The sequence below is a fragment of the Lactuca saligna genome, chromosome 6, assembly GCF_052625555.1.
Source record: "Lactuca saligna cultivar CGN05327 chromosome 6, ASM5262555v1, whole genome shotgun sequence".
In the NCBI taxonomy this organism is placed as follows: Eukaryota; Viridiplantae; Streptophyta; class Magnoliopsida; order Asterales; family Asteraceae; genus Lactuca; species Lactuca saligna.
Window position 1 is genome coordinate 23,397,990 of NC_136422.1, and position 72,089 is coordinate 23,470,078.

At 35.5% G+C, this 72,089-nt stretch overlaps 3 protein-coding genes and 1 pseudogene across 4 annotated transcripts; 2 read left to right on the forward strand and 2 right to left on the reverse strand.

Annotated features, from left to right (window-relative positions):
* Window positions 1–1,815, reverse strand: part of LOC145000123 (3-ketoacyl-CoA synthase 11 pseudogene) — a 1,869-nt pseudogene extending 54 nt beyond the window's left edge.
* A 6,723-nt stretch (window positions 1,816–8,538) lies between these two features.
* LOC145000124 (DNA-directed RNA polymerase subunit beta) lies at window positions 8,539–10,061 on the forward strand. Of its 2 annotated transcripts, none has more exons than XM_078959282.1 (7): window positions 8,539–8,723; window positions 9,021–9,063; window positions 9,166–9,258; window positions 9,329–9,391; window positions 9,488–9,583; window positions 9,661–9,738; window positions 9,792–10,061. In XM_078959282.1, the coding sequence occupies exons 1-7, from the start codon at window positions 8,602–8,604 to the stop codon at window positions 9,837–9,839; spliced, it is 543 nt and encodes a 180-aa protein (XP_078815408.1). In that variant the 5' UTR covers window positions 8,539–8,601; the 3' UTR covers window positions 9,840–10,061. The 2 variants fall into 2 exon arrangements, with proteins under 2 accessions (XP_078815408.1, XP_078815407.1); XM_078959281.1 differs by having other exon boundaries at window positions 8,543–8,723; window positions 9,806–10,061.
* Window positions 10,062–10,136: 75 nt separating this feature from the next.
* On the reverse strand, window positions 10,137–12,075 carry LOC145000125 (Acyl-CoA N-acyltransferases (NAT) superfamily protein). Its single transcript, XM_078959284.1, has 3 exons — window positions 11,779–12,075; window positions 10,676–10,798; window positions 10,137–10,547 (listed from the first exon to the last, which is right to left on the reverse strand). Exons 1-3 carry the CDS (start codon window positions 11,930–11,932, stop codon window positions 10,330–10,332), a joined length of 495 nt encoding a protein of 164 aa, XP_078815410.1. The 5' UTR covers window positions 11,933–12,075; the 3' UTR covers window positions 10,137–10,329.
* A 17,926-nt stretch (window positions 12,076–30,001) lies between these two features.
* Window positions 30,002–31,222, forward strand: LOC145001818 (V-type proton ATPase subunit c''1). The gene is made up of 4 exons (XM_078961165.1): window positions 30,002–30,258; window positions 30,346–30,423; window positions 30,543–30,713; window positions 30,943–31,222. Exons 1-4 carry the CDS (start codon window positions 30,131–30,133, stop codon window positions 31,109–31,111), a joined length of 546 nt encoding a protein of 181 aa, XP_078817291.1. The 5' UTR covers window positions 30,002–30,130; the 3' UTR covers window positions 31,112–31,222.
* The last annotated feature ends 40,867 nt before the right edge of the window (window positions 31,223–72,089 follow it).

Here is a 72,089-nt window from a genome sequence, read left to right on the forward strand (position 1 = left end):
AGTAAGTCCAAATACATCCATTGTTTGAATGAACTTATTTTCTAGTATTTGATCATTACATTAAGTATACCAATTACAATTAATTTCTAGGTCCAAGGATTCCGATTCATTTCTTCTGCAGGATTAATAGTCTTCAAAGCCTTCCAAACCGAACTATTACACTTAAATCCCGATCCAAACGCAATCTGCCATGCCCTATCGCCTTTCTTAATCCTTCCTTTAGCTTCTGAATAAGCTAATTCATACCAAGGTGAACTACTTGAAGTATTCCCGAATCTATTAAGTGTCATTCTTGATGGCTCCATATGCCAATCAGAAAGCTGCAAATTCTTCTCTATTTCATCAAGAACAGCTCTTCCACCCGCATGAATACAAAAATGCTCAAACGCAAGTTTAAAATCAGGAATATACGGTTTAATCTTCATCCTCAAAACCTTTTTTCCTACCAAAGTTGCAAAAAAGAGTAATTGTTCTGACATTGGTAACACTAAAGGACCTAATGTTGTAATATTGGTTTCTAAAGCATCACCCGCAACTCCCATTAAATCTTTTGATAATGAAACTCCAACATTCCCAACTGGGTCCTCTAATTGTGTCACACATGAAAAACATTTGTCATCTATGCCTTTGTGTGTTCTTACTATGTGTACAAGTTGATATTTTGATCTTTTTTTGTCGGATGATTTGTTAGATAAGAGAATTGCAACACCTCCCACACGGAATAAACAGTTTGATACAAGCATTGATCTTTCATTTCCACCATACCAATTTAATGTGATGTTTTCCATGCTCATGACTAATGCGTATGAATTAGGGTTTACGTGGAGAAGATCTTTTGCCAAATCAATGGCGATTAAGCCAGCTGAACAACCCATTCCACCGAGGTTATAACTCAATATGTTGCCTCGAAAGTTGTAATGGTTGACAATCATTGAAGTTAAAGATGGGGTAGGATTGAATAGACTACAATTAACTACCAAAATCCCAATGTCTTTTGGGTTGACACCTGTTTTTGCTAAGAGTTCATCAATGGCGCCAAACATTACAAGTTCTGCTTCGTTTCTTGCTTCCTCCATGCATGGATTTGGTGGGATACGAAGAATAGCTTTAGGGAGGTGAGTTGATTCACCAAGACCGGATCTTTCTATAATATATTTTTGAAACTCGAGACTTTTTTCTGTGAACTTTCCTGTTGATGTTAAAAATTGCAAGAACTTTTGTGTTGTGCATTTTAGATCTTCTTTAGGTTTGTAACATGAGAAGTTTACGAGGTAAACTGGGCGAGGACGAGTTAAGAAGTAGAGAGTTGATAGAAAGACTAAAAGGGTTGAACATATGACGATTGATATGAGATTGAATCGGAAATGATCCCAAAGAACGTAAACATTTTTTCGAGAAAATGTCGATAATTGAGGAGCGAGAACAATCACAAGAGGAGATAAGAATATATACATCCCATGGGTTATTAGATAATGATACCCTAATTTTACATACTTGAGCTTCACGGATCTTTTGAAATCTGGAAGGTTTGAAGATGATGATTGTGAAATCAAGGACTTGACTTCAGTAACTTCACTCATTTTTTTGTAGAAATTCGATTCCAATTACAACCATTAGGGAAAAAAAAAATCAAGCTTTAACATGTTAAATCAACACTTAATCATCAAGGGCATGTTCGGTAAAAATCGATGGAAGCGGAAAGTTAGAAGTTGGAGGTACAAAGTGTTCGGGAGAAGTAATGGAAGCTTTTAAAATATATATAAATACATAAAAGGGCATATGGATATAAACTAAAATTTAAATACAACTATAATAAATTAATTTATCACTGTAATTATAAAAAGTTAAAAACCATCAAATTTTAATTTCAAGTGCATTTGTTAAGTCTCTCAATTGGTTAAAACTTTTTTATACATATTAGTAAATGATGATTTTTTTGTACAAATAAAATAAATAAAACTTTACAAATTTTTAAGAATTTGGACTATTTTTTATATATATATATATATATATATATATATATATATATATATATATATATATATATATATATATATATATATATATTACAAGTGTTTCAATGTCTTAAAAAAAACAATATTATCGGATGTTACTATTTGTTTATAAAACCATATAATAAATATTTGTTTATTTGTTAGATGAAAGTTAATAAATTTAAAATCCATTAATATGGTTTTAATAAAGAAATGACAAATGTTAATTTATATTTATATTTAATTGTATAAAATACATTTTATTTCAAATTAATATATTATAATTGTTAAAATATATTTATATTTATCGTATAAAATAATTACCATAATTACAAATATGGTTTATTCATTTAAAAGACATTTAAGTCAATTCATTAAAATTTAAAATATTTTTTTTTGTTAAACATTACTTGAAGTAATTTTTGGATCTGTAGTTTTTTATTTAATCAAAAAGCTAAATTATCTTACTCTCTAGCAAAGTTTTTTTTTTTTTTTTTTTTTTTAATTTTTTTCTTAAAAGCTATAAGCTTCTACCGAACTATCCCCAAATATTTCGACAATTTTAGTGACACCCATAACTATTTATTGCAAATTAACGATAAAATACATAAGATGCGATGATGAAATTGGTAATTAGAAAGAAATATAACCTGGAGCAATATGAATGTTGGCGGAGTGATCGATGAAAGAATGAGTTGGGAATGTGTGGAAAACGGAAATGCCTCCTAGGTATTTAAATTGTGAATTAGAGAGTCGTGATATTAATTATGGCTGTCGAAATTAAATTGATTGAAGTGAAATTTTGACTTAATTTATTTATGGAATGAAATCCAATTCACTAATCGATTGACAACGAACAATCATAGGCAATTTATAGATGAAGCTTCTTCTTTTTTTTTTTTTCTTTTCTTTGAACGGCAAAAATAAACTTCATTAATCAGAGCCAGCAGGTAGTTGGACAAACACAGTACAAACAGATAGAAATTGAGGCCGATAACCCGATCTTGGCGCAAATTATAGGTGAAATCGGAGCGTCACACGGTATACAATGAATTGTTTAAGCTTAAACATAAGGGGATAGGTGAAGATGCGAAAACTAGCTGGGTAAGGAGGCTTAAAGAAACACTGAAATTTAATTTTGTCGGAATCCAAGAAACTTGGATGTCTGGCTCTAAATGTATCAACATCTGTGGGTGTTGGGACTCCAACGACTTTGACTACGTAGGTGTAGATGCACATGGAAGATCTGGTGGTCTGCTCTGTATTTGGGATACAAACTTTTTCAAAAAAGTGGAGGTCTTAAAATCGAGGTATTACTTGATAATTGTTGGTGAATGGGTTGGCATACAAGGATATACCATATTAGCTAACATTTATGGTCCTCAATCGGCAACGGATAAAGCTATCCTATGGACGCAACTAAATAGCTTGATACAAACCAAAGCGGGTTCATGGCTCCTTTTTAGGGACTTCAATGTGGTTCGTAGAAGAGATGAGAGAATCAATTCCCATTTCTGCTTAAAAACTGCAACAGACTTCAACAAATTGATAATAGAAACCGAACTTCATGACTTCAATATGGGTGGCTCGAAATTCACATACTTTGGCGTAATGGGGCAAAGCTCAGCAAATTAGACAGGTTTTTAGCCTGTGCTAAGTTCCTAGAAAATAACCCTAATGCTTCTATGATTGCCCATCCAAGAGAGCTCTCTGACCACTCTTCGGTCTCTCTATCTTCCAATGCGGTGGTGAAGTTTGGCCCGCCTCCTTTAAAATTTTTTAACTCTTGGTTACTCATGGATGGTATTGAAGATGTAGTACACACGCCTTGGAGCACTTTCAGGGGTTATGGAATGGCGGATAGACAACTACTGGCAAAATTCAAATTCCTAAAACAAGCCTTAAGAAGATGGAGAAATGAAAAATACAAGATAGAAAACCAGGAAATTGAGACACTCAAATCACGAACTGCTAGTATAGAGGCTGAGGCAGAAGTAAGATCATTGAGTGAATTTGAACTCAGTGAAAGGAATGAAGGTGTACAAAAAATATTGGAGTACGAGAGAAAGAGGGTTCTAGACTTAAAACAGAAATCTCGAATCAAGTGGTGCATTGACGATGATGAGAAGTCTAAATTCTTCCACGAATATGTTAACTGCAAATCCAGGAAGAACCGCATAAGTGGCTTAGACATAAATGGCAGGTGGTCCACGAATGCGGAGGAGATAAAAGCTGAAGCTTTTAGATTCTTTAAAATAAAGTTTTGTGAAAATTGGCCTAACAGACCCAAACTGATCAGCCCATCATTTCGGACTCTGCCTCCTGGGAGTGTTGTGCACATTGAGTCTACTATTTCACTGGATGAAGTAAAAGTTGCGGTATGGGCATGTGGTGGTGATCGAGCCCCCAGACCTGACGGATTCACATTTAAATTTATAAAGAAATCTTGGTCTCTCATTAGTGAAGATGTGATGAAGGTTATACGTCACTTTGAAGCTTACGGAACTCTTGCCCGAGGGTGCAATTCTTCTTTTATCACATTAGTGGCAAAGACGAATAACCCAACTCTGCTATGCAACTACAGTCCCATCAATCTAGTAGGAGCTCTCTATAAGATAATAGCGAAAGTCCTTGCCACCAGAATGAAATCTATAATTGGAGGAGTGATCAGTGAATCACAATCAACATACGTTGAAGGTAGGAATATCTTGGATGGTCCATTAATCATCAATGAAGTCTGCTCATGGGCTAAGAAGACAAAGAAGGAATTATTGTTATTTAAAGTAGACTTCGACAAAGCATTTGACTCTATAAACTGGGGGTTTCTGGACTCGGTTCTCATGCAAATGGGCTTCGGGATTAAGTGGAGGTCATGGATTTGGGGGTGCTTGTCTTCCTTTAAGGCTTCGGTTGTCTAAATGGATTTGGAGGACATCGGATAGAGAAGTTTTGGATTTTTAACAAACTTTAGCAGTCCCGACCTACTAAAAATATACCATTAAAAATAAATTCAAAACTAGCCGACGGAGTCTAAATGAAAGTTGTAGAGTACAGTCTCACCTACGCGTGGATATAAAGAACGCGAAAATCGGAGCTCGTACGCAAAAGTTACGGAATTTAGAAGTTGGAAATCCAATTTACACCCAACATAAATTGGGTTACGCCCAGCGTACTCAGGCGTAGAGTCCCTTCCCATCGGCTAGCAGGCTAGCTAGGCTTGATTTGTAAGCGCTGACGACTTCGGAGTACGCCCAACATACCCAAGGAGTACGCCCAACGTACGGGGGTGCTCCAGCACTATAAATAGAGTGCCTGAGCTTCGGGTTTTTAGCACACATTCTCAACTCCTCTCTCACTTTCACACTCTCTTGAGCTCCAGGAGCTATCCCGAAACCCTCGATTCCATACCTGAGCCCCGCCGGAAGTTTCACGCTACCGAGAAACCCAAAGACGCAGCTTTCCGCAGTCGAAGTTCTGCTAAATTCTAGTCTCACTATCTTCAAACCAAACAAGTGAGTTCATACCCCCACTTTCTTTTCACGCCTTTTCATATTTTAGGGGGGGGGGGGGGGGGGAATACAAGTGTAATACGAGAAAAACTCATCGTTTTATACAGATTTAAATACACCACCTACATTTCATAAAAATTAAACAAGTTCGATATCTACATATAAACTATATACAAAGTTAGTATTACATCGAGTTTTTATCACAAAATGGTACACATTTTCGGAAAAACTATAATGGGTTTAGTTTACAAGTTATTCATTTCATCTTTACATAAACATTGTGAAAATGAAATACTTTCATCTACATGAAATATGGATTTTTCTTTCATAAATATATTGATACCAAGTGTTGTAAGATATTCAACTTTAACGTACTCTCAAGTACGCATTTCAAGCTCTGTATTATAAACCATAATCTCTTGGAGGGAGAGCGTGATATTTGTGTATAGATCTATACAAGATTGACAATCCTGCACCTAAACTGTTAGCCACGGTTAGACCGCAGGTCTGGGTGACAAACATCATAACATTGCAACGCCTGAAGAACGTTGTTACAGGCAGTCTGAGTCAATTGCATGGTTATAAAACTCGCACGGAAGTATTAAATAAGTTTGATATATTAGACTCTTGAATGCATTCAGTAAATACATATTTTGAGTATAAATTCACTTTCATCATTTAAGCACGAAAGATACTATTGCACTCCAGCCTTTGGAACTTTTTCAAGCTATGGAAAGGAAATATTGGATTTTCTGGAAAACATATTCATTTATTTTTACTAAAAGACATACAAATCTCAGTACAAAAACACTTATGAACTCACCAACTTAATTGTTGACACTTTTTCAAAACTACTTGTATTTTTCAGGGAATCGGTAATACATGTAACCATCAGCTTTTGGAGAATGAAACGCTAAAGCGTCTATTATCAAAACATTTTAAATCATCATATTTCTAATATTCTTTTGAAACATGTATTATACACAAACAATGTAATTTTTGTTATATATATGATGGTTGTGTTTACTTTCTTTACAATATTCAACTGTTATGATACTACGTGAAGTCATCCACCCCCGAATGTTTCCGCCATTCTGGTTTGGGGGTGTGACAGATTGGTATCAGATCATTGTTTACAGTGAACTAAATATATCAAACCACATAAGATATACAAACTATAAATGAAAAGGGACCAAAAACTCTCTGACAAAACGTTTTTTTTTATAAACGATACTTTTAATAAATTAAAAATGATATATATATATATATATATATATATATATATATATATATATATATATATATATATATATATATATATATATATATAAGTACACGCATGCAAAGGTCTCGTATCATAGCAAAGTTTTATAAAAAGTATTAAGGCAAGTTGAGACACTACGACTAGGCCTCGGGGTATGTAATCAAATCGAGAATAAATATAGCCTGATCAACTATATTTATCCTGGATGTGACCAACGTATGTCGAGGAATGGTCGTAGTGGGCAACAAGTCAAAAACTTACCAAATAAAAATACTAGAACCAAACTTACAAATTTGAAATACTATAGGAGTGTTTTAAAAACATAAGGACAATAATAATCGTGCAAACCTCAAAATTTGGTTAAATTTATGAAGTCGTCGAATAATTTTTTTTTTTCTTCTCCCAAGTTTTTATAAAAAATTTCATACCTCTATTTTAGTACAGACAAAATGGCCGGATTCTATATACCGGAAGATCCCTACTACCCGAACCAAGGTAACGGTGGATGGTTAGAAGAAGATCCGGAAGAAGACCCAGAGGAATTCGAAGAGGAAGCCGAAGAGGAATTCGAAGTCGAAGAGGAAGTTGAAGAGGAAGAAGAGCCTATGGAGGAAGAAGAGGAAAGTGCTGATGGAACAGACTCAGAGCCGGAAATAATCAACCCACTAGCTCCCCGATCTCACGCAATTAGAATAGGCTACCAAGGTCCCACTCCCGTTTGGGGAAGCCATATCCACCATTGGAGCCAACAACAAGGTGTACGCCCTCCCTTTGGCATGTGTTGGGAGTTTTACGACGCCAGTGGTGGAAGTACAACCGATCGAGCGCTTCCTGTCATTGTGGGCAAAATAGCCAACCAGACCTACCAATCGGGAGTTCAAGCAGTCTGAATTCGTGAGATCAATGCTGCTGTACAGGGTAACGCCGCAGACATTCGTCGTCTGGACGGACTACACGAAGATACCCTACTCCACACAGGGACGCTTCAAAGCCAAATGGAGGCAGCACTTGCAGAAATAAGAGATATGAAAGAACAACAAGAGGTCTTAGAAAGACGTTTAATGGGAGCCAAACAATCGGACACGGAGTTCAAACTTCAATCATTGTTTGAAACCTCGATTAAGAGAAAAATGACCCAACTAGTCTGCAATCAGGAGAAAAACAAAACAAAAAACAGTCGTTTTTTTTGTGATATCGATCGATTTCCTCGTCGTTTTTTTCCCATGTTTGTTGGGTAATGAGTAATGACAGAAAGAGCGGACCGAATAAGCTATCGATCGATAGGAATAAAAATTGTGACTTTTCAAATTTGGTTTCAGTCTTTTTGGCCCGGTTAAGCCCTTATTCGGGTAACCCGAACCGAACAATCCGAAAACCGAATAAGCCTCGTATAGATACTCGAAAACCGAATCGAATTGTTAATTCGGGTTAATCCGGTTCGGTTTGGTTGGGTTTCGATTTTCGGGCCAAATTCTAATCCTTAATTGTGGGTTAAAAAGATAGAAAAGAGATGAAAAAGAAAAGTTGATGTACACGTTGAATTGAGTGGCTTGGGGGAAGAATACCCTCGACCCTAATAGCTAAAAAAAACTTTAAACACCAAATCAAATAAATAACAAATAACAAAAGTTTATTATGCTATAATCACATTTTCCATATAATAAAACAAGAAAATTCAAATTCGATATTGACACACGAAGTTACTTGGACAAATATTTTCCCCCAAATTAAACGAGGATTTTTTTTTTTTTTTTTTTTTTTGGACTTCATCTAACAGAACAACGACCATTCAAAATTCTCTTCATTTGTTATTTCTAGGCTGTTCTAAGTAAAGATGTCGTTGTGGTTGTCATCTTCGTCATCACTCTTCTCCAAATCCTTCAATAGCAACACCAAATCTGTTATTCCCCGCTTCACAGCTTCTGCCGATGTTCCAGACTTCCTTTCTGTCGATTGGTAATACCTCTCAAATCCCTAGCTCAATCCTCACTTTTGGTTTTTTGATTCATAGCTGGTCATCGATTGGGGGAGAAAGTTGTGCTAATCCTTGATTTGATTATATCATTTCCCCAATTTCATAAATACATTCGACTTTTTTCATTACCACAACACAACAATCTGCTTAAAAAGAAGAAAATTGCCCTTTTGAATCGTTATGTATCGAGTATATCAATTTTCTATCAGTTTTCTGATGAAATAACCTGAATCAACCTTAACATTCAATGTTTAATCTATGATTGAAATTGGTTACAGGTTGGAATCTCGCAGGAAGAGACCTTTTGGCCCAAGATTAAGTGTAAGTGTGTAACCTTCTAATCAACCAAATCGTCTCTGAATCTTAACTATGTTCAATGTTTAGTGCAATTTTTACATCTACACTTAAAATCTATGGATGTAGTTTAGTGCAGAAGAATCTGTTCAGTACCAACTTGATGCATTGATGTTCAATAATCAACCACGTCCAGATTATGGGGTCGAAGTCATGTACAGGGTAATTACTATTTCTCGAATCCAATTCTTCTTCTTTTTCTAATGATTTTAGAACTTCACATGAATTGCAGTTTGCTGGATTTGATCCTTTTGAAAGATCTCTGTATTTCGGTCCTTCTTTTGATTTGGGACAGGTTAGTAATCAACATAAAACTTTTTTTTTCTTCAAAATCTCTGTATCATACTATCATTAATCGAATTATTTTCTGTTCATGTTCATGTTCAAGCAGTTTGAGCGATTCAGACGAATTTTCCACCATTCAACATATCGCGTTTTACTAAATCACAAGGAGAGAAAGATCTTAAGCACTTTAAATGTTGAGGAGGTTAGTTTCGTCATTTTACACTAACCATATGTTATCAATAAGTTATTTTGTAAATTGTTTTTTTTTTGGTGATTTAGAATTGTTACAAGCAGAGAGTTTGGATACGTGGGGCTCGACCCGAAGAAGAAGAAACATTTCAGTTTACAATGGTTCAAGTATGTTATTTGTTTTTATTTTTTATTTTTTATTTTGTGTTTTATTTTTTTAGTGTTATTGTTTCAGAGAGTTGGTGGGTTTTGGGATGGTTATTGGCTGACGGAATCTCTTCTTCATGATGGAGATAGCTTTTCCGGTGGGGTGGCATACTGAAAAACCACCGTGAATAGGGTGGTGGAACTTTGTGAATAAATGTTTCAACATTTTCTATTTTTATATGTTTATAAATAAATTATAGGTAACTAGAGTACATATATTTGTTTTCATTAACTCATTATCATGTATACTTGATAATATAAGAAGCTCATCTTGTTACACTAAATCTTGTTAATTTTTTTTAATTAAAGTATTATTTAAAATGCAATAACCAAATCCACAACGAAATGACTCCCATAAGTAAACAAAACCAAATTTTAAATATTCAACTTTGAATATTATATCATTCTTAAAGATGATCATTCTCAAGAAACAAAGATCAAGAACAAATATAGCCCTCAAAAACAAAATAAATATTTAGCAATTACTCTCCATTCAATCTTATAACAAGAATCAGCTTCCAATTGATATAATCTCTCACTTCAAAACCACATTTACTTCTTGGATTGAGATTGGGGAATGTACTTTGTAACCACATAGCAATCGGGTGGGGTGATATTTGTGTAATAATTTTTAATTGTTTCCGTGATTTCAAACCCAAATTTCTTGTAAAAACTTATGGCATCTTCATTGTTTGTTTGCACATGCAAGTAAATCTCACCAATGTTTTGCTTCTGGCTTAATTCAAGAACATGATTCAACAGCTTTGTACCTATAATAAAACATTAAATAAAAGGTATAATATAAAAGAAATAAAAGTAGGATGCTATAAATAATATAATACATAAAAATAAATGAAAGTAAAATGCATTGCTATTTCTTGAATTAGATGATACTCACCGATGCCTAGGCCACGGTATGGTGCTAAAACACCAAGTGTCATTATGTAAACACGAACAACGCCAGTTTCTTTCTTTTCAAGGCGGCATGCAATTGAGCCAACACATATGTCATTGTAATATGCTGAAAAGGTAACATATGGAAGCTTAGAGAATATTTATGGATTGTGATTGGGGAAAATACATTGTTATGAAAAAAAATCGACGACAGAATTTCATTGATTGTTATTACACGAAGAGTTAGAAGTGAGGAAGAGAAGAGGGACAAAGCTTTGGTGGAGCCTAGAAGACAAATAGATATCTCAAGTGGAGAGAAATATCAAGGTAGATGAGTAGCCTACCCCCACGCTTCGTTTCCTCATTTGCAAAGTTCGTCTATGTGATGCAATTGCTAACCTGAGCATGACTGTCGACATCTACATACCCCTAGTATGATTGTTGACATCTACCTACTACCCTCAGGATGACTTTCATGTTAACATCTACCTACCCCTAAGCATGACTATCGATATCTACATGATTGTCAACATCTACTTAACATGGCTATAGAAATCTACCTACCTCTACCTATCCTCGGCATGACTGTCAACATCTACCTCTCATCAGCATGACTGTCAACATCTACCGACCACTAAGCATTACTGTCAACATCTACCTATCGTCGGTATGACTATCAACATCTACCTCTATCGTCGGTATGACTGTCAACATCTACCTACCACTAAGCATGACTATCTATATCTGCCTACCCTAAGGGCTAATTACCCTAGCTTACATTTAACATTAAATCAAGAAATGCAATTGTTTTCAAACTTAGAAAACAAAACCATGATTTTTTTTTTTTTGGCAATTTGGGAAGAACTAGGGTTGACATCAAACATCAAATTAAATCTTTTTTCTTTGGAAACTCAAATGCCATTAACGCAACAAGCAATTTTATTCAACATATCAGCAAAACAAACATAACAATCATGGTTAGAAACCTAAAAACCCCATCATTATAACCTATAAAAACACAGAACAGACGACATTTGCAAACGTAAAATATTGAAAAAGGAGAAAGATGTGGGATTTATAAGAAAATCTTAGATAGAAAAAGAATACCTAGCTTGGTGAATTCGCCGGAGGCAAGAGCATCTGCGTAATACTTGTCATTGTATCGAACAGGAAATAGAACGGAGTTGAGTTTTTTCAATTGCATTAAGTTTTTGTCACGAACGCCGTCTAATGAGATTGAAACAGCACGGCCGGCTCCCATATTTCTTCTTGGTTGATCGTATGGATTGGAGATGAAGGCGATGATGATTCGATTGTGTTGTGGTGGGTAAAAGCCAAAAGGGATTTCTTGCCAAACAAAGCCTTGTTTTAAGCTTCGACTACTCTATGGGCCTTTGGGAATGGGGGCGTGAATGTGGCTTGTCTACGTCTTTTTTATTTACTTTTACCCCCTTCGACTTCTTATTGTCACATTCTAGTCCTTATGGTTTTGTTCTTGGTAATGCTTAACAAAATTATTATAGTAAAAATTACATAAATGGTTCATGTTCTTGGAAAAACGTACTAGGTTTGATTTTTATGAGGAATTGCTTTCAAATATGGCCCGTAAGTTTAAAAACCCTTACAAAATAGTTCTTACGATCGACTCCATTTGTTAAGCTTCGTTAAGTCTAAACTTATGTTCATAACAAGATTAATGTAGCCATCTCTCTCAAACTATCTCGTGACTTACCATCATCACCCACCCTTAATTTTTCCACAATCCCTTGCCGCCCCATTCAAAATTTATCTACCCTTTTATCCATCGAAAACACTAACCTCCATTGTTTATCGACCTTGGAGTTGAAAACCCTCATCCTCATTGAAAACCCCTCAACCAAAACAATAAAGTTTCTAAAAGAGAATAGGGTGGAGATTTAGGGCAAAGAGTAGAGGTGGAAAAAACTAACATGACATGAAACCCGACACAAACCCAACACAAAATGAATGGTTTTGGGTAAGATTTTTCAACTCGTTAAATAAAATTGCTTGTTGCGTTAACGGGTAAGGTTAGGGTTGAGAATTTCAAGTCGAAAATGACTCGTTGAATAAAATTGCTTTGTTAAACTCGTTGAATAAAATTAAACGGGTAAGGTTAGGGTTGAAAATTTCAAATCGAAAATGACTTGTTTTTTATATGTAAGTTTTTTTTTTCAATAAAGTAGAAAGACCTAAAACCAAAACCATATGTAAAAAAAACTTTTGTGTTGAGTCGTTTTGTAATTTGGAAACGACTTAGTCGTCTGGGCGAAGATTTTTTTTTCCAGTGTTATGGTTATCTTCTAAATTCCATAGTCTCCTCGACCACTCCATCCTCATAATGATCCCTCCCTTCGCCTCCCAACTCATACTCATTCTATTTATTCTTCTAAACTTACTACAAATTTAGTCATTCTACTTCCTAACTATTATTTTTTCCTTTCTGTCTACCTAAATCATACTCTTTCAACATGTTTAGTGTTTCAACCTCACATTTCATGACACATTTCAAGATATACCCTTAACTCGAAACATAATACACAATCGACCGGAAAATAAACAGGTTGATAGGAAACGACATGTTAATTAAACGAGACAGATTAGGGTTAAGCTCTATCAATCTGTTTAATGTTTTGACACAATATACACGTTTGGCAAGTCTAGAAAAGAGGTTGGTTTTAAAGAATCTTTCTACATGGAAAACATAAAGGCAACTATATCGGATACATAATATAGTATCTACTACCGAACCCTTATCTATGAAGGCAATTTTATGCCTCCGAAGAGGTTGTATCTATCGATCAAACCCAACCGGTTCCTCTTCATATTTATGTTAGTGATTTGCAAAGTCTGGCATTTGTTATTCCTACAATATAGATACATAGTGGGTTCAAAATGCTATTAAGAGAAAGTTTTGAATTATTTGTTCTTTTTTCATCATCAAAAGGAAAAATTGTTGTTCCCATTGGATAATTAATGGTTCATTAAGATTAGATTGATGATATATATATATATATATATATATATATATATATATATATATATATATATAAAAGAAAATATGGTAGCTTAAGTTCTTGGACATGTGCTTGGGTTGATGATGTCTAAACATATTGAATTTTGTTCTTGAAATGTTACCATCAATATAAATTTGATTTTATTGATGCATTATATGTTCATGGACCTATTACATTTTTTCCATTATATCACTTGGTTGCTTTCAATTGTTTTGATGATTTTGTTCGCATATATGTTACGTTTTTCTCTTATTGGATTGATTTGTTTATTTCAATTATTCTGTTGATTTTATTTGTTGACATCTTACATTTTAATTTCTTTGATGATTTACTAGTTTCAATTCCTTTGGTGATTTTCATTCTAAGAAATTTAGGGATTCATTATTCTTAGATTCAAGTTAGTCATTATTATGGTTGATTTGTTCTAATGTAAATGTTATAGGTCATCAAGTGTTTATTAGTCATTGATGTGGTTGATGTGTTCTAATATAAATATTACTAGACGATTACATGTGCGCTATGCATAATACAACAATACATTTGAGATCTTTACAAATATATGTTTTTTAAATATATAAATGATGTTGTTTGTAACAACCGATTTTCCAGATCAGGTCGATTTAGGGCTTCAAGGAATCAAATGCATGGTTTTTGGAAAAAACTAGGGCTCACGACATGACCATAGAAGGGCCACGACGTGAGCAACAATCAATTAACATTCTGATTTAAGCTTAGCTCATGACGTGAGCATTAGGAGGTCACGGCGTGGGATACGCTGCAACCCAAGCCCACAATCTTTTAGGGTTTCATTTGTATTTAAACCCCATAAACTTCATTGGGTTCCTGTAACGACCCAAAAATCAAGGGTAAAATTTTTATTTTTATTATAGCCAAAACATTGATACCATTTATTTCAAACATTCCAAAACATCATTAACTAAAACATTTAGTTAGTCTCAAAATCATTTGTTGCGGAAATCATAGGTGTGTACACTGCAATCAATCCAAGCCATTCTTTTCCAAATCAATGATACCTGAAAACAATAAACAAAACTATAAGCATGAAGCTTTGTGAGTTCCCAGAGCATACCCCACATAATCCACATAAACCACATAATCCACATAAACCATATTAATCACATAGGTCATATCAGTCATATAAGGTATATCAATCACATAAGCATATAAGGATGCCATGGGCTCCTCCCAAGGTCTTACTCCAGGATGTCATGGGCTCCCCTACATGGTCTTACACCTAAGTACCATGGGCACCCGTATGGTCTTTCATGTAAGTATCACAAAGACAAGTAGCATATCACACATAAAATAAACCACTAATATACCACATATCACGTAAACAATGCATATAAACATATAAGGATGCCGTGGGATCCTCCCAGAGTCTTATTCCAAGATGCCATGGGTTCCCCCACATGGTCTTACACCGATGTGCCATGGGCTCCGCCCATGGTCTTTACCTAGAAAACCATGGGCTCCCCCACATAACCTTACATCCAAGTGTCATGGGCTCCCCCACATGGTCTTACATCCAAGTGGTATGGGATCCCCCATGGTCTTTACCTGAAAATCCATGGGCTCTCCCACATGGTCTTACATCCAAGTGTCATGGGCTCCTTTTATGGTTTTTCGTGCAAATATCACATAAACATATAACATATCATATATCATATAACCAACTGGTATGCCACATATCACTACATCAACTAGTGTACCACATAATACAAAATGGGTCGGCCTTGGTGCCTTCGACCCATTGGTATGGTCAGGAGACTTACCTCACACTGCTGAAGTCCCGCAGATAAAACTTTAGCTGCTGGTTGATAGGTTCCCGAACTGTCAACATCAAAACGACACCCAATTAATAATTGGGTTCTAATATGTAACCATAAGTCCATGCTTGGGGTAAAAAGACTACTTTACCCCTAACTTAGCTTTATTCAGTCCAAGGCCTAATCCAAATGCCTAAAAGTCAAACTATAGACCAAAAGCCCAACACATGGCCCAATTTTCTAAATTAGGCCCATACCTCTACATGGGCTTATCTTAAGGCCCACGCATTTAGTCTAGTCCAACCACTTGGTATTCCAGTGGTCCAAACTCTCATAATCCTCAAGGCCTAGTTATGACCCATCTATGGCCTAATTTTCCAAATTGGGCTTAAACCCTCACATGGACCTTACTCTAAGGCCCATCCATATATTCTTAGTCCATATGATTATTCTTAGATGGCCCATCAATAGTCCAATCACCAAAACCCAATAGAAAGGCCCAACTTAAGGCCTAACCAAATGTTAAGGTGTTCACATAAAATAACGGTTATGGTTAAGTGTTTCTTACTTAACTCATTAGGGACTTAATCCATTAAGTCCATCAATCTATTGGGTAAAACATATAATGTGGTCAGGCTTAATACATAATTCCAGTCTAGTCATTTAAAAATGCGGGTTCTAACAGTCCAAAGCCCATATATCCAAAATTAGGGTTCCCAACCCATCACAATCCAATTAGGCCCAAAAGCTAAGTCCTTGGGCTTATTAGTGTTTCAGTAGGTCAATTAGGGTTTTCCTAAGTCGAGCACCACCGACTACCACCTTGGGTAGTGGTGGCCAACGGTGGCTCACGGCGGCAGCCACCAACCCATGGTGGTGGTTATGGTTCTAGTCCATTTTATCTAAGCATCCCAAACGAAATCCAAACACAAACAAAGCACACCGCCACCCAACACTGCGGTAGGTGGTGGTAGCCACCACCTTATGGTGGTGGTTATGAGTTTTCTTTTCATTATTTTGTCACGATTAAAATTTACAACACAAATCCCAATAACACACACTCACTAACATAAATACACACACACACACACGTAGCCACCCTAGTAGTGACCGACGGTGGTATATGGCAGCAGCCACCACCTCACCGTGGTGGTGGTGGCTTTTTCCCTTGAATTTTGGCTAACAAAACACCAAACACCTCTCCAATGAAATAAACACACACAACATCCTTTGCCGGGAACAATAACACAGCCACCCACTTGGTAGCGTACGCTGGCGGCAGGGCACAAGAAGGCGACAACATTGGAGGCACCACCGGTGATCATGGCATTTGGCAGCAGCTCACGACGGGACAACAACCCACGAACATGACAACACATTTGACTGAGCTATCCACGAGAAACCGACGCACTTTATCTTCACGTAGATGCACAACGACGACGTCATCGACCGGAGATAGCGATGATAGTGGCGTTGTCATTTTGTTCCCCCTCATTTCCATCAGAACAACGATCTCCCAAGTCAATCTTCATCTTCAACAACCACGGGAGGCATGGCGGTGGTGTTTCCGACTCTAACAACTATGGCGGCACCAAAAATGGCGACAACCACGAAGATAGTTTCGCCGGTCCCCAATCGGTGCAACTTCACTCGACCAGTCTCGGTGGTTTTTCCCCGGTTACACACATCATCCGGCAGTGGCGATGACCTCCCAATGGTGAAGTGGCAGATGGTATGGTGGTGGCGGCTGGAGGAGAAGAAGGAGGTGGCGGTTGATGGTGATAATTAGGGTTAGGGTTTGAGGGCAATGGAACAGATAAATACCCGAGCCCTAACAAAGTTCATTCCATAATGGCAGGAATGGTCCACATCCATCAAAATCTTTTCGAACCAACTACCACATTTACCCATTAGACCCCTACTCCTATAATTCCTTTCATTTTAAGCCCAACAGTTACCAATCACCCTTCCTCTACAAAATTGTTTTTAATGAAGTCCATATGTTACCATTCAGCCCCTAAGCCTCCAAAATCTCTTCAAATTAAGTCCCAATAATTTACCAAGTAGTCTTTTCCTTCACAATTATTTATGAAATAAATCCGAAACATACACTTTTACCCCCCAACTTCTAAAATTATGATAATTAGCTCCTCGAGACCAACACCTTGCTATATACTTATTGATTTCAGGGATATTATACATTTATTTATTTATTTAATAAACAGGGTGTTACAGTTCCAAACCAGCCTCCTTCGCCCCTAAACTCAGTAAAGGCCTAACCCTATCATCTCTTTGTGTTTCTTGAGCTTTTGGGGGAGTTTTGGGTGGTTTTAAGAGGAAGAGATCACCATGGAAGCATAGTTTCAGCTTGGAAGTTTCATTTTCAACCCTTAGCTACACTTCTGGACCAATTTGAGTAATCAAGATCCAAGATTTATGTTTCCTTATTACTAAATCTAATGTTTTATGCTTATTTATCCAAGATCTTAATAGTGAGAGTGTTGAGACTCCATAAAGGTGGCAACTTTATAGGTCCTTAGCGTCCCTTGATGCTTATATGTCATGGATATGAAGTTTCGAGGATGTTTGAGTCCATGCACGAGAAATTACTTCCTTTTCTTCATAAATGGCCTAGCTTGAGCTTAAGTCTTGTATTGGACATACAAGACCTTAAAGCATTGATTTTTATGATCCTTGGAGTGTTAGGAAGCCTCCTAGAACATATGGATTAGTGTCTTAATGGATTAAGAATATTTGACGCAAGAAACTGACATGTGTCGCTTCTAAAACGAACCCTCGGGATTTATTTAGTTACCTATTTAACCAAAAGATATATTTGGTATTAATTACGAAGTATGGGGTTGGTTTGGTAAAATAGTCAAATTATAGGGTTGAGTTGTTAAAATAAATAAATTGAATAGGACCGATTTTGTTAACCGTTTCCAAATGAGAGACTAAAATGGTTTATTTAAATCAATCTTTTGGGGTTTTGGATTTATTTTGTAAACAAATTCCATGTGAAGGGGTTATTTAAATATTTGGAATTAAATGTTAGGGAGTTAGTACTTATTTTGTAAGAATTTATCAAGGAGGGGGTTTAAGAATTTATTTGAAATGAAAGTTTTGGTGTTTGGGACTTGTTTTGAAAAGAATTTTTAGGGGAGTGGCTGAGAATTATTTTAGAATGGGAGTTCCGGAACTTTGGGTTTCTTTTGAAAAGAATTTTCGGTGGAGGGTAGGTTTCAATTAAATTAAAATGAAGTTTGAGTTTGATTTGTTTCTTTCTATGTGAAGTTCGTAAACAGAGAACAAAAAAATCATATGGTCTTTGATTTTATGATGGTATACGAATGAAGTGGACATAACGAACACAAAAAAAATATACTAACGAGGGTTAAAATCAATTAAATTGAAATCAAGTTTGTTTAACAGGATGATTAATCCTCCTGTTGCTTCATGTCGATACCGTGCACACACACACACAAAAATGTAAATGGTCTTGTGGCTTCTGATCAATCGAAGAAGGGCCAGAATCAAACATAAAACAAGATGGTTGTGGAGGTTACTTACAGCAGCAGGTGTAGATGGCCGGTGCATGGTGGTGGCATACGACAGTGGAGGGCGGCAGAAGGTGGGAGTGGGTTCCGGTGATGGCAGTTTTCGGTTTCTTCTTCTGTTTCGAGCTGAAATCGATGAGGAAAAGAAATGGGCTGGTGGTGGGGCTTAAGGAGGGGTTATAAGGGAGGTGTTGGGTGGGTTTAGGGTGGTGGAACGGTGGTGTATAAGTGGTAGAGTGGTGGTGTTGTGTTATATATATAGATGCTGGGTGATGTTGTGAGGATTTAGGGAAGGATATAGTCTAGTGTCTAGTGAGGCACTCACATGCCCCAAGGAAGTCATACTCTCATATCAAATCAAACATTCCCAAGGAAGTCATACTCTCATATCAAATCAAATACTCAAGATGGAGCCACTTGGTTTAGGGTGGTGGAAGGGTGGTGTATAAGTGGTGTTGTGTTATATATATATATATATATATATATATATATATATATATATATATATATATATACTAGCTGTTTACCCGTGCTAAGCGTCGGATGCAAATATTTTATAAAAAAATTTAGTTTGTAGAGAATTAGTTATTTTATGCAAATAGTTAACTACATATAAACAAAATATTGATAATTTTTCGGTTCTTAGAATCCTCAAATGTTGATAAACCCATTTATGTGTCATTTTGTTGCAACTTGCAATTAATCACTTGTAATATTAACTCCAAATAACCGGAACCTCTTAACTCGTTATAAAACATTGGCCGGTTTGATGAGTTATGAGTTTGTAATATTCTACCCGTATTCTTATTTCCGGTCTATGTAGAGTTGCTTTTTTGTGGTATGTAACTCTCATTTTCCGAGTGTTTTTGTTTACAATCTATATTAAACAAAAGGAAGACTCATTTTTTTTTTTCAATTTTGAAGCTCACGTTACCATATGTGTAGGAGATAAAATAACTAACACACACACACACACACACACACACACACATATATATATATATATATATATATATATATATATATATATATATATATAGGTTAAAAATTACAACATAAGACTTACGAAATCAAATGGTGAATCTTTTTCCAGTTAGTAATATCCTTCATTGATTAGTTATATTGTCGCTAAGGTAGTGAGGGATAAACCACTAACAATGGTTGAGTTCAAGAACTCCATAGGTAGAAGTTATTTTCATCATATTTTGTTTCATCAAAACTATTATAAATTCTTTTATCAAATTGGTTGATTTAATAATCATTAATTTCATCAATTGTCTCAATTTTGGTGGATAATATTGTCCGCAAAATTATAAAATCTAAATTAAATCTATTGATTGTAAAGATGAAGTTATTAAGGGGGTGTTTGACTTAGCTTTTGAATGGCTAAAAGTCTTTTTTATAAAAAGATCATAGGAAAAAGATGTTTGACAAAAAACTTCTAAAAACTACTTTTGGATTTTGCAAAGAAGGAAAATCAACCTTTTGAAAAAGTCAGGAAAACCTGATTTTTATAATTTTTCCAAAAAAATCTTCTAGCCTCTAAAAAGCTAAGCCAAACATCCCTAAATCAATCAAATCAAATCTTATCAGTAGTAGTTTCTGTTTGATGATCTTTTTTATTATACCGCTTTTTAAGTTGATAGTTATAAGTTGTAACATTAATTTATTATATTTAAAATACATATTTTACAATTAACCACAATATTAGTTTTTTATTTAAAGAGGTCTTTTAAGATTTATGATAATTTGTTTTAATGTGAAATTACATGTAAATTATATGTCGAATTACTTTGTTCCTTAATGATTAGATTTCATAATCCTTACTTTAAGTCAATTTATAACAATAATTTGTATTTTCAATTTGTATGAAAACATTTATCCACATAAATGAAACTGAAATAGTAAAATAAAAACACTTTTTTTTTTTAATGAATTAACCCAATAATACAAAATTTGATGTTAATTAAATTGCACAACAAAATTAAGCGTATCAGTATGAAATATTAGTCGCATATTACAAACACCATTTAGTTTAAATTGTTTTCATCATCATTCTTATCAGTAGTAGTTTTTGTTTAAATGATTATAATTGATAATTTCAAGCTTATACAATACATATTTAAAACTCACATTGAAGTTATCATCCCAAGGAATAATAGACTAAAAGATTAATGCCTTCGATCTATCGATATCTTCTACTAAATGCACCTCCAAGACTTGTTTAGGAGCTTCATCAACTCATCCATCCATTGAAACTCGTTGAAGCATAGATCAAACATACTTTATTAGAACATAACACTAAATTATGTTTTTTTTATAAAACACGTCCATCTACTGTCTTTAGAACCGATAACTTAGTGGTTCCAGCTTAATGGATCGTGATATTCAACCATGAAAATGTTTCAAGGTTGATAAAGACAGCCACACTTGTTAGTGCAAATCTCATCATCCATCCATCTAAATTAAATTAAAATTATCACCATATATATGATAATGGATGAGAATGTTTTCTAATATATACTATATGTTATTGTGCAGGTACATATGCAAATGAAAGTAATCATAAGCCTTACCAAAGAAATAGCATCAAACAAATATTAAAAAGTTTGCAAAACTCAACTATATCCTTCCTATCATATATGGTGGATCTATAGCTTCAATGGAATGTAAATTCCAAATTAGGCCTAATGTTTCTGTCTTTTTTTGTCTGAAGTGACATGCTGCTGATATCTCCTTGAAACTACTTATGATGGTGTATTGTATGCGGTCTAGATAGTGGGTGTGGACCCCATATTTTTGAATCGATCCCTTCTACCCTATAAATTTAATTATCCCATGTTTATTTCCTTGTCAATAATTGTTGTATGATATGTAAAAACTTATATAATTCACATAATAAGGAGAAGGGATTCTGAACTATGATGCATACAAAAAAAATCACAAAGAGATGGGGTAGGTAGGTCTATTACCTGGAGGAGAAAACGAAGATGATAGTGTGATTCCCAAAATTGCTCACAACATCTGGTCAACCAACAAAAACCCTAAAAAAAGGCCCGAACTCCAACATAATCAAAATCCCCTAATACGGAAACATCAAACATCATATTTGTCAAGAAGCTTAGAAAATTGATTCAACAAAAACTTCTGACCATTACTTCATCCTTCAAAAATGGATCTATCAGTGAAATACCTTTCTATAGTGCACCCTTCAAACAAATGCCATCGGAACAAAATAGAAATAGAAGAACAAACGAATATCCTTTAGACAATGAAACTACTTCTTATAGCTAAAGCCGATAGATGGAGGTGGTTGTTGGGGGATACCACATACAGTAAGCAGATACAACCATCATAACCTTGATTATCATCTTCCCCATTTGCTAAGTCACCCTAATCGATTTCTTCATTGTGTGATTTGGATCGTGCCTGAATATCAAAAACATACATTAGAAAACTGAAAATGAATGTAAGAACAAAAAATACAGACCAAAATAAACTGTAAAATTTGATTGATTATTCTTCTTCACTTGATGTTTCCTATTTCATGGTCACAAATCTGGAATAGATCATTAGAAACAGTAGTTAGCGCCTTTGTGGGAGGTTGAAGGCAAAAGGGGCGGAAGGAATAAGGTTTCCGAGAAGGGTGAAAAGAAAGCGGCGTGGATGGCGGCGAATGCAGAGCATGGGTGCAACCATGTATAAAGGGGAAAATTTTAATATTTGTGTCGACAAAGAGGAAAGTAACTGTAATAGGAGCGAGATAATGGGTGATTAGGTCCAAGATTGGTAGGTAATATACGAGTTACCATTTAAATTATTATGTGTTTTCTGGATGCATTTTATGATGGTATTTGATGCATTATTAGTTGTACCTCTTAAAATTTTCAAGAAACATTCAATATGCTTTATATAATATTAAAGATAAAGAGAGAGAGAGAGAGAGAGGGAGAGGAGATGCTGGGTGATGTTGTGAGGATTTCGGGAAGGATATAGTCTAGTGTCCAGTGAGGCACTCACATGCCCCAAGGAAGTCATACTCTCATATCAAATCAAACACTCAAGATGGAGCCACGCCTTGTACAACTGGAGATGAAGTGTAAGCAAGAAGGAAGGGGAAGGAGGTTGGACACGTGGGAAAGGTCAAGAAGGAAAGAAATTTGGATGGAATCTACTCTTAGGAGAGAGAGAGAGAGAGAGAGAGAGAGAGATGATGGCTGATGGCTGATGTTGTGAGGATTTAGGGAAGGTATGACCTTCTATTTATAGTCTAGTGTCTAGTGAGGCACTCACATGCCCAAGGAAGTAATACTCTCATATCAAATCAAACACTCAAGATGGAGCCGCGCCTTGTACAATTGGAGATGGAGTGTAAGCAAGAAGGAAGGGGAAGGAGGTTGGACACGTGGGAAAGGTCAAGAAGGAAAGAAATTTGGATGGAATCTACTCTTAGGTAAGCCATGTGGGCCTCACATGAGGTTACACAGTCATTAAATGCTCATAAACCCATATAATCATGTGCATCGGGATCCAAATGTTGAGAATTTTTTTTCTAACGTGCAAATAGATAGAGTTTAATTCAAGGATACTCAAACAAATTAATTTTTCGAGTTACGGAACTCCGGGAAATCGTGTTTAAAGTTTCCCGTCTAAATAGTCTGTAACACTCGATTTTTTGATTTGTGCAAATATTTTTGCTAAAAATATTTTGAGTATGAAACTAAATATCAGGCTATAGCCTGATTCTAAAATGCTCTAAGAGTTTCCAGCGAAGGTGTGTAAGTGCCTCAACGAATCGATTCAGTTTTACGCAACTAAAGAAAACCAGTGTTTTACTGTCTGTTTCTTAAAAATGTCGTATCTTTTGCATACGAACTCCGTTTTGGACGTTCTTTATATTTTTGGAAACAAGAGAACATGTACTATTAGGTTTTAGTGTTTTCTTCGCTCATAATTGCTACAAATTTTTAGTTTTTCAGACGCATTCCTAGTGTTGCAGTTTGAGCTGTTTGATTCATTTGATAGTTTACACATTTGGAAGTAAGGTATCATTTGATATATTATAATATTTGAAATGAACTCATTTATTTCACATTAGATGCACTAAAACTAAATGATTTGAATTACAAATAGATTTACTATAATTTAGTCATTTGCAGTCTATGAACTAAATTCAGGGATATCACATTACCTCCCCATTAAAGGAAATTTGTCCCGAAATTATTAAGTTCTAGGATACGTTGTGTTATCATTATGTCATTACACTAGTGGAGGAAGCACCGCTGAACAATTGTGGATACTTTTGTTTTGTTTGATCCTCACGTTCCCAAGTAAACTCTGGCCCTCTACGAGAGTTCCATCAGACTTTTACTATAGGTATGCGGCTTTGCTTGAGGCTTGTGATCTCCTGATCCGTGATCTCCACCGGTTCCTCCACAAAGTAAATCTTAGTGTTGACTTGGATCTCATCAAGTGAGATGAGAGGGTTCTCATCAGATAGACACTTTTTGAGATTACAAAGATGAAAGGCATCGTGAACTTTTTTGAGTTCTTGAGGTAGCATGAGTTTGTAAGCCACTAGTCCAACTCTTGCTAGGGTTTCGGAAGGTACGATGTAACGAGCATTTAGCTTACCTCTTTTTCTAAATATGATGACACGCTTCCATGGAGAAAACTTTAGCAGGACAAGGTCTCCTACTTTGAATTCCAATGGTTTGCATCTGATGTCAGCATAACTCTTTCGTCGACTACGTGCGACTTTTAATCATTCCTTTATTTGAACAGTCTTCTCCGTTGTTTCATGAATGATCTTGGGACCAGTGAGTAGAGTGTCTCTAGAATTCTTTTTAGCTAATTGAGTATCTCCAACTTCTGCCTAACATATTAGAGAATGGCATATGCGCCCGTATAAGGCCTTGAATGGAGCGACCTTTATGCTAGTATGATGTTTATTGTTATATGAAAATTCGACTAATGGCAGGTGAGTATCCCATGCATTATCGAAGTCTATCCCATGTATTTCTTTCTGGGTTAGTACGGTGAGAGGCTTGGCTATTTGGAGAAGTTTTTGATGAATCTCTTATAGTAACCTGCAAGCCTTAAGAATTGGCGTACTTCGGTCAGTGTCGTTGGTGCTTTCCAATTCTTAACCACTTCAATATTCATGGGATCAACATGAATCACTTTATTACTAACCACATTGCTAAGGAAATGCACTTTGTTAATCCAGAACTCACATTTAGAAATCTTTGCATAAAGTTTCTTTTTTTCTTAACAGTTCTAGAATTAAATGCAAGTGTTGGCCATGTTCTTCCTGAGTTCGTGAATATATGAATATGTCATTGATTAAGACAATCACGAATTTATCCAAATAAGGTTTACACACCCGATTCATAAGATCCATGAATACGGATGGTGCGTTGGTCAGTACAAATAGTATTTACGACGAGGGCACTAAGTTAGGATCAACTTTATGTTCTGCTGCAAGGGCGAGGCAGTGTTTACTGCATGGGTGCATGGGTTATCTGTCATATGTGGTGGATACTCAAGTTAACTAAAAGAGACCAATTTCCATTTCTGATGTTCCTATTGTGTGTGATGTCCTTGATATTTTTCTAGAGTTGTCGGGTGTGCCTCCCAAGAGGTAGGTGGAGTTTCGGATCAATCTAATCTCTGGTGCGGTGCCGATTGCCAAGGCACTGTATTGCCTTGTACCAAACGAGATGGAAGAGTTATCCTCTCAGCTTCAGGAGCTATTAGGAAAAGCGTTTATTTAACCGAGAAGTTCACTATGGGAAGCAACAAATGTATATTGCTTATCAGGAATTAAACAAGCTGAGAGTGAAGAACCATTATCCGTTGCCGAGGAATGATGATCTTTTTGATCAGTTACAGGGGCGTCTTGGTTTTCCAAGATTGATTTGAGGTCTGTTTACCATCAGATGAGGGTGTTAGAGGATGATATTCAAAAGACGACCTTTCGAACTCGTTATGGGTATCACGAGTTCGTGGTGATGCCTTTTAGGCTCACCAATGCACCGACATCATTCATGGATCTCATAAGCCGAGTGTGTAGGCCCATGTTGGACCGGTCAGTGATTGCTTTCATTGATGACATCTTGGTCTATTCGAAGACCAAAGAGCAGCATGAGGAGCATTTGCTCGAGATTCTTGGGGTTTTGAGGATGGAGAGGTTATATGCCAAGTTCTCTAAGTGTGAGTTCTGGTAGCACGATGTTTAGTTTCTGGGATACCTAGTTAATCAGAACGGTATCTTGGTTGACCCAACTAAGATAGAGGCGGTTATGTGATGGGAGGTTCTGAAGTCTCCATCTGAGCTTTGGAGTTTCCTCGGTTTGGTGAGATATTATCCGAGATTCATTCGAGACTTTATGAGGAAGGATATTGTGTTTAGATGGAGGCCTGAGCAGCAGACATCATTTAAGACTCTTCGGTAGAGACTTTGTGAGGCACTGGTACTTGCCATCCTTGAGGGAATTGAGGATTTTGTGGTCTATTGTGATGTAAACATTTCAGGATTGGGTGTTGTGTTGATACAAAGAGGGCATGTGATTACGTCCATTTCGAGGCAGCTAAAGCCTCATGATGCGAAGTATCCCTACCATGATCTGGAGCTAGGGGCTGTGGTTTTCGCTCTCAACATTTGGCGCCATTATTTTCATAGGGTTCGATATATTATCTACACGGACCATAAGAGTCAGTGGTATCTTATGGATCAACCTAATCTAAACATGAGACATAGGATGTGACTCGATGTAGTAAAGGATTATGATTGTGAGATTTTGTATCATCCGGGCAAAGCCAATATGGTAACCGATGCCTTGAGCCGTAGAGCAGTCAGTGCCTCGATTCGGGATGTGTGTTTGAGGATGACTACGATGACTCCAGTCTTGGAAATGAGCATATATGCACAGTCAGAGGCTATCAATGAGGAGAATCGGAAGAGTAAGCAGGTGGCTAGCCAGGTTTCATCCTTTGATATTGATAGTGGGAGTTACTGACTTACGGGTTTGGGTACCATATGTTGGTGGGGCTCGACAGGTGTTGATGAATGAGTCCCACAAGTCATGATTTTCCATTCATTCAGGGGCTACAAAGATGTATCTTGACCTGAATCATAGTTGCGGGTGGTCATGTATGAAGAGGGATGTGGCGTGGTTCGTGGAATGGTGCTTGACCTGCCGCGAGGTCAAGTCCAAACATCAGCACCCCCATGGAAAATTGCATCCCTCAAAGGTTCCACTATGGAAGTGGGAGAAGATTACGATGGATTTCATTACAGAGTTTCCAAGAACGACAAAGTGCTTTAAAGCTATCTAGGTGATAGTGGATCTTTTGACTAAAAGTGCTTACTTTCTAGCTATTTGTTGGAGCTCTTCTACCGAGAATTTGGCCGAGATTTATACTCGAGAAGCAGTGGCTCATCATGGGATGCCGACATCTATTGTGTCAGACCGGGATGTTCTTTTCACTTCCAGATTTTGGAAGAGGTTTCATGAGGAGTTGGGTACCCGATTGCACTTCAGTACTGCCTATCATTTATAGACAAACAGGTATACCGAACAGACTATACAAATGCTTGAGGCTATGTTGCTGACCTGCATCATTGATTTTGGTGGGAGCTGGGACTCCTACCTTCCTTTGGCTGAGTTTTCTTACAATAATGATCATCATGCCAACATTAACATGCCTCCCTTCGAGCTTCTCTATGAGAGGAAGTGTCAGACTCTTATTTGTTGGGGAAAGGTTGGGCATAGGGTTATGTGGAGCACTGAGATAGTGCTCAAGACAACAGAGCTTATTCCGTAGGTCATACAGAGGTTGCTGATGGACCAAAGTTGTCATAAGAGTTACACAGATCGATAACGCTATGAGTTTGAGTTCCAGGTTGGGGATTTGGTGTTCCTAAATATATCACATTGGAAAGGTGTTGTCCGATTCAGGAAGCGGGGCAATTTGGGCTGCAGGTTTAGTGGACCATTTAGAGTGCTAGCCCGAGTGGGTAAGGTGGCATACCGGTTAGAGCTGCCTGATGAGTTGAGTCAGATTCATGACACCTTCCATGTTTTCCATTTGAGGAAATATGTAGCCGATGAGACAACTGTGGTCCCTTTAGAGGAGATGCAGGTTGATGGTTTCCTGAATTACATCGAGAGGCCGATGATGATTCTAGATAAGAAGGTGAAGACCTTAAGGAACAAGGTAGTGAACTTGGTCAATGTTCAGTGGTAACATCAGATAGGCTTTGAGTGGACTTGGGAGCCTGAGTCTGAGATGCATGAACATTACCTTGATATGTTCTCAGATGTCGAATTTGAGGACAAATTATGATTCTGCTAGGGGAGAATTGTAATACATGTTGCATTGTATTTCTGTTTTAACCCTTAATATTTTAATTTATTTGTAATTAAGGTCCTTTTGTTGGGTGTACGAGGCTGTACGCCGGCCGTAAGTCATCGGCTTTTGACGCGTCAACATTTGAGTATGTTGGGTGTACATATGAGTACGTCGGGCGTACTTAAGCAACTCTTTAACCCTAAATTTTTAGGGTTGTGTCCCCTATTTAAACATTTTAATCCCTCTTGGACCTCCTTATAATCAACCTTTATTCCTCTAAAACCTAAAATCGAAACCATGGCCCTTGTGAGAAAGATTTGGAGCTTGAGAATGATCCTTGAGTGTTCTTGGTAGTAAAAGAAGACCATTAAAGAAGTGGTGGTGCATTCAAGCCTTTGGATCTAGAATCTACATCTCTTTGTCCATCTTTTGAAGGTATAAAGTTCCTACCTTAGAGCTTATTTTGCTAAATCTTGTTTAGGCTTGGATTTGTGTTCTTTTTGTCCAAAACCTTGATCTTTTTGTGAATATCGAATACTCCAGAGCATATGAGATGTCCTTCCAGACATTTTAAAGTGCTTAGAGTCATAAAAATGTTAGCTTGGTCATTGCTTTTCTTCCATGCATGTGTTATGGAGCTTCTGGTGGTGTTAGAAGTTAGGGTTTTGAGATTCAGCCGAGTACACCGAGCGTAACCCTGGCCATGCCTAGCGTACCTCGTTGCGAGCCTAATTTCTTTCCTGCCTTGCACTCTTTTCCCAACGTAGAGTTGTGTACGTCACGCGTACGTTAGCGTATTGACTCCTTTGACTTTTGGGCTAGTTGTGTCTTTAAGGGAGCTAGTGAGGGTTTTTGGTCTTGGAAAGGGCAAAATGGTCTTTTCCTCTAAATATGGATTAGACTTGGTTTGGGACCGGTAGAGTATGAAAAATTACCTTAATTATTAATTAGCATTAATTTGTGTAATTATTAGACGGAGTCTACTTCCGACCGTTCGGGTGTGAGTTTTATCAGTCATTTGTACAAGGTGAGTCTCCTTACAATGTGTGGTAATTTTGTGAAAGTTATAAAAAACATTGTATGATAATGTAAAAAAAATTAAAAACTTGTAAGAAAATTTTAAAATATTTAAAAAATATTTGGTTTAAAGCATTTGCATGAAAATTGTATGAAAGTATAAAGAAAGTTACAAAAAAAAAAATTATAAGCAAAGTTTAAAATATCATAAAAATATAGTAAAAAATTACGAAAAATCTTAGAAAAACCTATAAGAAAAAAATATCATAAAAATATAGTAAAAAATTACAAAAAATCTTAAGAAATTTGTAAAAAAAAAATTTATTCACACTTTGACAATTTAAAAAAAAAATACATTTAACCATTTAACTTGTTAAATATATTTATATACGACGGTTGTTCCGTAGCAATTATAATATATAAACTCATTCAAAAAATTAAATGATCAAATAGTTAAAAAAAATTGCATAAAAAAAATTGCATAAATATGAAGATAATTACGACACTAGCCATTTTCACTATACTTATATTCATTTGTATTCAAAAGTTGAAGCGCACGAATGTAAAACTTTAAAACCGATTTCAACCAAAGTGGCAGCGCTCTCTTCGTCGACGTGATCTTCTCTTTCTCTCAACATCTCGATCTTCTCTCGAAATCTCCCTATTCGATCTCTCACAAACGAACAACAAAAGTGAAAGATCGATGTCAGGCGCCATTGTTATTGCAGCGTCAAGCTCATGGGCAAGAGCCCTTGTAAAGATCTCCCCTTATACTTTCTCTGCCATCGGTATCGCCGTCGCTATCGGCGTCTCCGTCCTAGGCGCCGCCTGGTAATTCCATTTAACTATCCAAACAACACTCCTCAATCCTTCAAAACAGTCTAGAAAATGTTTGATTAACCGTTTAAAGGGTTGCAGGGGAATCTACATAACGGGAAGTAGTTTGATCGGTGCAGCTATCAAAGCTCCTCGTATTACTTCAAAGAACCTCATAAGGCACGCAATAATTAAACCCTAAGTTTTTGAATTTTGGTCAATTTGTGTATGTTTCTTCCAAAAGTTATGTCCCTTTGAGATTGTGATCTGATCTAACTTCAAGATTCATGTGATAACAGTGTCATATTCTGTGAAGCTGTTGCTATATATGGTGTCATTGTAGCCATTATCCTACAAACAAAATTGGAAAGTGTTCCTTCTTCAAAAATATACGAACCTGAGTCTCTTAGAGCAGGATATGCAATCTTTGCCTCTGGAATCATAGTGGGTTTTGCAAATCTTGTATGTGGGTAAGCTCCCTTACCCTTTTCATACCTAATTTGTTTAATCCATAATAGCAACATGTTTATATTTATTTACCAATAATAGCAATAAATTTGTAGCAAAATGCAATTACATTGCTATTATTATAGGTAAAGAAATGTTACGTGTAAAAAAGAAAGTACATTGTGTATGTTAGTAGTTTTTCTATAAGTTTAAATGTTTGTTGTTGAATGTTGATTAATCTTTTTGTTGTAGGCTATGTGTGGGAATCATAGGAAGTAGTTGTGCCTTATCTGATGCACAAAACTCTTCGCTTTTTGTGAAAATTCTTGTGATTGAAATCTTTGGAAGTGCATTGGGGTTGTTTGGTGTGATTGTGGGAATAATAATGTCAGCTCAAGCCACGTGGCCTTCAAAAGTTTGATTTTTTTTTTTTTTTTTTTTTTTTTTTTGTTATAGCAAATGAAGGGCATGAAATCTTTGTGTGTGTGCATATCTTCTAGAGAGAGTATTTAGTGACAGTAGAAGGAATAATAAATGCGTGTATTTTCTAATAATTTTGATTTTTTTGTTGTATGAGTAATGAATAAGGATCGGTTCTCCTGTTTGAATTCTTAGTATGAGTTATAAGTTTCATTGTACTATGATATTTTCTAATAATTTTGGTAAGTTTTGCAATTAATTCAAGAGTAAAAGGCACAAAAAACACTTTTTTTACACAGAAATTCGATTTTGACACCGTGTTTTTTTTTTTGTGTCAATTTTGACACTGTGTTTTCCAATTTGTTACAGTTCTAACCACTTGACCGGTTAACCAGGTTACATGCTGACGTAACATGCTGACATTATATGCTGACGTGTCAAAATTGATTTTTTTTCCACACAAATCCTCAAGTGAAATCCCTACTGAGATGACCCATCTGACCGCAACTGAAACATCCCCTCCCTATCACCCGACAACCTCCCTCATGGGTCCTCCTACACTTGGCACAACGACCCCGAGCCTGTTGGCCTCTCAAACACGAATCTTGAGTCTTGGGCCTCTTCGCATGGCCCAATGCGGTCTGAATATGTTCCGTCTTCCTCTTACTAAGGTGCTCAAAATCAATCTCCCGTTCTCGGGTTCTAGCAATCATATCATTCAGGGTCTTGTACCATAACAAGCTCATAAGCTCACCGATGTCATCCCTCGGCATACCATGATACCTTACCTTCTTCATCTCCTTGGCCGCTGCATGATGTGGAATCAACAAACCCTTCTCCTGAAACTTGGCAGTGATCTATGCCACAATCTCAGTAGTCTAGCGAAGGTCCTGAAACTCCCTTGCTAGTTGCTGCACCTCAATTGCCAGTGTAAACTCCTCTTAGAATCTCAAGATAAAATCCTCCCAAGACATGACCACCACAGCCGCAGATCCTAGTGCCCTACTGACCTCCTCCCACCAATACCAGGCTCGATCCCTCAAAAGACAATATGCAAATCCCACATTCTCCCCCTCAGGGAAAAAAAACTCGTTCGCTAAGCATTATCCATGTCAGCAATCCATTGGCGGCTAGCAATGGGTTCCTTAACTCGAAATAACATTGGAGCTCTACAAGACTTGAATTCCCGAAATGAGGGATCCGCGCTCTCAAATGTCCTACCGCGACATTGGCCTAAAAATCCGTAAGTCTCCTATCCAATAACTCTCAAATCCCAGAGCGATGCCCGCCCAAATGCTCATGCATAATCTCCATGATCCCCTCCTTGATCGTACCGAATATTACAGGAGTCTACTCCAAAATACCTTGGGTGATCTCCAACGAGATGAACTCCTACACTTGTTCATCAATCGACTCAGTACCAGAACTTGAGCCTGAACCAGAACCCGAACCTCCCCCACGAGTGATCATCACCATTCTCAAAAGCCACCAAACAATAACCAGAACATACTCAAAGAATCATCATCCCACAAGCTTACTAGATTCTCTGTGACCATCCTTGATTCGAGTATGGATCATGTGTTTTTAGTAGTACGGGCCCAGTACTATCTTCCACACCTATCCATAATTATCCAGAATCTTCTAAGTCACCTTCTAATACTGGTATTCTAAATACCCGCAAAACAACATAACCAAACCCACTAAAGCACTTCCTAGGCTCTCCTAGGTTCCGACCTCACCTTACCATCAGTTGTTGAAGAACTCTCACTACTGCCATCTAACTACGTCATAAATACAATCATATGCCATAAAGCTTAGATAATCCTTTGAGTAACTGACTGAACCCTACAATGGTTAAACATTTTCAACATGTGACTTAACACATTCACTTAATAGTTAACTCACATCTCTAAGAGTTTCACAAAGAACAAAGCAAGCAGCATTCGTGCAGTAGCACCCCAGGCTTCAAAAACAAACAAAGGACATCCCAAGATCACTTACTACAACCTATGCTAGGAACTTCCACTGTAACATCCATAAAAAATTAAGACAATTATAACCTTTTCAAACAATTTAAATCATTAATTATTACAAAGTGCTTTCAAAATATTTTCATGTCAGAGTATACCATAAATCAAAATCATAAAATGTGAGGAGTTGTACGATGACACCTTTGCCTTACCGCGTTCATCCGAGGTACTTGAAACCAAAACTAAAACTATAAGCCTGAAGCTTAGTGAGTTTCCCCCAAAATACCCCTACACACAACAATACACATATAATCACAAACAACATACTATGGATCCAGTCAACCATCGGGTTGGAATACCCCGGCCCCTCAACCATCAGGTAAGAATGCCAACATACTATGGGTCTAGTCATCCTCGGGATGGAATACCCATGGTCCACAACCATCGGGTTGAAATGCCCACACACTACGAGTTCAATCATCATTGGGAGGGAATAATCACGACCTACAACCATTGGGTTGGAATGCCCACATACTACGAGTCCAATCATCCTCGAGATGGAATACTCACGGCCCAAAACCATCGGGTTGGAATGCCCACATACTACAAGTCCAATCATCATTGGGATGGAATACTCACGACCCACAACCATCGGTTTGGAATGCCCACATACAACGAGTCCAATCAATCCTGGGATGGAATACTCATGGCCTACAACAATCAGATTGGAATGCCCAGGTCTATTGGCATTCACAAAAAGCAGATAAGCCTCAACCACTTATCAAACATGTGAGCATATAACAGATAATTACACAAAAGTCTATAGACAGACAAACCGATCTATCAAATCATAACATCATAATAAAATCCTATCTACCAGGATACTAATCTAACAGATCATAATAGCATAATATCATCCTATCTACCAGGATACCGATCTAACATATCATAATAGCATAATATCATCATATCTACCAGGATACTGATCTAACTGATCATACAATACTCAAACATATAACATATCAGGATAGCAATCCGAAAAGAGCCGGCCTTGGTGCCTTAGACCATTAAGATTAGTGAGGAAAATTCACCTCGCACTGCTGAAGTCCCTTTTGGATTAGGTGTCCAAGTTCATAACTATTTCTGGAATGTAATTGACCTGGTTGGCATGGTCCATTTGGGTTTCATGGCACTGCAACACTTAGATAGACTAAATGAGAGAAAGGACACTTAAGGATTATTAATATATTATAAGTTCTAATATATTAATAATATTATTTAATTAGTATTGATCAAAGAATTAATTTGGATTTAATTAAGAGATCAAAAAGGGACTAATTAAATATATGGGGTTGATTGTGTAAATCATCCATTCTTGTATAGTAGGCTAATGATCCATGGTTTATATGAATTGGGATAAACCCATAAGGTGCTCCATGGATAGTCCATCACTACTAGAAAAAAGGCCTTTTACGACGCTCATTGCGCGTCGTAAAACGCTCAGACGACGCGCAAATGCGTGTCAAGGAAGGCCCTGTCATAAAGAGAGACGACGCGCATTTACGACGCGCGGTTACGACACGCAATGCGTATCAAGGAAGGCCCTGTCATAAAGGAAGACGACACGCATTCGCGTGTCTTAACCTTACAACGCACATGTTAATGACACGCAATGCGTATCAAGAAAGCCCCTGTCAAGAAAGGCCATGTCATAAATGAAGATGACACACATTTTTGCGTATCGTAGTTTTAAATTTTAAAAAAAATTATTTATGGATTTACTTATTTTCAAATTAAATTTGCATTTTATGTCACATAATGGAAAATAAAATACCATATACAAATAATACAATGCATTGCACAAAAGTTAATGTTATACAAATAATCATTCGAATAGTAGACAAATGTAATACTACAAATAATCATTCCAATAGTAGACAAATGTAAGATTTCAACATTTTTTATATAATTAACTAAATTATTAGCCAAATTTCCTAAAATACCAACATACTTTTCTATGAAGAGCATTAATACTATTCTTTTCCATCAAAAACTTCAAAACGTGCACAATTAATTTAATGTTTAATCAGCTACAAGTCAATAAGGTAGGTTTAAGCAAAAGAGGTTCATAGTAGTAAGATTTTACTTACCACTGTTGTTAATGACATTGAAAGAAGCAGCCCAACAAACACCCCCTCAGAAGGATTATTACTAAATGAAACCACAAACAAAGTTAAAAAGTCAAGTATTTTGTGACAACCTCGGAACCAGGGGCAAGGCTGTTTTTACCCATGGTATGACCTAATACATGATAATAAAGACTTGTTTAACAAAAAGAAAAATGATTTCTCATGTGACATCACTATTAAGAATTGATGAAAGAGGGTACTCCACACTGTATTGCCAACAAGCTTGACACCAACACCTAAAAGCTGGAAAAAACAATAACAAAAATAAAAATAAATGTAAGATTTGAGATAACAGATGCATAATTCACATGTCTACTTTTACCAATTTATTTGATGCAACATATATGCAGCTGACATGAATGAATTATACAACAAGTTAGGAGTAAAATAAGGGATGGTTGCATATTTAGTATGATAAATAAAGAGATTTGTGGCATAAGGGTGCATAAATAATAAAAAGCAAAAAGGAAGAGGAAAGCTAACTTACATAATCAGCAAATTTCTGAATTGGTGCTTTTAACATAATACATAAGAGTGGTCCCGAAGGGATAGCTGGCAGCAAAAAATCTCAGGCAAAAAAAATTCCAGGAGAAAACAGTTAGTACCTCAAAAGCAAAGGTTTTATAGGGTTAGGCATGCACCAGCAAGACAGGGACTAAGATTATAAGTGATGTGAATGGGACATAGTAATTAAAGGAATTTTTGTTACCATTGTTCCATGCATAGTGGTTGGGGTAGAGTGCTGTTCCATGTATAAATGTGTGTGTAGCCTCCAATATATTTCATCTTAGCTCCAACTTAACAGTTTGTGGATCCAATCTATGTAGATACCCAATATAGATGCCATTGGTCAGACCTGTTTCAGGAGTGCATCATCATGTCATTTTACATAGATGGTCATTTAAATTGCTGGAAATTAGCGTATCGGGTTTCCTTCGTAACACCATTGCTAATACTACAAACAGACCCACCTAAGATTTTGAGGGTGTTTTTTGGGCAACTTTCTTGGATCCCTTTGAGCCACCTTGTTGAATTGCAAAGTCAGCAAGAATGCTGTCTAAGGACCAAAGGAGAAAAGAACTAAGGGCTTCCATGGATAGTTTGTTGATCCAATCAACTGAGGTTTTGTAAACAGCCTCAGGAATATGTGACACAGGATTCTGCACTTGAGAGAAAGTGGATTAGAAGCTTTGTGTGTGTGTGGAAAATAGTAAAAGTGTATATTTTGATACAAAAAGCACTGAATCATACACAAACAGTTTGAAATATTCAGATTTCAAAATCTTTATACCATGATATCATGTTAATTAGTAGAGAACACACTCACAGGGCCTAAAATTTGGCCGCATAAGTTCGAATCCTTTTGAATTACATTATATGAAGAGAGAGTCTAAGAGGAGAACTTACATCTGCAACCTTAGCAACAGGAGATTCTCTCAATAACTTCACCCAGGGAAATTGTGAAGCAGTCACGCTAGAAAATGCACGTCCAAAATAGTCGGCAAACCTCATCAACTGTATATCTTGTTGTGCCTCGAATGAAGTCTATGAACACATACAAAGAAGTTATAAAGATTAGCTTCCTATATTTCAACTAATAATCAAATTGTGTGAGAATGAAGTTGTGTATGTAATCTACAACCATATTGACAATAATTTTCATCCTAGAACTATACTAAACTTTGATAAACTACACAGTAATTAAAGCTGAATCCAAACAAAAAACTACAGAGAAATGTCACAATTACATATCTTCCCGTTCCGATCGAAGCCTATACAGTACGCAAATCAGTTGAATTTTAAATGGTAATGAGAGAAACCTCAATCAAAACATTGAATTGTAGAAAATAAACATATAAAATTCACTCACCGTCACCTCCAACAGAAAACTAGCCAGGTTGTCGACATCGATCTTCTCCGCTGCTTCCGCAATTGTTGTCTTCAGAAATATTGTTGGATTCGAACTCCATTTCGGGAATTGTATTAGAGAAGAAGATAGGGATAGATTCGGAGAAAGGGAGAGATGATCAGAGCGCTGATTTGGCAAAATCTCAAATTCCCTAAAAAAAATCCTCATAACTCTAAGAAAATTCCTTAAAAAATCTCATAAATTTTCAAGACCCGCTTTCCTCGATTCTTAAAGCACCGGCCTTATTTATATATAAGATATATATATATATATATATATATATATATATATATCTGAATGCAGTTGTTGTTACAGAATTTCAGCGGAATCTTATAAATTGTTGATTGTATAAGGAATTAAAGTAGAATCCAAAAAAGTGGGATGGGGTCATACCTGTAACTTTGAGGCCACGATGGGTTTAAGGAACTAGGTTTTCTTTGATGTTGAGGGTTATCGTCAGAATAATTTGAAAATTCTGAATCATTCCCATCATCTTCACCTCTAATGGAGTCCTTGTCTCCCTCCTTGAAATTGAGCACAAGTCTAAAACAAAAGAAATATGATGAAATTGAACACAGGGCCTAAATTCTTTGAGAAATTTTCAGAATTCAATGAAGAACCATACACGTTCAACAGAAAAATCATAAATCAAAACCTATATATTATCAAAAAATCGGACCTGATGAGAAGAGGAAAAAGGAAGAAGCGTACCTGATGAGAAGGGGAAGGAGACTTCAAAAAATTGGAACAAATGAGTAGAGGGTCGTCGACGATTGGTTGTTGCGGGAGAAAAAATTTGGCGTTGAAGTAGGAGAAGAAACGATGGAGTCGCTGATTTCTTCCTTTGGTAGGGCAAGGGTATAATTGGAAACCCTTCTCCCTTTCTTCCTCCTTTCTCAGTCAGTCGATTTTTTCCATCGTACCCGACTAGATTAAGCTTTCCAAGTCAGATACACAAATTTAGTTCATCAAACGTCTTTATCTGACCGGGTCATCAAAAAAAGTCGTTGATGTCTGAGATTCGATACCTTGAACCAAGAAATCCCTAAATCTCTATGAGATAGGAGCGCCGACACCTCGATCCATTTTGTTGAGAAGCATCGAGCATAACACTAAATCTTTTGGGAGTCGCAGTCGCATGCCAGGAGAAGTGAATGTGATGTTGCAGTGGTCTGTTAGAGATAGACAGAAAGGAGGGACATGGATGGAGGAAAAGGGTGGCCTGGTGGTTCTAGGCCAAAAAACCTTTGATCAATTTCATGGCCTGGTGACCAAAAAACCTTCGATTTCACTAAGAACCGGAACCCTAGTTCCAACAATAGTCGATTTTTGGTATTTGATTGAGAGAGAGAGAGAGAGAGAAGAACGATTGAAAGAAGGTAGAGGAGAGCTTGGCGGGGTTTTTAATTTTTTCAGAATTTCATTTCCCCCTTTCCCCCACTATTAAAGGATGGAACGCGCGTTCCATTAAAAAATATAAAGCGACATCCTTAGACGACGCGCATTTTATTATAGGTGCCCTCCGTGTTTTTTTAGACACTAATTTAAGGGCGCGCAATAATGCGTGTCTTCTATCCTAAATTTTTTTGAAGAGATGACATTTTTCTAATGTCACTCTCCCTTGCGTAACATAGATCAATGAGCGTCGTATTTTGCGCGTCGTAAAGGCCTTTTTTCTAGTAGTGCATGGAGGTTATCAACCCATGGATCATGGAATATGGAAATCCATGACAATTAGGGTTTACATGGTGTAACCCTACTTGTGACACAACTATATAAAGACCCAATGACTAGAAAAATCGGCACTACAAGTAAGTACAAGAGGGCTAGTCGAATTTTGAATGTTAGTGAACTTCTCTTAAAGTTATTCCAAGTGTTGTGGTGTTGTGTGAGACATATGAGGCATCACACTTGAGGTTCTATGCTCACAAGGCTCTCAAGAAATCCAAGCAACAAAAAATGTATGTTCTTCTACTAGCTATTATGTTTAAAAGTTCCCCATGTCATGCTAGTTAGGTTAAGAACCTTGGAAAAAAAAATTTCATGTATCTTAGTAAAACATAGATCCAAGGTTTCTAGGGTTGCATGTACACCTTAGGAGTGTTAGAATGCTCAAAACCATTCAATGGTATCAGAGCCTAGGCTTGTTTTCTTCATACTTGATGCAAACTTGTTGGAAAAACTAAAAAATGTGCAATCTGCTAAGTGAACTCGCCGAGTACATGGAGGGACTTGATGAGTTCATGTGTAAGATCATCTTACTCGTCGAGTAGGTTCTTGCACTCGACGAGTAAAAGCCCCTGATTGCAGATTTTCGAGTTTTGCTATTGGAAATGGACTAGAAACATTACCCTAAACCGTTTTGGTCTTATAAAACTTGTTTTAGATGGTGTAATGGTTATACTAATCCATTTTCAATGGAAAATATCAAAATTTCAAGTTTTTTACGGCTTATTTATGATTCTTGAAATTGTTGATATGAATGTTCATGACCTTATGAGTTTAGAATATCATAGGAATCATTTGTAACTTGCTTGTTAGCTTAATTCTTGATCTTGATGTGTTTTAATGGAATCCATAATTTGTCCTCAAGTTATGGATTACCAATCTTAGTTACTTTAGGAAAATGTGAATAAGGTGCGAAGCAATGAAATTGCACATTGCACTTTGCTTAAGTTGTTAGTGGAGCATGTGTGGTTAACCGACACACTATCCTAGACATAACAAGGTAGGAAAAGGGTGGCTTAAGGTTTATCAATGGTCGGTGGAGCGCGTGCGGTTACCCGGTACATCGATTGAGTGATAAAAATTAAGAGTACTAAGTAATTTTCATGGTTACTTCACACATTGTTTTGTGATTCTCAACATCCCAGTCACAAAACTTGAAGGGCAAACTCGAGATTGAAACATGTCATTGAAAAGTTCAATGAATCTCAAAGAATCTAGGAGTTTCAAAACCGTCTAAAACCTAATAATCTATTTCGTTTTTCATGGTGGAAATTGGTGAGTCGTCATTCACCTACCTACAAATATTTTTACCTTGGATTACGACATCCCTCTTCTAAGTTATAAAATATTGTGTTGGGTCCTAGCCTTAATATTACATTTGGGTGTTTTATTAAGGACTATATTTATATATAATATAAACTTGTATTTCTTCTTTTTCAGATGTCTTCCAACAATGTTGCTTCTGGCATAAACCCTATCAACACTTTCTCTCTCATTAGCCTTTGTGGGAGAGTCATCTTTGATGGTTCCAACTTTATGGATTGGATCTGGAACATTAGGATGGTCGCTCGTTACGAGGACAAGGAATATGCCCTCGACAATGAGCTTAAGGAACTTGATGAGTCGTCTGCTACTCCTGAAGAGATCGTTGAATTCCGGACTCATGAGAGAGATGCCATGAAAGTGGCATGTATCATGCTGGCCACGATGATAGCCGAGCTCCAAAAGTCCTATGAGGACTATTACCCTTGTGAGATGCACCAGGACTTGATGGACCGCTACCATCAAAGTGCTCGCCAAGAGGGGTATGACATCATCTGCTCCATGATAACAACCAGAATGAAGGATGGTGAACCCATCACGGGCCACTTGCAGAAAATGCAAAGCTATGTGGATTGTTTTTTGAAGCTAAATGTGAACTTCCTTGAGGAGTTGGCAATTGACATCATTTTTCACTCCTTACCTTCTTGTTTTGATCAATTCTGAATGACATACCACATGAACAAGGAGGAAGTTACACTCAGGAAACTTTAATGACTATTGAAGACCACCGAAAGTGGTCTCAAGGATAAATCGGTTGTTACCACTCCTACTCCTACTACGACCCCGATCTTGGCAATCGGGCAAGGCAAAGGGAAGAAGAGGAAGAACCCCTTGAAGGGTACCAAGGGAAAGTCCCTTGATGGATCCTCTTCAAGTGGAACCAAGAAAGGTTATGTTACTCCTTCGGCCAACCTATAAAGAGGCTGAATGCTTCTATTTCCATGAAAAGTCGCACTGGAAGCGAAACTGCCCAAAGTATCTGCAAGATGTTAAGGATGGGAAAGTCAAACCCAACCATACAGGTATTTACAATGTATAGTCTAATAAATCACCCCATTCTAATTCTTGGGTCCTTGATACTAGTTGTGGTATTCATATTTGTTTTGATTTGCAGGGACTAAGAAGAAGTGAGGATGTTGAGCATGGGAAGATAAGCTTAATCATGGGGAATAGGAAAGCTTCACCTGTCACCAAGATTGGAGTTTATACGTTGTTGCTAAGTAGTGGGTTAACATTAGATTTGAATAAACGTTGTTACTCGTCATAAATGGCGAGAAATATTATTTCCTTTCATGCATTATACAAAAAAGGGTTTACCTTTTCTTTTGATAACGAATGTGGTGGTATTAATGCTTTCTTTAATAATTTTTTTTATTTTAAAGCATTACCTTGTGATGGTGTGTATGAAGCTGTGTCGGTTGTAGATAACCTAGGAAGTAATGTGTTGTGTATTGATTCTTCCACTAACTTAGATAAACCATCATTGTGGCATTGTCGTCTTGGACATGTAAGCAAGAAATGCATAGGACAACTCCAAAAGGATGGAGTCTTGGAGTCATTTGACCTAAAGTCGGATGATAGTTGTGAATCTTGTCTACTTGGAAAAATGACAAAATCGACCTTCACTGGTTCTTGTTCTAGGGGTGAAGGTTTGTTGGATTTGGTACACACTGATGTGTGTGGATCCTTCAGAAACACCACAAGGGATGCTAACCACTTCTATGTGACTTTTACTGATTATTATAGTAGATATAGATATGTCTACTTAATCAAGCATAAGTCAGAAACCTTTGAAAAGCTCAAATATTTTAAGCAAGAAGTGGAGAATCAATTGGGCAGGAACATTAAGATGCTTCGATTCGATCGAGGTGGTGAGTATCTTAGTACAGAGTTCCTTGACTATCTGAAGGAATGTGGGATTGTCTCACAATTGACACCTCCCAGAACACCACAGCTTTATGGTGTGGATGAGAGGCGTAATTGAACCTTGTTGGACATGGTTTGTTCAATGATGAGTCAAGCTTCGCTACCAATCTCATTTTGGGGGTATGCCTTAGAGACTGTCGCCCATATCCTTAATCTAGTCCCTACAAAGAAGGTTGATAAAACACCTCACGAGATGTGGATTGGAAAAGTTCCCAATCTAGACCACATCAAGATTTGGGGTTGTGAGGCTTTTGTGAGGTGCGAGACTCACGATAAGCTCGAACCTCAAAGTGAGAAGTGTATTTTCATTCGCTACCCACATAAATCCTTTGGTTACCTCTTCTATATACCTAGTGATAATGTGGTCTTTGTAGCAAGGAGAGGAGTCTTTCGAGAGAGAGAGAGAGAGAGAGAGAGAGAGAGAGAGAGAGAAAGAGACTTCATAAGCCAAGGAAACAGTAGGAGGAAAATTGACCTTGAAGATATTTAAGAGTCAAGTGGTGAAGGAACATCAAACCCTAGAAATCAACCTGAGGAGGAAACTCCTGTTGATCCAACTGACGAGTCTATACCTCTGAGGCATTCCACGAGAGTTAGGAATGCACCCGAGCATTACTATGGTTTCCATATTACTATGGAGGGTAATACACTTATCAGTGATAACACACTGATAAGTCTGGATGAACCTAACAGCTACACGGAAGCCATGGCAGGCTCTGAGGCTACTAAACGGAAAGATGTTATAGACAGCGAGATACATTCCATGTATGACATCAAGTTTGGAACTTGGTTGAAATTATAACAGGTCGTAAGATAGTTGGGTGCAAATGGATCTTCAAGAAGAAGACTGATATGGATGATAATGTACACACTTATAAAGCACAACTAGTTGCAAAGGGATTTTCTCGAACTCCTGGAGTTGATTATGATGAGTCCTTTTCACCAATAGCAAAGATTAAGTCTATTAGGGTCATGTTAGCCATTGCTGCGTTTCATGATTATGAAATATGGCAAATGGATGTCAAAACCACTTTCCTTAATGGAAAGTTAGTTGAGGATGTTTACATGAGTCAACCAAAGGGTTTTGTCAACACATAGTACCCTAATAGAGTGTGTAAGCTTTAGAAATCCATCTATGGATTAAAATAAGCACCTCGCAGATGGAATCTTTGTTTCGATGAGAAAGTCAAAGAGTTTGGCTTTTCGAGGAGCGAAGATGAATCTTGTGTATATGTCAAGGCTAGTGGGAGTATAGTTATCTTTTTGGTATTGTATATGCATGACATACTACTCATAGGAAATGAGATCCCAACTCTACAGGAAGTGAAGTACTGGCTTGGGAAGTGTTTCGCTATGAAAGACCTTGGTGAAGCTGCCTATATCCTAGGGATAAGGATTTTGAGAGACAGGAGTAAGAGACTAATTGGACTTAGTTAGAGTGCCTACTTAAATAAGGTGTTGAATAGTTTCAACATGCATAATTCCAAGAAAGGAGAGTTACCAATCTAGAGTAACATCAGATTAACTAAGACTCAGAACCCGAGTACAGAGGCTGAGATGATGAGATGAGTCGAGTACCGTATGCTTCCGCTGTAGGCTCGATCATGTATCCTATTACTTGTACACGTCCTGATGTGGCTTTTACGTTGAGCATGGTTAACAGATATCAGGGGAAACCTTGAAAGGCTCACTGGACAGTGGTAAAGAACATTCTCAAGTTCTTACGGAGGAATTAGGACTGGGTCCTTACCCTCGGTGGGAGTGATGACTTGAGACTAGTAGGGTATAGTGATTCTAGCTTCCAGAATGATAAGGATAATTTCTGCTCTCAGTCAGGATGGATCTTTACCTTAAACGGAGGAGAAGTTACTTGGAAAATTTCCAAGCATGAGACAGTGGCTGATTCAACTTGCAAATTAGAGTATATATCTGCAAGCGAGGCAGCAAAGGAGGCTATATGGATAAAGAACTTCATTGGAGACCTTGGAGTTGTACCGGCTATATAGGAGCCTATGGAAATTTTCTATGATAGTGAAAGTGCAGTTGCCTTAGCCAAGGAACTATGGGATCATGGAAGATCCAGACACATTGATAGAAAATAGCATTTCATCAGACATCGATTAGAAGAAGGACTCCTAGTGGCAAAGAGGGTATCATCGGATGAGAACCCAGCAGATCCCCTCACGAAGGGACTGGGTAGTGTTAAGCATCTTCAGCATGCGAGGTGCAAAGGGCTAAAGGATGATATTAGTTTTAGAAATTAGATAATTTTTGAAATTTGTAAAGTGTAATTGACATTTGATGATAAATAAAAGTTGTTGTTTATTTATAAGTATAAGTGTTGCTATCTTTTTTCAATCGTTTACTATCATTTCAATTTTGCATGTTTTGACTTCCAGAATAATTATGTTATGGTATATCATATTATTCAAATTCTCCATAGTCGGTCATATGTTGGAAGTAGATATGAGTCAAGATTTTCATGAGTTGGCTTGTAGATGTCTAAGGTATTGGACATAGCTAGAGTTGCTACAACAATCATGAGTGCTCATAAGTTCTGAGTATTGGATTCAACCCCCACTCACTTGTATCACTTCATGGAATTTATCTCGAGTGATCGTGAGACGGTAATATCATATAAGTCTTCAAACCTAGAGATATGAGTTGTTGACTATGAGTTATTCATTCATTGATTCTACTAAAACGCATTGGTTGATGTTATAAAACGTGTCTTTGTGTATAATACAACGAGTAGTAGAACAAGTATATGAGTCGAAGTTTATCTGTTGCTTCTAGGATTAGAAGCGATATCTAGGCCCCTCGATGATTTTATTTTAACTTATGTACTGGGCCCAGTCAGAACTAAATTGATGTTTTTGATTAAGTTCTATGTCAAACAAATCGGAAATCGGGAAACAAACTGCTGGACAATAAGTAAGACTTTGTTCCATGCATATGTCTGGCTGATATCTAGAACAGAGGATTATATGATCACTTATCTTAAATGGCGTATCATAATCATCTCAGTTCAGCGAGACCTTGAAAGAGCTACGATTGTTAATCGGTTCCTGAAGTCATTCTTGCAGTTATAGTTATTAGACTTATCCAAGTTGGAGATTGTTGGATTAGGTGTCTAAGTTTATAACTTTTTTTGGAAATGTACTTGACCCGGTTGGCATGGTCTATTTGGGTTGCATGGCATTGCAACACTTGGATAGTCTAAATGAGAGAATGGACACTTAAGGATTATTAATATATTATAAGTTCGAATATATTAATAATATTATTTAATTAGTATTCATCACATAATTAATTTGGAATTAATTATGTGATCAAAAAGTGACTAATTAAATATACGTGGTTGATTGTGTAAATTATCCATTCTTGTATAGTGGGTTAATGATCCATGGTTTATATGAATTGGGCTAAACCCATAAGATGCTCCATGGATAGTCCATGGAGGTTATAAACCCATGGATCATGGAATATCGAAAGCCATGACAATTAGGGTTTACATGGTGTAACCCTACTTGTGACACGACTACATAAAGACCCCATGACTAGCAAAATCGACACTACAAGCAAGTACAAGAGGGCTAGGCAAATTTTGAATGTTAGTGAACTTCTCTCAAGGTTATTCCAAGTGTTATGGTGTTGTGTGAGACATATGAGGCATCACACTTGAGGTTCTAGGCTCACAAGGCTCTCAAGAAATCCAAGCAACAAAAAATGTATTTTCTTCTACTAGCTATTATGTTTAAAAGTTCCCCATGTCATGCTAGTTAGGTTAAGAACCTTGGAAAAACAAATTTTCATGTATCTTAGTAAAACATAGATCCAAGGTTTCAAGGGTTGCATGTACACCTTAGGAGTGTTAGAATGCTCAAAACCCTTCAGTCCCTCAAGCGAAACCCTAGCTGTTGGATGATAGATTTCCGAACTATCAACATCAAAACAACACCCAATTAATAATTTGGTTCCAAGACCAAGGTCCAACTCACACTCCAAAGACCCAATAGTCAACCAATGGACCAAAGCCCGACATATGGCCTAATTTTCAAAATTAGGCCCAAACCTCTACATGGTCTTACCCTAAGGCCCAATCATTTAGTCTAGTCCAAACATTTTGCATTTCAATTGGTCCAACCTCTCATAATCATCAATGCCCATTTAAGGCCCGTCTAGGGCCTAATTTTCCAAATTAGGTCCAAACCCTCACATGGTCCTTACCCTAAAGCCCATCCAAACATTTTAGTCCATTTACTTGTTCTTAGATAGCACATCAGTAGCATAATCACTAAAGCCCAATATAAAGTCCCAACTCAAGACCCAAGTGAAATTAGGGTTTTCACATGAAATGACGATTAGGGTTAAGTGTTCCTACTTAATCCGTTAAGGACTTAATCCATTAAGTCCAATATTGACTTAGGTTAATTGCAAATAATTATTAATTAATATTATAAGTTTCGTCTTGGACATGTAAGCAAGAAATGCATAGGCCAACTCCAAAAGGGTGGATTCTTAGAGTCATTTGACCTAAAGTCGGATGATAGTTGTGAATCTTGTCTACTTGGAAAAATGACAAAATCGCCCTTCACTGGTTCTTGTTCTAGGGGTGAAGGTTTGTTGGATTTGGTACACACTGATGTGTGTGGATCCTTCAGAAACACCACAAGGGATGCTAACCACTTCTATGTGACTTTTACTGATTATTATAGTAGATATGGATATGTCTACTTAATCAAGCATAAGTCAGAAACCTTTTAAAAACTCAAAGAGTTTAAGAAAGAAGTGGAGAATCAGTTGGGCAGGAACATTAAGATGCTTCGATCCAATCCTGGTGGTGAGTATCTTAGTACTGAGTTCCTTGACTATCTTAAGGAATGTGGGATTGTCTCACAATCGACACCTCCTAGGACACCACAGTTGAATGGTGTAGCTGAGAGGCGGAATCGGACCTTGCTGGACATGGTTCGTTCCATGATGAGTCAAGCTTCGCTACCAATCTCATTTTGGGGGTATGCCTTAGAGACTGCCTCCCATATCCTTAAGTTAGTCCCTACAAAGAAGGTTGCCAAAACACCTCATGAGGTGTGGACTGGAAAAGTTCTCAATCTAGACCACATCAAGGTTTGGGGTTACGAGGCTTTCGTGAGACGCGAGACTCACGATAAGCTCGAACCCCGAAGCGAAAGGTGTATTTTCATCGGCTACCCACAAAAATCCTTTGGTTACATCTTCTACAGACCCAATGATAATGTGGTCTTTGTAGCAAGAAGAGGATTCTTTTGAGAGAGAGAATTCATAAGCCAAGGAGACAATGGGAGCCAAATTGACCTTGATGAAATTCAAGAGTCAAGTGGTGAAGGAACCTCAAACCCTAGCCATCAACCTGAGGAGGAAACTCCTGTTGAGCCGACTGAAGAATCTATTCCTCTGAGGCATTCCACCAGAGTTAGGAATGTACCTGAGCATTATTATGGTTTCCATATTACTGCAGAAGGTGAAACACTTGTCAGTGATAACACATTGGTAAATCTAGATGAGCCTAACAGCTACACGGAAGCCATGGCAGGCCATGAGGCTGCTAAATAGAAAGAGGCTATGGACAACGAGATACAGTCCATGTATGATGTAACACCGTAAATTTCAAAAAAAATTTATTTTAAAAACGTATAATTCTCAATACATATTTCAAAAAATGTCATCTATTAAAATCACAAAACATAAGTCCATGTTTAATAAAATGGTAATCCAGGATCCTCCTAACTCTTTCTCTGGTGTGTACAATCGAGCTGGTGTCGTCCTGCGATCCTGAGAAGAAAACCTGAAACACATAACACATAACACAGTAAGAACGAAGATTAGTGAGTTCCCCAAAATACCACATATAACACATATTAGCCACTCGAGGCTATAACTCTGTGGACCCTTTGGTGCTAACTTTGTGGACCCTATGGTCCTAACTCTGTGAACTCTGGAACATACACTACATAAATTACATAGAAATAATGCAGTGCATCACAATCACATAAATAACATACAAGATACTTTGTCATATAACTCTAATTACCACTCTAGGTAAAGTATAGTGAGAAGACTCACCTCGGATGAAGAAAAACTCCTATAATCACTGCTGCTACGCACCAGACACTAACTCTATGCCAAACCCACAATAAATCTCAATTAGGAGCTAAGTCCAACCTCTCACTTATTGGGTCTAAAGATAGACCACCTAGCAGCCCATTAATTCCCTAAGCCCATTGGGCCCACCAAAGCCCAATAATAAATGGGACCTCACACAACCTAATTCCTAACCAAAAAGGCAAGTCCAAATCAAAGGCCCAAAGCACATACATACACTTCTCTAGTCCAATACTCCAACACTCAAGGCCCAACACAATGCTTAGCCTAAAAACCCCCAGAAGAAGTTACGCGGGGCGTACCCCCTGTTACACTCAGCGTACCCAAACACTCATGAAACTGATCGGGGACCTCAACCCAGTACGTGGGGCGTACTGGTATTACGCGGTGCGTACCATCAGACTCGTTTAATCCATTTTCTGGGTCTTAACCCATTAAGACCTTAGCTCAACTCTTGGATCTGGACTTCCTAACATCTCTTACTCCATAAATTTAACAACTCTAAACCTTTGCATGGTTGATAAGGCCACAACACATAAAAACTCATACTTTCTTAACGAAAAATGCTCATAACTCATGCATGGGTATATTCACACGATCAAGGCCTTATTTTTATGGTTCTCCACCACTAGAAACACTTAAAAGGATAGGATATTAAGCTCTGGAGTACATCAACTCATAAAGCCTCAAGCTTGGAACCAAAACCCTAAAATGGACCCTAATACGCACAAAACAAAAAGAGAGGGAAAGCTTGGAGCTTTATACCTTCAAATGGTGCTCTAGCCCCAAGAAAGCTCAGATCCACAACCTATTCTTCAACTTCACTCCCTTCCATGCTCCTTCTTAACTCTCAAAAGCCCACAAGAACACTAACAAGCTCATCATGGCCACCAAAAGCTTTAAGAACGGATATTAGGGTTTAAGAGGGTCTAATAACTGAGGAAGGTGGCCAGAAATGAGACCATCTCTTTATTTGATAGGGACACTTCACTTAATTAGGATTTCCTTCTATGCCTGGTACGCCCAGCGTACTAGGTGGCTCTTGCTTAAGAAACACGTGCATCTGTACGCTAAGTGTACGCATACGTACGCCCAGCGTACTTCGCTGCCTCACTCAGGGACTTATCTTGCCAACTCTCTCAAACTTCCATAGCATCTTCAAAATGACTTGAATTCCAAAAATCCTCATACCTACGGAAAGGTAATGAGATGCCCAACGTTTCTAGCAACTTGCCACAACCCGAGACCTCTTAGCCCCCGACTCGTGGCCCATGAACCTTAATCATCGATAATCCGAAACCGGATGTTACATATGACAATCAAGTTTGGAACTTGGTTGAAAATGTACCTGGTCGTAAGATAGTTGGGTGCAAATGGATCTTCAAAAAGAAGACCGACATGGATGGAAATGTACACACTTATAAGGAAAGACTGGTTGCAAAGGGTTATTCTCAAACTCCGGGAGTTGATTATGATGAGACCTTTTCACCTGTGGCCAAGATTAAATCTATTAGGGTTCTGTTAGCTATTGCTGCATTTCATGACTATGAAATATGGCAAATGGATGTCAAAAACGCTTTCCTTAATGGAAAGCTGGCTGAAGATTTTTACATGGTTCAGCCAGAAGGTTTTTTCAGTACAGAGTACCCCAATAGAGTGTGTAAGCTCGAGAAATCCATTTATGGATTGAAATAGGCACCTTGCAGATGGAATCTTTGCTTCGATGAGAAAGTCAAAGAATTTGGCTTTTCAAGGAGTGAAGATGAATCTTGTGTCTATATCAAGGCTAGTGGGAGTATAGTCAGCTTTTTGGTACTGTATGTGGATGACATACTACTCATAGGAAATGACATCAAAACCCTGCAGGAAGTAAAGTCCTGGCTTGGGAAGTGTTTCGCTATGAAGGTCCTTGGAGAAGCTGCCTATATCCTAGGGATAAGGATTTTGAGAAACAGGAGTAAAAGACTAATTGGAATTAGTAGACAAAGTGTTGAAAAGATTCAACATGCATAACTCCAAGAAAAGTGAGTTACCTATCTAGTGTAATGCCAGACTGAGTAAAACTCAGAGTCCGAGTACAGAGGCTGAGATAGCTTAAATGAGTCAAGTATCATACACCTATGATGTAGGCTCGATCATGTATGCTGTGAATTGTACTCGCCCTGATGTTGCCTTTGCTCTGAGCATGGTCAGCAGATATCAGGGGAATCCTGGCAAGGCTCACTGGACAACGGTAAAGAATATTCTCAAGTACCTGCGAAGGACTAAGGATTGAGTCCTTACCCATCGTGGGAGTGATGACTTGAGAGTTGTATGGTATAGTGATGCTAGCTTTCAGACTGATAGGGATAATTTCCGCTCTCAGTTGGGTTGGGTATTTACCCTAAATGGAGGGGAAATTATTTGGAAAAGTTCCAAATAGGAGACAGTGGCTGATTCCACTTGTGAATCAGAGTATATAGCAGCAAGCGAGGCAGCAAAGGAGGCTATATGGCTAAAGAACTTCATCGGAGACATTGGAGTTGTACCATCTATAAAGGAGCCAGTGGAGATTTTCTGTGACAGCAATAGTGCGGTTGCCTTAGCCAAGGAACCAAGAGATCATGGGAGATCCAGACACATTGACAGAAAATATCACTTCATCAAACATCGAATAGAAGAAGGAATCCTCGTGGCAAAGAGGGTATCATTGGATGAGAACCCAGCAGATCCCCTAACGAAGGGAGTGACTCGGGTTAAGCATCACTAGCATGCTCGGAGCATTGGGCTGAAGGAAGATATTAATTTTAGTAGTTAGATAATCTTGAAATTTGTAAAGTGTAATTGACATTTGATGATAAATAAAAGCTGTTATTTATGAGTAAAGTGTTGCTATCTCTTTTCAATCGTTTACTATTATTTCTTTTAGCATGTTTTGACTTCTAGAATTATTATGTTATGGTTTATATCATAGTGTTCAAACTCTCCACAGTCGTTCATATGTTGGAAGTAGATATTAATCAAGACTATCATGGGTTGGCTTGTAGAGGTCTATGATGTTAGACAAAGCGGGGTTACAACACTTATGAGTGCTCATAAGTTCTTAGTATTGGATTCAACCCACGCTCACTTGTATAACTTCATGGAATTTATCTTGAATGATCGTGAGACGGTAATATCATATAAGTCTTCAAACCTAGAGATATGATTTGTTGTCTATGAGTTGGTTATGCATTGATTGCACGAAAACACACCGGTAACTCGATGTTATAAACCGTGCCTTTATGTGTAATTTAACAAGTAATAGAAAAAACATATGAGTCGAAGTTTATATGTTCCTTCTAAGATTAGAAGCGATATCTGGGCCCCTCGATGATTTTGTTTTGATCTATGTATCGGGCCCGGTCAGAATTAAATTGATGTGTTCAGTTAAGTTCTAAGTCAAACAAATCGGAAATCGGGAAACAAATGTTGGACAATAAGCAAGACCATGTTTCATATATTTTTCTGGCTGATATCTAGAACAGGGGATTATATGACCACTTATCTAAAATGGCGCTTCATAGTTCAAAAAAGTTTAAAGAGCTACGATTGCTGATCGGTTCCTGAAGTCATACTTGCAACTATAGTTATTAGACTTATCCAAGTGGGAGACTGTTGGATATAGTGTCTAAGTCCATAACTATATTTGGTATGTACTTGACCCGACCCAGCATGGTCCATTTGGGTTGCACTTCACCCAAACAATTTATGGATAATCTTTTGAGAATAGTATAAGTTATGATTTATTAATATATTATAAGTTCTAATATATTAATATAAAATCATATTATTTAATTAGTACTGATCTATAATTAATCTAGAATTAATTTAGAGATAAAAAGTATGACTATTTAAATATGGGCTCTTGTATTTATATAGTGTGGGCTAATGCTTATTTGGAATGGGTTAGGCTTCCATGGAAAGTCCATGGATACTCCATGGAGCTTTAACCCATGGATCTCATGGAAATGAAAAGATATGGGTATTAGGGTTTACATGGATGTAACTCTAATCCACCACACTATATAAAGAAGGCTTTGGTTCTTGAAATCATACTGGTTGTGGTGAGTATACTAAGAGGGCTGATTTCAAGAAGGTTGTGACTATTCTCTCAAGGTTCCAAAGTTTGTGGTGATTTGTGATTTCCATTTGAGGAATCCACACTATTGGTGCTAGGCTCTAAAACTCCAAGCGATCAACTACAACTACAAGGTAAGTAATTCTACTAACTTTATTGGATTCAAGTCCCCCATGCCATGATACACAGGATAAGAACCTTGGAAAAATTATTATTTGCATGTATCTTAGTCAAACATAGATCCAAGGTTTCTAGGGTTGCATGTACACCATAGGAGTGTTAGGATGCTCAAAACCTTTCAGCTTACACACTCTATTTAGATGCTTCACATTGACAAAACCCTCTGGCTGATTCATGTAAACATCCTCAGCAAACTTTCTATTAAGAAAAGCAGTTTTCACGTCCATCTACCATATTTCATAATCATGAAACGCAGCTATTGCAAGCGTCACCCTAATAGACTTTATCTTGGCAACTGGTGAGAAGGTCTCATCATAGTCAACTCCAGCAGTTTGAGTAAATCTCTTCGCGACCAATCGCGCTTTATAAGTGTGCACATTCCCATCCATGTATGTCTTCTTCTTGAAGATCCACTTGCACCCCGACTCTCTTACGACCCAACACATTGTCAACCAAATTCCAAACTTGGTTGTCATACATGGACTGAATCTCGCTGTCCATTGCCTCTTTCTACTTAGCATACTCCGGGCCTACCATGGCTTCCTTGTAGCTGCTAGGTTCATCCAAATTTACTAGTGTACTATCACTAATAAATGTATCCCCTTCAGTAGTAATATGGAATCCATAAAACTAGGGTGGAACACTAGCCCTACTGGAAAGCCTAAGAGGTAAGGACTTGTCAACAGGTTCAACAGGAGTTTCCTCCTCAGGTTGAGTGCCAGTGTTAGAAGTTCTTTCATTGCTTTGCTCTTGAATCTCTTCAAGATCAATTTCCCTCTCACTGTTCTCTTGGCTTATGAGTTCTCTTTCTCGGAAAATCCCTATTCTCGCAACGAAGACAACATTGTCACTCGGTCTGTAGAAGAGATAGCCAAAGGACTTCTGTGGATAGCCAATGAAATAACACTTCTCACTACGGGTTTCAAGCTTGTCGTGAGTCTCTCATCTTACGAAAGCCTCGCAACCCCAAACCTTGATATGTGCCAACGAGGGAGCTTTCCTTGTCCACATCTCATGAGGTGTTTTGGCAACCTTCTTGGTGGGAACTAGGTTAAGGATATGGGTGGCAGTCTCCAAGGCATACCCCCAGAAAGCAATTGGTAACGAAACCTAACTCATCATAGAACAAACCATCTCCAACAAGGTCCAATTACGTCTCTCAACCACACCATTCAGTTGTGGTGTTCCCGGAGGTGTCAATTGTGAAACAATTTCGCATTCCTTTAGACAGTTGTGAATAATGTTAGGGCTAGGATCCAACAACATTATTTACAACTTAGAAAAGGGATGTCGTAATCTAAATGCAAATAATTTGAAGGTAAGTAAATGACGATTCACTAATTTACACCATGAAAAACGAATGGATATTAAGTTTTAAATGTATTTGAAAACTCCTAGATTCTTTTGAGTTTCATTGAACCTTTCAATGGCATGTTTAAATCTCGATATGCCCTTGAAGTTTGTGACTGGGATACCGAGGATCACAAACAAGGTGTGAATAACCATGCGAATCAACATGATGCACTCAATGTCTCTATCACCTAATTAATGTGCCGGTAAACCACACACGCTCCATTGATCTATGACAAACATCGAGCCACCCTTCGCTACCAATGTCAATCCCAAATTAGTGTGTCGGTTAACCACACACGCTCCACTAACGTTTGACAAGGGTATAAAGTGTAATTCCATGGAGTAGCATCATTTTCACATTATACCCTAAAGTAACTAAGATTGGGAATTTTTAAAAACATTGTAGTTACTTCATATCATTCATTATACTTATAACGAGGAAAGGAGCGCCCTATCCTAAGTGTTCGGCTAACGACCCTCCACCAATCAAGGAAGCGGTGGGTAAGAGTGGATACCCATTAAACGACCATTTTATAGGCCATAACATTATACCCCCCTTATAGATCGACTTCATGAATGAGGCCTACTAACTGTAAGACTAGCACTTTAAGTTTTACATATATATTAATTAATCTTGTAATAATATAATAGTATAGGGTTGAATTTTAAACTTGTAAAATTCTAAGAGTTTGAAATTTAAATCATTCAAAATTAAACTTTTAATCATAAAAATTAAATTTCAAAACTTGAGGACAAGTTTTGAACTTTTCAAAACACAAGGGATCAAATAACAAATAATATGGATTAAACAATTAATTTTATGATTATCTATATTTGACGTAATCCAATTTTAGTTACAAGATAATTACCAAATAATTTAAATAATTCATATTTATCATATAAAGAAACTATTATTCAAATGATTTGAAAATATCTTTTATTTTGGCAAGGATAATCATTTAAATACAATAAAATTCAGATTTTATTATTAAAAAACGATTTTGGCATTTATCCTATAGCAAAACAGCAAGAAATCTCGAGATATGCTCTGTCTGACTCCCGAACTCGCCAAGTCACTACCTGGACTCGCCGAGTTGGGTCGGGCAGAGGCCAGAAAAATGATTTTCAGCAAAAACTTGACAATTACATCACATACAATAGAAACCAATCCAGGCTCTAATACCACTGATGGTTTAAAAGCAAAAGAACATCCTATGTGCTAATGCAAAACCCTAAATCTTGGATCTAGGCTTCTATATTGTACATGTAATTCATCCAAGACTTGTAACCCTAGATCTAGCATGCATAATTCGAAATTAACACTATAAGAACAGATCTAAGTGATTACCTCTTTCAATTGGCTTGAAATCCTTTGATTCTTCTTGATCTTGAGCTTAGAGTCACAATTGTAACTCCTCTAATGGTTCACAAACACCAAACAAGAAAGAAGGATATTATGAGAGAGGAGGGAGGATGCTAAAATCGGCCTAGGTAGCCGAAAAATTGCAAGCAAGGGCCTCTATTTATACTGTAGGTTGTTAGAGTTTCAGTCTAAACCCTAATGGACAGCTTAGTCACCAAGCAGCCCATTGAACCTTCTGGAATAGGGCCTATGGATGAAAATATGATGGATCCCCATCATAATTTCGTTCCCCCTTAGTCCATTAGGATTCCCAGCCCAAAACTCAACTATCACACATTTGATAGTTTAAGCCCCTTTATTCAATTAATCTCTTTTAGTCACCAAATTAATTCCTAACTAATATATGACCAATATTAATTAAATAATATGATTTCTCCTTTAATATACTATTCTTATAATATATTAATAAATCATAATATCTTCTCTCTCTCTCTCTCTCTCTCTCTCTTATAAATAACCTTATCAAGTTGCTTTGGTGAAGGCAACCCAAAAGGACCTTGCACAATCGGGTCAAGTACATACCAAATATAGTTACGGGCTTAGACACTAATGCAACAAATATATCAGACAAAACACATTTCATACCATACAAGTCATTCTAATAAATGAAACCCTAAGGGTTGTGACTTCCATGCTACGCGTACGAGTCCTGTGCCTCCGGTAGTACGAGTCCATACTACCTTCTACACTTACCAGTATTTGTCACAGAGGATCATCACAAACCGCCCTAACATCACACACTAGGATACGCATACATCATATCCCCTCTCCATAGAAAAGGCTAGACATTCCTCAACTGGCCTTCCGTTCACACATAAAATCCTCCAAGAAACTTCCAACAACCCTACATCACCCGTGTATGCTACTTACACATAACACTGGATCCTGTAGACATTCGAATACTTGATTGAATGCTAAGCCCACAACCAAACAACGAATAAGAAATAAGGCTAAGCCAAACATTCTCAGGCTATAAAATCTTACTTATGTACAACTATGATTCATACACAAAGCAACTGCAGTAATGATGTCAATTTCATACAAGAAAGAACCCTAGACTATCAGGCATCAAGTATCAGGAAATTTCTATCATTCAATTCTTGAAGATCCCCTAGCTTACCACTAGCATGTTGTTATACCATAAAAATAATATCAAATAATAGTGTAGGTAACTTGGGGTATACTTTCTTGCTCCAGATGATTGTACACATCCTATCCTTCCTTGGTTACTTCTAAAAACCATTAAAAAAACTTTTCCAGTTCCCTAATTTAACTCTGGATTCACACAAATGCTCATCCAATTTTCTCAAACTAAGGCTCTGATCCCAACTTTTAACACTCTACAAATCATAAAAATTTAAAACTTTTCAAAAACAACCATTAACCATCATTGTTTACAAAACAAACCATTGTTTCCAAAGTATTATTCAAATTTAGAGTTTTCCTAAGAACCAATAATACAAAAATAGGAAGATGTGCTCGATCACGCCTTCGCTTTCCCTAGATAATCAGAAGTACCTGAAACAATAAACTAAATCTGTAAGCCAAAGATTAGTAAATTCCCCCAAAGTACCATCAAACAACATAATAAACAAAGCATGAAAATACGATCCTTCAGCCTGATTGGACTGCCTCGTAGGGCCTACAACCTACATGAACCACTCTACAAGCCTTTGACATGACTGGACCGCCTCACAGGGCCTACAACCTATCCGGACCGCTCTCCAGATCTTTAGCCTAGTTGTACCGCCTAACAGGGCCTACAACCTATTCGGACCTCCCCGAGTATCTTGGCCTTCAACACAAAGCAGGACTGCCTCAACCTAACCACAATATGTCGACATATGTAGCAGTTAAACATAAACACAGAACCAACAAATACAGATAATCGTATAGATCTACTAACCAGTTATATACTAACATATCATTATCCTAAACCATGATACATAATCTAGTGATTTAGAATTGGTACCTTCGACCCACGAGTCTAGTGAGGAAAATCACCTCTAAGTTTAAATACAAGTTGGATAAATCTCTGCTCCTAGAACCAGCTCTACCCATCACCTATTATTCAAAATATTGTCCAACTTGAATTAACAACAAAATACCATTTTCCCAAGATTGGTCAAACTTAACAAACCAGTCAAGTCAACCCATCTGAGCCAACCTAGTCGAGTCAACCCAACCTCGTACGCAGGACGTACACAGATTTACACAGGGCGTACTCACTCGTTGACTAAGATATGACGCTTGACCGTGTACGCGCAACATACCACCTGGTACACTTAGCGTATGCAGCCGGATGTTTTCCTAACTCATTAAGTGTTTAATACTTAAGCCCATACTTCCAAATTATAGATCCAAGTCCTAAATTTTATCCTTGACCACTAAGTTTACAACTTTATGGTCTTGCATGGCCTTTAAGTGCTTAACACTAAAAAACCCAACATCTTAAGCCATTAAGACAATTCTACTCATGCATGGGGAAGAACCAAGAGTTAAGATCCTATTTTTATTACTCTAGACATAGAAAAATGTCCAAAAGTACAACCCATATGTTCTATAGCATGCCATGCACAAAAAAGTCATATTTTAGGGACAAAAGCTCATAATATCATCATTCCAACAAGATCTATCAAGTTAATCACAAAAGTATGAACTTTATACCTTCTGGAGATTGAGGATGATGCAAAACTCCCAGATCCAAACTTGCTTGTAGATTCCAAGCTTCACTACCACCTTCTTCTTCTTTTGAAATGCATAAAAACACACTCTTAAGCTTCAAGATGCAATTATCAGGCTAGGGTTTGCAAGGGGACCATTTCTATTAATGGAGGTTGGAGATGGGATGGGGAAATGGGACTTTAGGTTCAATATATAGGGTTCAAACCCTAAGGATTAGGGTTTATGTCCAAATGGAGTACACCCTGCCTACTCATAGTACATCCTGCAAACTCAGAGTATGCCCTGCATACTTAGAGTATGCCTAACGTACTCCCAAAACGCTGTTGTTTCACCTATAATCCCCTTACACCTAGTGTACCATCCTGGTACGCCCCGCGTAAGGGCCAAAGTGTGAAAATTACAAATTTAAAGGGTTAAAGGGAAAATTACTAGGACTCAAATGTAACATCCCTAATCAATAATTAAGGTAATTTCCCAAAATTCACGGTCTAATCCATATTCTATCCTACCAATGGGTAAAAGACTATTTTACACTTCCCATATCCAAACCAATAACTCATGGCCCAACTGCTAAAAGTCCCAAGGCCCAAAGGCCCAAAAAGCTGACCTTACGAGTACGCCCCACGTACGGTGTATGCCCCGGTACGGATCGTTGATGCATATTGTACAACTCACCACGACATGAAGATAGGTAATCCTTGAATTACATTGAGTGTGCGCATACGTACGCCCAACGTACTCACTAGTTGACCAAATCTCACTGTAATCAATTAATATTTAAGACTAAGATGTCTAAACTCATATTTAACCTCTAAATAAGGTATTAATCCATAAAGTTGCCAACTTTATGCTATTGCATGACTCAAAAATGCATAAACTCAATTTCTAGCTTCTATACTCCATAAGATAGCCACTAAGTCATGCATGGTTGAATCAAAACCATCAAGAGATAATTTTTTTTTGAGCAATGGACCCTAGAAACACCAATAAGTACAACTGAATCTTCTGGAGTAGCTTTTGCTCTCTAGAATCAACTCATGGGAACAAAATATGCCCTAAAACCCTAACTAACCTAGATCTAAGCAAGAAATCAACAAGGTTAAGGCTTTATATCTCCTAAAGGTTGATAAAGATGATTAGAGCTTGGATCCACAAGCTTCAAGCCAAGAAATGCCTCTTACAAGATCCCCTTGTTCTCCTTCGCCTTAAAACCTTCTGAACTTAAATCCTAAATTCATAAAAGACCCAAGCCATCGCCTTTTACTGTTATACCCTTGGGCTCTAAGGCACAAACTGAATTCTTAGATCACATAATCTACATAGTACAAATGGTTAATGCATTTCTTTTGTTAAGACTAAATAAGTTAAATAGTTAAAATTAATTGTTTTGTTTGATTAATATTTGAAAGTGACAAAAACTTAAAATATTGGATATCCGAATCAGTATCCAAAATTTTGGATATCCAAATTTTTGATATCCGAAATTTACGGATACAAATATCAACATCCATTATCCGAAAATTTTGGATATCCGGTTTTGAACACCCCTAGTGATAAGTGTATGTTGTATGTGATTTTATGCAACGTGTGAAGTTGGTTATATGTTATGTGACAGTTGATTGACCCGTTTTAGGATATGTATGTTTTCACTTTACATTATACTTATGATTGGCTCACTTAGCACTTGATGACACTTGTTCTTTGTTTGTTGCTTTTGCCTTGCATATGTTTAGGTTGCTTAACTGTATAGCTTGGTGAGATTGAGATTTTTTTATGGGTACTTAATACCACTTAGACTTGTGATGGTGGTCATCTTAGGTATTTATAACTATTAAAGTTAAACAGTTTTATTTGGGGATGTTTTGAAAGTTAAGTAGCGTTGGTGGTTGTTTTTGAAGCATTTGTTTAAATACTTATGTTGGTGGTTGTTTTTGAAGCATTTGTTTAAATACTTATGTTGCATCTTTTTCTGTTAAATGGTATTTTAAATAAATAATTTTTTTATGGTGAAAGTGAAAACATTATAATTAAGATTATGTTTGCAACGGATAATGTTTGATTCTTAGTAACAATAAAATTTTACTACTCTAATAAATAAATATCTTTTTGCGACATGTCTACTATCATTCATTTTGCATCATGTCATTTTGTGGTAATATTAAACTAGGCGTAACCTCGCGCATTGCACAAGAATGTATTTAAGTGGTTAAAATAATTATGGGAAAAAAATAGAAATATGTTGAAATTTACGTTTTTAGTCATATTTTGGGCAATAACCGAATTACCAAATAACATAAAAATCTATCAACTTATATTTTGATAATATCTAATGTAGTCCGTACCTTATAAACTTTACATCTACTTTTATAATATCCAATATATTATAAGTTTTTTTTATAACATTAATATAATATACTTTTCTTATGCCTAATAATATTTTTTTGGATAAAATAAGAAATAAGTGGTTTTAAATGAACTATTAATAAACAATATTAAACATAAACTTCGTATTACACTATTTATATTACACCAAAACATCCAATGTTTCATATATGAACATTCAAATATTAAACATTGAAATTATGAATGAAGTCATACAAAATATATTATTATACATAAATATCATCAATAGTTTTAAAATAAGTCGATTAGTAAATATGATATTTAATTTTAATTACATATTTTGCAATGCGTACTTTTGATTTTATGTTGGTGAGTCGAGAATCCTCTTCTTTAATTTGTACCTAAAAATTAAGGTGAATAGGAATATATAATAGATATTACTAAGCATTAATATAAATAACTAAAAAGGGTATGTGGATCTCCCACCACCGGTTAAAGACAACATACATCTCTAATGGTATCGATCTATATATTAAATTGAAGTAGTTATTCTATGTACACCTTGTTTTCTAATTATATAAACAAATATGAGTAACAAAACATAAAAATGTTATCTTTATGTAGGAAAAATATTTTAGTTAACTAACAAATTAAATAACATAACTTTAAGAGTTAGGGGTTTCAAAACACTAATATTTTTATTAATCAATCAATTAAGTAACACATGTTGAAATTTTTACAATCATTATTAAAAAGCATTTGAAATATTAGATTTTAAATGAATTTTGGTTGAAGTATTTTAAATATGTTTTTTTTTTGTTTTTTAATTGTATGGTTTCATATATATATATATATATATATATATATATATATATATATATATATATATATATATATATATATATAGAGAGAGAGAGAGAGAGTGAGAGAGAGAGAGAAAGAAAGAGAGATGGAAAATATAATATATGTATGAGTTTTAATTAATTATCTTTTGGAAACGGTATAATTACAAAACAAAAACAAACATATTTAAAATATTTACTTAAATATTTTCAACACACCCTATATAACGTATGATCAATATATTAACGATTAAATGATAATATACAACGACTGTATTATAATAATAAATAAACGAAGAAAATATAAAAACGAATTAATATAACAAACTTGAAAATTAAAAGTACTAATATAATAACGTATCTCCAAAAGTGTATTACAATAATAAAAAAAGGAAGAAAATATTAAAACGAATTAGTATAACAAACTTACAAATTAAAAGCTCTAATATAATAGCATATCTACAAAAGTGGTCATAAGACCTCAACCCAACACAAAAACTTTTAAGTTTGTTTTATTTCTGAAATTTGTATATGATTTATTGGCATGTCTTCCCAAAAGATCGGTTTTTTATAGTAAATTTTTCACTAAATGCTAATTAAACATAAAATAAGTTATAAAACTTTTGAGTATTAAATCATAATTAAGAAAACTTTTAAGTTGCATTAGTTAAAAAAAGGGTTTCAAATGAATGTGGCTTGAAAATATTAAAAAATGGGGTTTCAAATGTATGAGATTCAAAAAAAAAATATTAGCTTTATAAGTATGTATGATGATTAATTTTGCTCCATGTCATCTTTTGGTTTTTTCCATTTTATTAAATTTCATATAATAATTTGTATTAAATATAATAATAAATGGATATCAAGTTCATTAATAAATTTACCTTTTAATTTCAAACTTTCTAAATTAAAGTCCTCGTAATTTTCTTTATTAATTTATCTAAATAATTTGTTTAAATTTAAAATACAAAAAAAAAAAAATACACATCAATTTTAATAATTCAATATTTTTCATATAAATTCAAATTTCTCATATATATATATATATATATATATATATATATATATATATATATATATATATATATATATATATATATATATATATATATATATATATATATATATATATATATATATATATATATATATATATATATATATATATATATATATATATATATATACTAATGTAATGTACTTTTCTCATAACTAATCACATATAATCCACAACATTCGAACAAAATATAACATTCCCTATATTTATCAAATGCCAAATACAAACTAAAACCTATATGGAAATCAAAAATGAGTACAACATTCAAACAATTTAAAACGAAGTGGTTAAGCCTCTTGAAAAGCTTTAAATAACCTAGTTGGAATAGTGGTGAAACTTATTAAAATCTATTTCGTGATAGCGATGACATATAATAATGTTTTACTTCAAATTGAATTTTATTTGATTCCAAATTAAAAAAAAAAATGAATAAACGAAGCCTAATATTAATATAAAGATTCTTACTTTCTTAGTCATCCAGTTAAATATTGTTTTCTTCAATATTTTGGAGTTTATGATAAAAACAATGAGCATTACAATATCATTCGCTTTAAATAATTCAAATTCAAACCGCAAAGATCCTAAGTTACATAATTACAAAATAAATTTTATATAGAAAAACAAATGATACCAAGATAATCATTGATTTCCACTGCTTTGACAACCATTTCCTATATATTCTTAAAAATTAAAATATGCTCCAATGTAATTTAACTTCAATCTTCTCATCACTTACAGATTTAAATAAGAATAAGAATACTAAATAATCGCATATTATACTTTTAATAATTATATAATTACATTATTGTCGTTTAATGTTAATCAATTTATTAATGAACATATTTTAACAATACTAGATACTTCAGAAAAATAAAAAAATAACTTAAAGGGTAAAATATATTGGTCCAGAACTTTCAGATTTAAATAAGAATAAAAATATTTAACAATCACATATTATACTTTTAATAATTAACTAATCACATTATTGTCCTTTAACATGATTCGCCTTAATATACATTTTTTGTTATTAAAAAAGTCAATACATATCGGAATCGCAAACGGACAACAAGTTTTGCCGTTAGACCTTTCTGAATGATAGTACTAGATACTTCACGAAAACTTAAAGAGTATAATGTATTGGTCCAGGTGTTTGACTTGTCTTTTTGAAAAGCAAAAGTTGTTTTTGGAAAAGATAAAAGGCAAAAAATGTTTTGTAAAAACATTTTAAAAATGATTTTTGGATTTTAAATAGAAAGAAAGTAACTTTTTGGAAAAGTTAGGAAAACCTAACTTTTTGTAATTTTTCCAAAAAGAATTTTTTCCTATAAAAAATATAAACCAAACACCCCAAATATTATTATTTTTGATTTTTGAAGCACCCTTGATAAATACATTATAACTTTTGGTGCATTACAATCATATTTTTTTTTCAGACTTTTTTACTTTTTTTTTTTTTTTTTTAATTTTTTTTAATTTAAATTTTTTTTTTTTTTATCATTTCTACATTCTATCAAAACTTTACAGGATGATGATATGAACTTCGCTAGATAACCATTAAGTTTACAATTCTTTAGACTATTTTACCCTAAGTGTGTTATTTTTTATATTATATGTATTTATATAGGAAAAATATATTTCTATATGAATAAATATATTAATTAAACATCATATTTACGTTTAAAAATGTTATTTTTTTTTATATATGTTTGTGTTTATTTATATGGTTTAAAACTTAAAAATATGTTTTAAATATATTTTTAGAAATATAAATATACATAATATACTAATTAAAACATTTTTATATCATTATATGGTAAAACCGGTTTTTCAAACTTTAAATATTTTATGTAATTTTCACGATACAAATCAAACTAAAAACATATATTGATGCCACAACGCACGCAATTCATATATTGTATAAACTTAACATGCAAGCAAATACATCGATAATTAAGAGAATAAATTATTCGACCATGGAAGATGATATCTTGGATTCATGGATATCTTGTGCACATGGTAGAGATGATCATAATCTACAAGTTCCCTTATTAATTATGTGTTTTATAATGTCAATTAATCATGCTTATAGTTCTTTCATTACTTTATTATTGGCTAAGATATATATATATATATATATATATATATATATATATATATATATATATATATATATATATATATATATATATATATATATATGTTAAAATCACACAAGATATCTTTCCCAACATCTTCATTTCTTATATCAATTTAGGATAAAGAACTAGAAGGTTTTCATGTACTTACAACTGAAACCTCACTACAAAACCCTAATCTACTCTCACTTAATCATACACTCAACCCTAATCTAAACAGATCGTTCTATAAGAACATCTGAATCACTGATTAATCAACAAGTGATTGAGAGATTAAAAAAAACTTGTTAACATACACAAGTACAGAGAGAAGTAGACATACGATCAAAACACTAGAGAGAAAACCCTAACTCTCTTAAGCTGGAAGAATGATATCTGCCAATATCTCCACTCTCTCTCTCTTCTTTTATACCTCAAAACACAAATACAGATCATACCCATATATCCGACCCATACCAGAAGATCCGCGTATCATACCTGCATATTTACAGTCTAAACCCACAACATATATTCAAATACATACAACCCCTTTTTAATAAACCAAATAAATATAAGATTGAAATATTCCATTATTTTCAACATTCCCCCTCAATCGAAATATTTATTTGCTTTTCTTAAAAATATCAATGAGACCCATTTTTTTTAGACAAAAAATCATGTTGTTTTATATTCAAAGACTTAGTAAGAATATCTGCATTCTGTTCAGAAGAAAGAATTTTAACTAGTTATATAACCCTATTAGAATTTTTTTTCTCTAACAAAATGCAAATCAATTTCAAAATGTTTAGTTCTTTCATGAAACACTAGATTAAGAGCTAACTTAATTGTTGAGTCATTATCACAAAATACAGAAACTAGAATAAAATCCTTAACTCCTAATTCAAAAAAGATTTTTAAAACGCAAATTATTTCACAAGTAATAGGTCCAAGAGCTCTATATTTAGCTTCAGTAGAAGATCTAGAAATAGTAGACTGTTTCTTACTCTTCCATGAAATCAAACAGTCATTAAAATACACCAAGTAACCTGTTACAGATTTTCTTGTACTTAAGCACTTGGCCCAGTCTACATCAACAAATCCACTTAATACAAAATTATCAGATTTAACTATTGCAACTCCTTTTCCAGGACTTCCCTTTAAGTATCTTAACAACCTTAAAGCAACTTTCAAATGAGATTTTCTAGGTTTGTGCATAAATTGACTTAGCACTTGGACCCCATAAGCAATATCTGGCCTAGTAACAGTAAGATATATAAGTTTCCCAATAAGTTTCTGAAATTCAGTTTTATTTTCTAATAGCTCATTGTTTTTATCAACATTTTCTGCATTTATCATAAAATTTGTTTCTAAAGGAGTGCTAACAGGTTTACAACCAAGCAAACCATATTCATGTAAAAGTTCTAAGCAATACTTTCTTTGATTTAAACATAAACCATTATCAATATTAACTAATTCAATACCTAAAAAATACTTAAGAACTCCAAGATCTTTAATTAAAAAATTGGGTTTTCATAAATTCTTTAACCTTTTTCAATTAAATTTCACAATTACCAGTTAATATAATATCATCCACATATACAAGTAACACAATTATTGAATTTTCAAACCTTCTAATAAAAAGTGAATAATCACTTATACTTTGTTGAAAACCAAACATAAACAAGGAAGCACACAGTTTTTCATTCCATTTTCTAGGAGCTTGTTTTAAACCATATAATGATTTTGTAAGTTTACAAATCCTAGAATCATTTACAGAATAATATCCAGGGGGAAGAGACATATAAACATCCTCAGATAGATCACCATAAAGAAAAGCATTATTTATATCTAACTGATATAAAGGCCAAGAATTATGCACAAATAATGAAATAACAATGCGAATAGTCACAATTTTTGCAACAGGAGAGAAAGTTTCTTCAAAATCAATCCCCTCTCTTTGATTATAACCCTTAGCCACTAATCGGGCTTTATATCTTTCTACTTCACCATTTGACTTATATTTAATTTTGAAAACCCACTTGCAACCAATTGGTTTCCTATTTTTAGGTAAATTTGTTATTTCCCAAGTGTGATTACGATGAAGAGCTTCCATCTCTTCATTCATGGCCTTTACCCAATTAGGATCAATAAGGCTTCATTGTAATTTTTAGGCTCAACAGTCTTATTTAGATTTGAAACAAAACATTTAGCATCAGTATCAAGTAGAGAATAATTTACAGATCTTTCTATGCCATATTTATATTTCCCTTCTATAACATAATCAACAAACTTAATTGGCATATGTGACTCACGTCTAGACCTAGATGCACCTATAGACAGCTCTACTGAAGGAGTTGAAGAAGTATGACTAATTTCCTCAGACATATCAGAAGAAAAGTAACAGAACCAGCAGAAGGAGGCACAACTGCCTCGCCACCACGGTTGACTGACTCAACTAAGTCACTGTCATCCAAGTTAGTAGCTGCATTAATACCATCCTCATGTGACTCCATTCTCAGTTCATCTAAATGTATCGAATCATTTAAGTATTCATTTTTATCAAAGTCATCATAGGAAAAAGGATCATTAGGGCCAAAAACATTAACAGTTTTGTCAACAATAGTTGACTTCAATCTGTAAGGAAATACAGACTCATAAAACTTCACATCCCTGGATACAAAAGAAGAGTTAGTATCCAGACTAAGAAGTTTATAAGCTTTTTTATCTAATGAATATCCTAACAAAACACATTTCTCAGCATGCTCAGAAAATTTATCAGTTACATTTTGTTTAGCAACAAAACAAAGACAACCAAAAACTCTTAAATGATCAAAACTAGGAGTTTTTTTAAAAACAAGTTCATAAGGAGATAAGCCATTCAAAACAGAAGTAGGCATTCTATTTATCAAAAAAACCGAAGTTAAGACTGCATCTCCCCAATACTTAACAGGAACTCCTGACTGAAACATAAGAGATCGTGCCACATTAAGAATATGTCTGTGCTTTCTTTCCACAACTCCATTTTGTTGTGGAGTGTAAGCACAAGAGGTCTGATGAACGACACCATGTTCTATACAATAAAACTTCATTTGATTATTTACAAACTCTGTCCCATTATCAGACCTTATGGTCTTGACATTAACATCAAATTGATTTAATAGAATATTCACAAAAACTTTAAAACAATCAAAAACTTCACTTTTAGATTTTAAAAGAAAAGCCCAAGTTGCCCTAGAAAAATCATCCACAATAGTTAAAAAATACTTATAACCTTCAATTGAAGCCAATCTATAGGGACCCCAAACATCTAGATGAACCAATTCACCTAATTGAGTTGAATGATGCTGACTATGAGTAAAAGACTCTCTAGTCTATTTTGCTTTATGACAAGCATCACAAGGAGGTAAGGATTCATTTCCAAAATTTAGTTTATCTTTTAAAGCACTTAATGCTTGGTCAGCAGGATGACCAAGTCTACTATGCCAGGTAAATTTTGAAACACAACACTTAGGAATAGTTAAACTAGCAGAATTACCTAAAGGAACATGATCAAGGTAATAAAGACCCCCAGATTCCCTACCATTCTCCACCATCTCCTTTGACAGTGAATCCTGAATTTTACAATTATGTTCAGAAAATACAACCTCACAACCACTATCCTTACAAAGCTTGTGCACAGACAAGAGATTAACATTAAAGTCTGGAACAACAAATAGATCAAATAAAGTAAGATGAGAAGACAATTGAATGTTCCCTATTTTATTAATAGGAGCAGAAGATCCATTTGGATGTTTAACAAGAAGATTGAGCCTAGACACATCCACTGTGTCTCGAAGTTGTGACTCAGAGGCTATCATATGTTGATTTGCCCCTGAGTCAACAATCCAACTATGGGAATTATTTACACTCACAATGGAATTACAACAAGTAAATGAGCATGTACATGCCATATTAACTGCAGCAGAAACAGCCTCATTGGTAGAACTGTCATTAATGAGACGAAGAAACTTGGAGTATTGTTCACTTGTGAGATAGTGAGCATCACTATTGTGAACAGACTCAGAAGAAACAACTGTATTGTTATTTGAACTAACAGAAGATGAATTTACAGAAAAGGACTTATTTTGATTATCATTTTCATTTTTCTGTTTAAAATCCTTTGGATAACCAATCAATTTATAACATTTATCTATTGTATGACCTTTAAGATTACAATGTTTACATTGTAATCCTTGATTTCTGATCCTGTTTTGACCTTTTCCCCTTTTAAAATCATTAACTTTACTATTAAACACAGACACCTGTGATTTTGAAGGAGCAATTGAATTCAAAGAGCCATTCCTTTGAAGAGATTCTTCTCTAGAAAGAATAGAAAAAGCAGATTTAACATTTGGTAATGGATCCATCAAAAGAATATGACTCTTGACTTGATTATATGAATCATCAAGACCACTTAGAAACTGCATTAGTTTCATCAATTTAGAATGATCATTAAGCTTAGTAGCAGCCTCACATACACATTCAGTTAAACTAGTCAAACCATCAAACTCCTTCCATAAGGAGTCAAGCTTATTATAATAATCGGAAAGAGACGAACCATTTTGTTTTAAAGTATTAATTTGTTGATGGATATTAAAAACTACTGATCCATTGGCCTTATTATAAGTTTCAAATAATTCGTCCCAAATATCCTTAGCTTTATCAGAGTAAACATGACTAGCATATATGGATTCAGAAATAGATCCTAATATCCAATTGCATACAACAACATTAACACGCTCCCATTTAGAAGATTTAGAGACATCAGTTTTTTCAAGAGTTAAAGTTCCATCAACAAAACCCAACTTATTCCTAGCATTCAGACCTTTAGACATGTCACTACGCCATAAACGATAATTTTCATTTCCAGTCAATTTAATGGTTATAATTGAGGCTACAACATAATCAGAAGGATGAACATATAAGGGGTCATCAAAATCAGCAGTAGTACTATCTTTAGGAATACCACTCCCTTCAGGAGTGTCTCCTGCCATTGTAAATCACAGAGATCACACAGAACAGATAACAAACAAAGAATCAACACAACAAATAACAGACCCTGTGTTGACTTAAAGTCCAGATGGTCACCACAGTATGTCGGGGCCCAAGACAATCAAACACAGAGTCAAAAAATAGCAGCCAAGAACAACACAATATACACGGAAACAAAGAAGAAAGTAGATCAAGAAACCCTCACAGTGCTATAGGTAGTGATGATGTTTTAAAATCGACTCCCTGAATCCGTTCCCTACAAGGGTTTATCGGTGATGAAATCCGACCCCAAGAGGATTATTTCAGATAAAAGGGATTAATCGATTACTTCCATAGTGTTTTCTTTTTGTCCAAACTTGCAATCGCAGCGACAAGTAAACAAAAACAAACGCTAATCTGCAAAATCAATCAAACATCTCGCAGTACCAGGATCCAAAAAGAAAAAACTAGGGTAAATAGAGAAAAGAAACCATAGATCTAACAGATTCAAAAGAAAAAAAAAGAAATCGGAATACCTTTTTAGATCGCCGAGAACCAAGATCTTCAAACGACAATCAACAACAACCGAAGTGTCAGGATCAAAGAACACGAGCCTTGGAGCTCTGATACCATGTTAAAATCACACAAGATATCTTTCCCAACATCTTCATTTCTTATATCAATTTAGGACAAAGAACCAGAAGGTTTTCATGTACTTACAACTGAAACCTCACTACAAAACCCTAATCTACTCTCACTTAATCATACACTCAACCCTAATCTAAATAGATCGTTCTATAAGAACATCTGAATCACTGATTAATCAACAAGTGATTGAGAGATTACAAAAACTTGTTAACATACACAAGTACAGAGAGAAGTAGACACACGATCAAAACACTAGAGAGAAAACCCTAACTCTCTTAAGCTGGAAGAATGATATCTGCCAATATCTCCACTCTCTCTCTCTTCTTTTATACCTCAAAATACAAATACAAATCATACCCAGATATCCGACCCATACCAGTAGATCCGCGTATCATACCTGTATATTTACAGTCTAAACCCACAACGTATATTCAAATACAAACAACCCCTTTTTAATAAACCAAATAAATATAAGATTGAAATATTCCATTATTTTCAACAATATACACACACACACACACACACACACATATATATATATATATATATATATATATATATATATATATATATATATATATATGGAAAAATAAATATACCCTTAAGGGTATATAAGCTTAGGTACCCAAAGTTACAATACTATGTCGTTTTGTATAATATATATACATTATAATTGTCCAATCTTCTTATAATTCAACTTATAACTTTATTTACTTCCAAGATTTGTATAAATTTCACATTTATCTTACTCTTACATATGTTTCATTTTCAACTATAATATATATAACATAGTAGGTGTTCGGTAAAAAGATGTGATGTAGGAGGAAGATAATAACGAAATTTCAAAAATCTTGATTGTAAGTTAGGTTAAGAATTGACGTTAAAGAACATTATAACGAATATACCAAATAAAATGACGTATTATGGTGAGTTTGGGTACCTAAGCTTGTATACCCTTAAGGGTGTATTCACTTTTCTCATATATATATATATATATATATATATATATATATATATATATATATATATATATATATATATAATTTTAGCTATTTATTGTGTGAATGTAGGATTGATTGTATACTAATCATTTTAGTTATTTAAAAAAAAGTTATTAATACATATTATGTTAAAGATAATAGAATAACAACATTTGATTTCATCATAAGGGTATTTTAGTCAGTTGAGATAAATTTAAAAAATGAATACTTTGAATTTTTAGGGATATTTAATTCTCTTGATTTAAAAGTTATAATTTTTTAATTAAAGTACTTTTAATTATAACGTAATTTTTTAATTATATCCGATATTATTCTGTTAGAATGATATTTTATTATAATGATATTTTATAAGAATGTCAGAATACATATTTTGGTTAAATGCTTCTTGAAAAAATACAACATTCTTGAACTATTAGTTGAAAAATAACAAAATCCTTGTATATTGATGAATGTAAATATAGATTCATAAAATATTCTTACAAAATAATAGTTTTATACATTTTAATACAATTATACATATATTCCAACAGAATCTCATATAAATGAAATAAATTCTTAAAAAACATAGCATTTTAAAATATACAATCCTTGAAAGAATGCACTTCATCTTCTTCAATGGTCTCGAGTCGAATTGATTCTAACCATTCTTACGAGAATGACATTATCTAATACTAACATCGAGTGAAAATTATATACTGTAAGGATTCCATTCTTACAGAATACTTCTGATTATCAATCATGCGTAGCCTACAAAAAGAAAAAAAAAAGTTCACGGTATTATCGATCACATAACAGAAAAGATAATTGGGAAGGGTAAAAGAACATTATCATTTTGCCATTGGTGACATAGTTTATGTTGAAATTCATGCATCAAAAAGATGCAGGTTTGTTTAGTTTTTTCAACAAGCAATTGTTCTGGCAGAATGTGTTTGATAAATTAGAAATATCATGTGTTCTGTCTGAATGGTTTTGTGACCTCATCTCCTCTCACCTTCTTTTAAACAATCACTTAAAGAAAACAAAATGGTTGTTAAT

Bases quoted from the DNA above. Each gene is read 5' to 3' on its own strand.
- LOC145001818 (XM_078961165.1), top strand. From the start codon at position 30,131: ATGTCAGGCGCCATTGTTATTGCAGCGTCAAGCTCATGGGCAAGAGCC. The intron at 30,424-30,542 runs GCACGCAATAAT...ATGTGATAACAG, and splicing joins ACTTCAAAGAACCTCATAAG to TGTCATATTCTGTGAAGCTG. The intron at 30,714-30,942 runs GTAAGCTCCCTT...TTTTTGTTGTAG, and splicing joins TTTGCAAATCTTGTATGTGG to GCTATGTGTGGGAATCATAG.
- LOC145000125 (XM_078959284.1), bottom strand. From the start codon at position 11,932: ATGGGAGCCGGCCGTGCTGTTTCAATCTCATTAGACGGCGTTCGTGAC. The intron at 10,799-11,778 runs GTATTCTTTTTC...TTACCTTTTCAG, and splicing joins CGGCGAATTCACCAAGCTAG to CATATTACAATGACATATGT. The intron at 10,548-10,675 runs GTGAGTATCATC...GTTTTATTATAG, and splicing joins ATACCGTGGCCTAGGCATCG to GTACAAAGCTGTTGAATCAT.
- LOC145000124 (XM_078959281.1), top strand. From the start codon at position 8,602: ATGTCGTTGTGGTTGTCATCTTCGTCATCACTCTTCTCCAAATCCTTC. The intron at 9,584-9,660 runs GTTAGTTTCGTC...TTGGTGATTTAG, and splicing joins GCACTTTAAATGTTGAGGAG to AATTGTTACAAGCAGAGAGT. The intron at 9,739-9,805 runs GTATGTTATTTG...TTATTGTTTCAG, and splicing joins TTCAGTTTACAATGGTTCAA to AGAGTTGGTGGGTTTTGGGA.